The sequence below is a fragment of the Phoxinus phoxinus genome (genome assembly GCF_949152265.1).
Source record: "Phoxinus phoxinus genome assembly, chromosome: 2".
Classification (NCBI taxonomy): Eukaryota; Metazoa; Chordata; class Actinopteri; order Cypriniformes; family Leuciscidae; genus Phoxinus; species Phoxinus phoxinus.
In genome coordinates, this window is record NC_136877.1 from 38,558,849 (window position 1) to 38,619,796 (window position 60,948).

At 38.5% G+C, this 60,948-nt stretch overlaps 4 protein-coding genes and 1 long non-coding RNA gene across 10 annotated transcripts in view; 4 read left to right on the forward strand and 1 right to left on the reverse strand.

The window, feature by feature from the left end:
- Positions 1-10,436, forward strand: part of LOC306994182 (uncharacterized protein) — a 22,474-nt gene extending 12,038 nt beyond the window's left edge. The window contains exon 8 of one of the 2 annotated variants that reach the window (XM_079604608.1): positions 7,868-9,335. In XM_079604608.1, the coding sequence (XP_079460734.1) occupies positions 7,868-8,227 (360 nt within the window). In that variant the 3' untranslated portion in view covers positions 8,228-9,335. Of the gene's footprint in view, positions 1-7,867 lie in introns of both variants that reach the window. The other variant, XM_079604607.1, reaches the window with a different exon arrangement.
- A 2,428-nt stretch (positions 10,437-12,864) lies between these two features.
- On the forward strand, positions 12,865-18,717 carry LOC306994189. The gene is made up of 3 exons (XR_013796630.1): positions 12,865-12,983; positions 15,339-15,400; positions 17,798-18,717. It is a non-coding gene; the product is annotated as an uncharacterized lncRNA (long non-coding RNA).
- Positions 18,718-21,241: 2,524 nt separating this feature from the next.
- Positions 21,242-25,675, forward strand: serpine1 (serpin peptidase inhibitor, clade E (nexin, plasminogen activator inhibitor type 1), member 1). The gene is made up of 9 exons (XM_079604609.1): positions 21,242-21,506; positions 22,709-22,950; positions 23,153-23,377; positions 23,525-23,719; positions 23,814-24,012; positions 24,126-24,226; positions 24,361-24,447; positions 24,553-24,636; positions 24,763-25,675. The coding sequence occupies exons 2-9, from the start codon at positions 22,710-22,712 to the stop codon at positions 24,807-24,809; spliced, it is 1,179 nt and encodes a 392-aa protein (XP_079460735.1). The 5' UTR covers positions 21,242-21,506; position 22,709; the 3' UTR covers positions 24,810-25,675.
- Positions 25,676-26,004: 329 nt separating this feature from the next.
- ap1s1 (adaptor related protein complex 1 subunit sigma 1) lies at positions 26,005-32,978 on the forward strand. 2 transcript variants are annotated; one of them, XM_079604751.1, is made up of 5 exons: positions 26,005-26,362; positions 28,892-29,070; positions 30,153-30,261; positions 31,589-31,726; positions 31,912-32,978. In XM_079604751.1, exons 1-5 carry the CDS (start codon positions 26,360-26,362, stop codon positions 31,957-31,959), a joined length of 477 nt encoding a protein of 158 aa, XP_079460877.1. In that variant the 5' UTR covers positions 26,005-26,359; the 3' UTR covers positions 31,960-32,978. The 2 variants fall into 2 exon arrangements, with proteins under 2 accessions (XP_079460877.1, XP_079460878.1); XM_079604752.1 differs by having other exon boundaries at positions 26,204-26,362; positions 27,220-29,070; positions 31,912-32,971.
- Positions 32,979-38,218: 5,240 nt separating this feature from the next.
- On the reverse strand, positions 38,219-46,547 carry vgf (VGF nerve growth factor inducible). 4 transcript variants are annotated; one of them, XM_079605158.1, is made up of 2 exons: positions 46,504-46,547; positions 38,219-41,904 (listed from the first exon to the last, which is right to left on the reverse strand). In XM_079605158.1, the coding sequence occupies exon 2, from the start codon at positions 41,881-41,883 to the stop codon at positions 39,934-39,936; it is 1,950 nt and encodes a 649-aa protein (XP_079461284.1). In that variant the 5' UTR covers positions 41,884-41,904; positions 46,504-46,547; the 3' UTR covers positions 38,219-39,933. The 4 variants fall into 4 exon arrangements, with proteins under 4 accessions (XP_079461284.1, XP_079461285.1, XP_079461283.1 ...); XM_079605159.1 differs by lacking the exon at positions 46,504-46,547 and adding an exon at positions 46,152-46,263; XM_079605157.1 differs by lacking the exon at positions 46,504-46,547 and adding an exon at positions 46,066-46,134.
- Positions 46,548-60,948: the final 14,401 nt, after the last annotated feature.

Consider the following 60,948-nt stretch of genomic DNA (forward strand, 5'->3'; position numbering starts at 1 on the left):
GTAGCTCATGACATCACATGTGGTTGAGTCGTGCGACAGCTCCTGATATCTAGCATGCTAGATATTTTTCAGGGCTCGGCGAGGCGTCTGCGAGCGTCTTTGATGCGTTGTTGGCTCTTTCATACTAACAGATTGGCGAGCGTTCATCAGCCGCTAATCCCCCGCGGTTTGCACGCGATAACAACCCGACCTGTCGGCGAGCTCAACAATTTGCAAATCGGGCATAAATCGGGCTTAAAACCCTGTAGTGTGAACTAGGCATTAGCCAGAAACAATGAGGTTATTAAAGCAATTATGATTGTAATGATTCAAATATATAGACATTTTGGCAGTGGTGCATGTTGATTAAGAGTTGGCGCCATCTCCACAGGTGTTGGGTCATCTGAAATCTTTGTAAATGCTGTTCGTAACGTTTCAATCAATACATAGTCATATGCTTTTGGTCTGATATAACTGGAGTACAAGGTTATGAGATGCATAATGAGAATTTTTGGCTAAAGAGATGCGTCTTTAATCTAGATTTTAAACTGGGAGGGTGAGTCTGAGTCCCGAACATCATCAGGAAGGCTATTCCAGAGTTTAGGAGCCAAATGCGTTTTTTTTTACCTTAAAGGGTTTACTTAAAAATTTAGGCTACCCATAATTTACTCACCCTCAAGCCATTCTATATTACTTTTTTCTTTCAGCCAAACACAATCGGAGTTATATTAAAAAATATACCCGGGCTCTTATGAACTTATGAAGGGATGAAGTAACTGTAGATGCAAATCTTCCAGATGCAAATTAAATTTTAAGAGATTCTGTTTACAGGTTTTTGGTCCAATAAATGATACCCGTCTTATCTGAATTTAATTACTGATCATAATAGAACAAAATTACTGATCATCCAATATATTATATAATTTACACACTCTGTCAACTTGGATAGTTTAGAGATTCCATTGGGTCGTGATGAAATATAACTTGAGCATCATCAGCATAACAGTAGATGCTAATACCAAGGGACAGCATGTATACTGAAAATAACAGAGGGCCTAAAACAGATCCTTCCGGCACTCAATAATTTACTGACATTAACTTGGATCATTTCCTTTCAAAAAAAAAAAAAAAAAAAGTTAACCATCAGATACTATAAACAGGTACTATAAACCACCTTAATGGCTGCCCCTGAATACCAGTGTAATTTTGTAATTTATCTAAGAGTAGGTTGTGATCTATAGTGTCGAACGAAACACTAAGTAAAACAGTAGTCTTGAGATGCAGCCTTGGTCAGAAGCTAGAAGGAAGTCATTTGTAATTTTAACAAGTGCAGTGTCTGTGCTATGATGCATGCGGCCTGAATCCTGACTGATTTTTTTTATAGTCCATGAGCCAGGAGGGTTGATCGGTATCATCTGGGGCGACAAATGCTATCATTGTTTTTTGGCAAGGTATACACCCCTAGTATTAGAAAAATCACGCTAGCAGTGCAGGGGTGGTAGCGAAATCACTTTTTTCAGCTCATTAAGTTACTAACCCCCCTAAAATAAATTCTGTTTTTGAAATCTGGTGTATATCTGGTTTAGGCTCATGCTAGGGATATTGTCAATATTCTATAATATGGTGCTTGGTATTGTTGGAAAGGGGACCTTTTAGGCTTTCATTTAAGCCCAGGACTGAATCTGTCTGACAAACATAGAGGTCACATGACTTCTTTAAACCAGAAATAACACAAATTTTTTCACAATTTCCGCCTAAACTGTATGTTTTCTTTTATCCCTGTGGCATGAAAGAACACCACAGTGTTGCCAGATTGGGCGGTTTCCCGCCCAATTGGGCGGTTTTGCATTTGATTGTGCGGGTAAAAATTGGTTTGGGCGGGTGGACAAAATTTGGGCGGGTTTAGGATCAGCTTGGCGGTTTTCCAAAAAATTATAGGCTAATTATTTAACACAACCCAAGTGTGCATGTACTTCATCCAATCAGTCATTGTAATGTCACTAAACACACCCACTGCATACTCGGCTGTGTTGGTGAGGTTTACAGTTGACCGGCGGCTTGACGCCAACGTCACGAGTCACAACTCACAACTCACGAGCCAATCGAATGATAGCAGCAGCTGCGTCAGGACTCAGTCACTCATTCATCAGCACTCGGCGGGAAATACATAACGTTACAAATTAAAAAGATGTCGAAGTGAGCAAAATATAAAAAAACGTACCGAAAGGAGTGGGAGAGTGATTCGGACCTAAAGCCATGGATAACGCAGTCTAAATCGGATGATAGCAAAGCTCACTGCAAATTCTGCAACACCGACATAAGGGCTCACTTTAAGGATTTAAAGGACCACGCCGAGACCAAGAAGCACAAGATGCGGTGCCTGCCCACAATTAAGGCTTTCACAGTGAGTAAAGCTAGTTTAAGTAACTCGGCGTCCATTTGTGATGACCAGAAACATACGTTGCTTGCCACACATCAGTTAATGCCGTGGACGACTTATCGGACATACTGAAGGATGAGATCGGAGCATTCCAGATGCACAGAACCAAATGTACGGCTGTCATCAAGTCAGTTCTTGCGCCATACTTTAGAGAACAACTTCGACAGGACATTGGTGACTCGCCTTACTCTCTTTACTTGGACGAAACAACCGACATTACCGTAAACAAGTTACTTTGCATATGTGTAAAATATCGTTCTAAGACACTCAATCGGTTTGTGAGCACTTACCTGGGACTTATCGAACTTTTGGACGCTGATGCTAATGGGATTGTGGATGCGATCATTTGCTTTCTGCAAGCTAACGCGCTGGATGTAGCAAACATGGTTGGCATAGCAACAGATGGAGCAAGCGTAATGGTGGGGAGACATCATTCCGTGTATACGCTGCTCAAACAGAAACAGCCTAACTTACAACTAATCAAATGTGTATGCCATTCCCTGGACATTGTAGCTCACAAGGCAATGCAGCAGCTCCCTAGCAATATTGACTACATGATCAGGGAGACTTACAACTGGTTAGCACATTCATCTAAGCGTCAGAATGACTACCGAACTCTTTATGAGACGGTTAACAGTGGAGGATGTCCTTTGAAAATGCTTTCTCCAAGTTCCACCCGCTGGTTAGTGACAGCAGATTGCATTGACAGAATCCTTGATCAAGAAGATGCACTTACTTTACATTTCAGTGTAGCAGCAAGCTCTGAACACTGCTATGCAGCGCGGCTTCTGAGTGAAATGTACAAAGACAAGACCAACAGCCTTTATCTGCATTTTCTCCGTCCTTTACTGCTGGAAATCAAAGCTGTCAACAAGTGTTTTCAGTTAGAGACCGCTGATAGCCTTGTAGTTTTCCGGGACCTCAACCGGCTGTACAAGTCAACACTGAGACGTATAATCAAGCCGAGCGTTTTCCGTATGAATAACAAACAACAACTCATGGACTTAGACCTAAAATCGTCCAGTATATACCTCTCACCTAAAGATGCTGACCTGGGGACCACATTCAGTCAGAAGTTGGAGGCGAGCACTCTTTCACCTGAGAAAAGGCAGGTGGTCTTAACACGCTGTGTAGACCTCTTAAAAGAACTCCTGGTCCAGTATCAAATGCGTTTGCCTGCATCCTTGGAGTTGTTGTGGAAGCTGGAACTCCTGTGTCCCGCTTCTGTTGTGTCAAACAAATCATCCTTCCGAGATCTGCCTAAGGAATTCTTTTCAGGCTCACCAGATTTACTTGAGACTCAGTGGAGAAATGTTGCCTCAGCAGGGTTCTCACCTAATTTAACCATTGATGCGTTTTGGTTAGAGGTAGATTCTTTTCAAGATGCTGGAGGAAACCACTGCTTTCATGATTTAGCACTAGGTGCAATTAAAATCCTCACTCTCCCCATATCCAACACTCCGGTTGAAAGAGCATTTTCGCAAGTCACGCTGCTCAAAGATGACACTCGAAATAGAATGGGATTGCCGCTCCTTTCTGGTTTAATGGATGTGCGCTCAGGGCTGGCACGGAATGGATGGACATCGGCTACATTCCGTCCTCCCCAACAGTTGTTGGGGAAGTTTGACGCATCCATGTACTAGACAGCTCAGCCAGACTGTAAATAGTTCTAAAACGTTGCATTCAGATCAGCTGTGTTCTTCAGCATCCTGTCAAGTTACGACAGCCTGTTCTGCATTTAAAGGTTAGATATCTCGCTTCCTATTTCACACACACCCGTTAATCAGGAGTAAAATGTATTAGTACTACTAATAAAAATATATAATATAATTTAAATACATATATAATTTATTAAATATAACAAAATAAACATTGGGTATTTAAATTATCGCAAAACATTTTAAATATACACTGTGAAAGTGCATTGTGTGTGTGGTCGCATTTTAGTCATATTTGCTAATTCTCCTTAATTATTGCCCTGTTTTGATCCGTTTACCTGGGAAATTTATATATTTATTATTTTATTTTGTTTTAAGGAGATTTAAATGGTGCTTATCAACCTTGAATGGCATGGCAATACAATTATATCACATTATTTTGGCAGTAAAATTTTGGACGGTTTTTTTCTTGGAGTGGGCGGGTTTTGGTGAGCCTTTGGGCTGGAAATCACCGTCCCAATCTGGCAACTCTGACCACGGACACAAAACTCAACAACTTCAATATTCAAGGCACTCTGATGACTAAGGGCCCTTTCACACCTACCTTGTTTGGTCCACATTTTCGGACTTTTCAGTTTGATCCGAACCAAAATTACAGGTGTGTGAAACTTCCCCCGGACCACGGTCCGGACCAAACAGACGAAATTTGGTCCGAAGAAAAGAGATAGTCTCGGTCCGGATCGAACTGAACAAAGGTTTGGATCGTTATAGTGTGAAAGCATTTTCTGTAAGGTTCGGACTTTCAGACCATTTACGGGAAATTCCGGTGGTTCCCGCGTAGCCGAAGAAGACAAAGATGAAGCCGTGGTAGCACATGGGGAGAGGAGGAGACAATGTTTTTATTTGAAATATGGTCTGACGACATACAGTAAGAAGAAGTCAACTGGAAAAACGCTTGCTGTCTTCTCCTCCTTTCCTGCCGGCGACGATCAAATGTTTGTGCAACGAGGACGTTCTTTTGGTGAATTTGAACTAGCCTCGCGTATAGTTGGTGCTGCGGGTAGTAATACCATAATAATAACAATATAGTTTTTTCAACGATATGCGTCTGTTCCTTCATTATTGATAAAGTTACCCGCCGATTTGACAACACGCTGACGTCAGATGCACGTCCATTTACAAACCAATCAATGTCGAGATGCAGCCCACATAGATGATGACGACAGCACGCAAGCATGTCATGTAAAGTTCTTTAGTCCGCTCGCATAATTGCAGTGTGAAACCAAACCAAAACTTACCGAATGTATAAAATGTATCAAAACATGAACTTTGGTTCAGACCTTGGTGTGGACTTTCAGGTGTGAAAACGCCCTCAGAAAATGTATAATATACCCATACTATTTATTTATGAGAGCCTTAAATTAGACTTGTGCAGCCAGCCTTCAAAATAGAATAGAGCCAATAGAATGGGCAAATAGGATGGAGACCTATTAGTTGTAAAAGTCAATAAAGAAACAGGTTGTAAAGTGAATATATTTAATCAAAGACTGGTTTGTAAGTTCGATGTCCATTATTTCATTATCTAATCATCATAATTTTCCATGTCGTCCTCATCTTCATCTGAACTTTCTACACAGGTCAGATTGCTCTGCTGATATGGTAGATCTCAGACCTTCTGACAGACTCAGAGCCCCGTTTGGGTCTCTGAATGAGACAAAGTTTAGGGAAGCAGTTGTTATGCATGTTGTTTGTTTGTGTTTATTTTTTTTTATTATTATTTTTGTATGTCTGGGACTAGTACGGATGGAAATTAGCATTGTGCTAAATCCGGCGTATTTACGTCAATTTCGATTGTACGTTCATTAATATGCACTGTCCCATCTAAAAAAAAAAAAAAAAAAAAAAGTATGCTGCTCTACGTCGGAGGTGGAAACCTGAAACTACGGCAGAAATACACCGAGCTCAAACACAGCTTTGAAAAATTCATAGCAGCTTTCTTTGGCCAAGGCCCGCCCATAAGACAGTTTGACCGACATGTCAAAACCAATTACAGTTAGTTTCGTTCAGCGTCACGTTTCGGGGCGTGGAAATGTCCCCACAACAACAGACCGGCGTGCAACAAGTCTCCACTAAGTGCCTCAAACAAAACTCCTGGACATCTCTTAAAGAGTCTATGCCGTGAACCTCGCATACTTTTGAGAATCCTACGTTTAGCTGATCTTGATAAATGCTCTTTGTCACTTATGTAAACACAACAGTTTTTCTTCCGCAATCACACGTCTGCTCTTTGTTTCCCGACGGACCGGAAATAAACGCGACACTCGTCTAATTTAAGGCTCTCATAAATAAATAGTATGGGTATATTATACATTTTCTGGGTCATCAGAGTGCATTGAGTATTGAGTTTTGTGTCCGTTGTGTTCTTTCATGCCACAGGGATAAAAGAAAGCATACAGTTTAGGCAGAAATTGTGAAAAAATGTGTGTTATTTCTGGTTTAAAGAAGTCATGTGACCTCTGTGTTTGTCAGACAGTTTGCCCAGTCCTGGGCTTAAATGAAAGCCTAAAAGGTCCCTTTTCCAACGATACCAAGCACCATATTATAGAATATTGACAATATCCCTAGCATGAGCCCAAAAACAGAATTTATCTTAGGGGGTTAGTAACTTCATGAGCTGAAAAAAGTGATTACGCAACCACCCCTGCACTGCTATCGTGATTTTTCTAATACTAGGGGTGTATACCTTGCCAAAAATCACTATGAGACTTTGTCCCCCCAGATGATACCGATGGACCAAATTTGGGGCCCTGGCTCATGGACTATTAGAGTTTTTGGTTTTTTTGCAAGAAAGATTACAATCGAGCAGACAACTTTTTCTAGTATTTTCTAGTAAGATTTGAAATGGGTCTGTAATTTGTCAATTCATTTGGATCCAGTTGTGGTTTCTTAATGAGTGGTTAGGGTAATAGCTCTACCTGGTTTAAAACACGGAGCCATATGGCAAATTTCAGCAGTATGCAGTACGCACCTTATAAGATCATGATCAGTGACATTATCACTTTGCGGTAGAATATCTATATCAGTAAGTGATGTTTTGCTTGACCCCAAGGGTTATCTACATTACTTAACATGAACTAACAATGAAAAATACTTCTAAAACATATATTAGTCTCAGGTTATGTTCATTTCAACATTTACCATTGGTACTATTGGTTAGCCTGGGTTTCCCCATACTGCCTTTGCGCTGCGCGATTTTATTCACGCTGAAAGGCAGTCTGGATACCATGGACCAGATTTTCGCCTCATCTAGGGAACCAATCACAGAACGGGGAGGGAGCAGCAAGACGATGACGACACAACTAAGCAGTTTGTTTATATCCATATATACCTTCGACCCTCATGTTTATCTTGCACAAACGGCAATAGTCGCTGAACGTCATTGTTTACACAAAAATATATTACCCATCGTCTTCTTCCTTGTCTAATTTATTTCGCTCTACATACGTCATCTGGTATAATAGAAATGATTGGCTATGAGCTACGTACAGGCGCATTTGATAGACATTCTTAGCACCCAATAAACGGTGCCGGGCATTCGTAAACCACGCCTCGAATACGAGAAAATGCACATGTGGTTCCCAGACCCAAGTCTCAACGAGGATTGGGTCTGGCGTTAGCCAGGCTAACTATTGGTAACTAATGAGACCTTATTGTAAAGTGTTACCAAGTTATCATTCAATTCTTATTTCAAAATACATCCTCTTTCTTGTTTCCTCTCTTTTTCCCGCAGTCTCAGTTTGTCCTGTCAGTGTTGGACGGTTCTTTCCTCCTGCCTTCGCGTGAGGATATGGAGAATGATATTGAGTTGGACATTGCTGCCCGTCGTGCCCGTGGGATTGCCACCCGCCATATCCTTAAACTGGATTCTGAGCAGTGGGCCTATAACGACGAGCTCGCCCGCCTGGGGGGATTCCAACCCCTCCCATGCTATTGGAGCAACCTGTACGAATCCAACAAGGTGTTCCGTGCCCGAGACATGCTCAATTACAAGAACTACAACTACACTGTCCTCGAAAACATGGACTGGAAGGTGCACGATTTGCATGGCCAGCAGCTGCAGAAGCCGCTGGCTGTTAAAAAACAAATGTAAGCTGTGATCGAAAAATATACCATCATTCAGGTGCTAATAGGCATATGCCAGTGTAGCAAGTAAAATTAGGATATTAACAAATTGTTCAATATTTTGACTGTTTATCAATTATTTTATTAAAAAAATCTAACCATACTTTTATTTTTATGAGCCAAAATATCTTCAGTTTCTAATCTTGTCTGTAATAAGCTGCTTTTAAAATAATAAACCATAAATGAACTTAAACAATATGCACTTATTGCATGTTGAAATAATTAATGTTGTCATCATCTAAAGCATGTAATCAAGACCAGAGATCCCCAACACCAAGGAATGCTTATAGATGCACCCCAAAAAATTAAATAAAATCACTATTATGTCATTCCAAACATGTATGCCTTTCTTTTGTGGTAACATAAAAGGAGATATTTTGAGAAATATCTGTTTTGTTTTTTTGTCCACACAATGGAAGTCATCTTAACTCTTTGGTTACCAACATTATTCAAAATATTTTTTTTCAAAATAAAACTTCCTTTGTGTTCCACAGGAAAAATACCTATTTGTAATGACATACAAATAGGTAAATGATGACAGAATTTTAATTTTTGGGTGAACTATCCTTTTAAGCAGGTTCCAGGAGATACTTGGAAAGATTTGATGCATGTTGTTTGGACTGTGATTAGTGAAATTGGGATATATAAACAAATTGTACTTAATGCTAAGCAACAGGTGTTATGTTCCTCCAGTCATTTTGTGTCTTGAAAAAAAAATTATTGTTAAGGTTTGTATTGTGTGTGTCCTTTATGGAACATTGATGTCCTTTGTCAGTCACATTTTGTTTAAGTGATGAACTACTTGTGGTTATTTTCATAGATGTAACAGACGTTTTATACTTTTGCTACAATTGTGTGACCTGTGCTACAAAACTTTCAAACTCTGTAGCACTATGTGCAAAATAAGTTAACATACAGCCCAGCAAGGAAATCTAGTTAAAAAGAGCACATTTCAGATTTGATGTTGTTTGGGGGGCTTAATGATGTTCTAAGACATAAAAGGTAGGGAAACACTGATCAAGACTTTAGTTGTAATTATCTCCTCTTATTAGAATAAATGCTTTTCATTACAGGTTAAAGTCTGTTTTTCTATAAATTTTCTATAAAATTACCACACTGAGACACGAAAAGGCACCGCTGGGATTCGAACCCAGGATCTCCTGTTTACTAGACAGGCGCTTTAACCAACTAAGCCACGGCGCCCTGTGCCGACGCGATGAAATTTTCATTTCAAGAATGCCGCAGTTGACAGTTAGTCGTCAATAAATAACAGCACTACCCATGGCCTCATTTAACTAATTTCTACACTCAAAACATTTGGATTTTGGAATCCCGCAAATAATGCAGAACTGTCCGAGTATTTCCGTGATTACGTTGACAGATAAAGCTAACAGCATATACACTTTAAGGGATTTACGAGCTTTAAATATATTTAGCTAAATAAGTATGTCAGTTCTAATGCAATACATTATCCAGACGTTCGATCATGGAAGCCTAGTGAAAAACAACTGCACTACTCCGGTTGTTTACTCACGATGCTAATGCTAATAGTGCAATTGCAATTCGGCGAAAAATGCTCCAGCCACGCGATGGCAGTACAACCTACATGACCATTGTGGTTTTAAACAGCAACTATAACATTTTGTGAATCTATATCCATACTGTCTTGACGCACTGGAAATTTTAAACAGCTGTTGAAATCACGATTAACCAACGTGCCGCGCGCGTATACACAATTACACATCATATCTGGAACAATGCAGACACACAATCCAAGCAAAATTCTGAGTCACTGACTGTGGTTCTTTCCATGTAAGTAACTTTCACTGATGTCGCCATCCCAAAAATAGAATCTACATTGGAGATAAAGAAAGACCACGGATTATTCATTCAGTCGCTTAACGTTACAACCACTTGGGATTTTTTAAAGTCGTTGTCTCATTCTAACAGCTTGTTTATTCACCGGCGTTTGTTGTTTTTGAAATCTTGATTTATCACAAAAAAAGTGTCAGGATTCACCCCAAACAGATCAAGTCCACATCACAGGGTTCAATATTCAACCGTTTTTGGTTAGACATGCCCCATGATTAAATGTAATTTTCAGTTGGTGTCAGTACACATCAATAATCAAAATGTTCTTGTGCATGGTTAATAAGAAATAAACATACTGTTCCGTCATGCAAGCTGTCCTGTGAATCCTGTCAAGTAGCCTACTTTAAAAACAATGTCTTTAGTCTAAAGTTAGACCAGACATTTAGAGAATTATTGATGATTTAGGACCCCAAGCATCTGCTTAAATTACTTTTAATAGGTAGCCTCTTTAGCTCCTGATTACAATTCCTACAAAATTATGTTATGATAAATGCTGTTTGAACTACGTTATATTGACCATTAATGTCTGTATTAGTTAGTTAGCTTAAGCACTAGCATAGCATACAGAAAAATCAACACTTGACCCATTAATACTTACACTTAATATTTTTACAAAATAATATAAAATAAAACTTGCTACGTGTACTTTGCTAGACTAACTGGCACTAGTCACAGCACTTGTTGACCCATTGTTGGTTTGATTGCTTCTATTGCTTTCCTCATTTCCTCAAGTCGCTTTGGATACAAGTATCTGCTAAATTATTAAATGTAAATGTAAGAGCTAATACCAGCCAGCTTTTTTTTGTTGTTGTTTTTTTCCCAGCAGGTGTTTAATAATGACAAAAGCTATTTTAGGGTAACTTATAGGTTGTCTTGTTATTAATTCTTTAAAAACAGTTTAGTCAATGCTTTTTAAAAAATGTTCCCATGTAGGCCTACTGTCGTTTTAAAATGGGAATTTTAAAACAATTCTCAGATTTATTTTCTCTTTTTGAATGATAATTCCTTCAGGCTTAATCCTCATATGTGTAGACTGCTTCCAGATGTTTTTGCTCTTCTGTTCGGTACTATTCCACTCTACTGGGGTTTTTTTCTTCTCTCCCTTAAAGCCATGGTTTTCCAAGTGATGTAATATCCTATGTACCACAATCTCCCTGAGGAGCAGTGTAGAGTCATGACTTAAATATCTATGCATCATTCTGGGATATAGTTTACATTCCCACATGACTATTTTTAGCTATAATATATTTTATTCAATTATTTATTTGTTATGCACAAAAATCACTTTATTTGTAATGCACGATAAAATTAGTAGTACACACACACACACACACACACACACACACACACACACACAGTATAATAGGATGTGACTAGATAATAGGATGTGACTAGTACTTTGCTGTCCAAGAAGCAGTTATTTCACATTACAATACAGATCAAGAGTGATTGTATTATGGATAGTTTATTTAGTTTCACTAAAACGTGGGCGGTGATGATGATTGAAAGCCTAATAGACATACTGCCAAGGCCGGCTGTTATTGTTTTTTTTCTTCTGTAAGCTGGAATGTGGAGACAGTGTAAGGTAACCAGAGCCAAATGATCTTGGACAGATTAAGAACAGTGATTCAAATACAGAAGAACAAATGTGTGTGGGTGTTTCAACTGAATTGGTGGAGCCCGCTGTCTAACACAGAATTCAGTTTCACAATTTCAGAGATTAATATTATAGGCACCGCAATGTCATCTAGAATGCATAAGGCAGTAATTTAATCAGTATGATACAATAAAAATGTAAGTAACTAAGAAAAACAGAATAGAGGAAAGGGGCAATGTTTTTACAATGAGTAAAATGTATTAATTTATGAAACTCAGACGTCATTACAATTTGCGTATGAAAATAGAGAAAAAGACAAACACACCTGATACAGGGTACTGTATTTAGACTGAGGGAGATGACAAATGAAAAAATCTCAGGTTTCTAAATCATTACTGTTAAGATTTAATGGCATTTAAAGTATCATGCTTAGTTCAATCTGTTGTATATTATGTAATTCTAGGCCGTCACAAAGGTATTTCAGTAGATTAAAGGATAATTCCGGTATTTAACACCTTGAGTCTATATTGTAGTTTGTTTTGGATGAACAAGAGTGGTGGACAACATTTTTTTGACAATGGTTCCTCTCTCGAGTTTTTGACTATAATAGAATTGGCCATGGACCCATTTAACATGGGAGTCAATGGGCATGTCCGAAAATGTCATTAAAACAAAATGTTGCAAAACTGTGCAACAAAACTGTGCAACTCACCGAGTGATTAGTGATGTTAGTTGATGTTCCAGAAACAAAAAGTGTTGCGAAATACAGTGTCTGTCGTGTTTTATTCGTCATTTTGTAAAATCCCATTGAATTCTGTTGAAGGACTGAGTAACTTACTCGTTAATATAAATGCGCTACCGGAAACGGAAAGGGGGCTGTTTACATTTGGTCGATGTAGTCTTTTTGCTCGCTTCCGTTTCTCATAAGGCTAGCGAGCAGAGCAACTGTGCCCCGGGAGAGTAAGCGAAATAAACAAACAAAACCTTGAAAATATTGAAAGACGTGACCACTGACCAGTGCAATATGAAGTTGAACTCGACTGTGACCGTGAGTGTCCCGCGAGACATAAACATCGGTTATCGCCATCAAGTGGTCGGGAGTGTGCTAACGCTTCAGATTCAAATATTGAGCGGAAGTTACACGGTTGTGAAGTGTCTGAAAAAATAGTTCCACTATAGCAAAATAAACGGATTGGAATCATATATTGCGACGATATATTGTTTATAATCATCAACGAACACCACTAACCACTCGGTGAGTTTAACAGTTTTGTAAACGAACATTATTGGCTGTTTTAATGACATTTTCGGACATGGCCATTGACTCCAATGTTAAATGGGTCCATGGCCAATTCTTTTATAGTCAAAAACTCGAGACAGGAACCATTGTCAAAAAAATGTTGTCCACCACTCTTGTTCATCCAAAACAAACTACAATATAGACTCAAGGTGTTAAATACCGGAATTATCCTTTAACTGATTTTGATTAAGGAATGAACAGTGGTGAAGTCATTCCTTGTTTATACTATAGAAATGAGAAAGCGGTGTGAGTGTGAGGATATACCTTACTCCGCAGAAAGTTTAGGATTCCCAAAACAGAGCTTGCTTTGATTAACTTAGTTTAGATTTGTTTTTGGACAAATGTTTTCACATGCTTCTGATAAATAGAGAAAAAAGGGTTGATTGTTATGTACTGTTAGTAATGACCTTGTGCCAGTGTTTGTTTGTGTGGGTGTTGGCAGAGCAACTCAATGTTTTACTTCTCTCAGTTTGGCTTTTGTAGAACAGCATGTCTTCTAGGTGTTTTTGGCATCTTAAGGACCCCTCTTTTTCCACTCTGTCTTGAAAACACACCAAGACCATGTGAATCATTGTGGTTTTACAGACTCACCTCCTTGAGCACTGGGAAAATATGAGTAAGCATTTCAACTGATTGAATAGGGTCTTGTACTCCCAGCACAGAAATAAAACATGCGTTTTGCTGAATGCTATGCGTTATGGCTATATGTTCCTGTAGCCTAAACAGTAGAGTGCAATGTCAAGGTCGTGGGTTAGATTTTCAGGGAATTCATGTAAGTATTGAATATAAGTCCCTCCCTTTAGACAAAAGCATCAATAATGCATAATGTTTTCTATTTGAATATTGTCAGACATATCTGGATCCGTTTGTTATTAGTTTCACTTTTATGGACTTTTAGTTTGTATGCATCAGTCACATGTGTTCTATGTCTTCGTGTTCGAAGACACGTGTTCCCCCCACACACTCCCCCCCCCTCCCTCCCATTCATCTGTTTCTATGGACACTAATCATCATCACTCAGTTCATCACCATCATGTATTTAAAGTGATAGTTCACTTTAAAATTAAAATTCTGTCATCATTTACTCACCCTCAAGTTGTTTCAAACCTGTATTAATTTATTTATTCTGCTGAACACAAAGAAAGATATTTTGAAGAATGTCAGTAACCAAACAGTAGTCTGTACCCATTGACTTCCATAGTATTTTTTTTTCCTACTATGGAAGTCAATGGGTACAGACTACTGTTTGGTTACTGACATTCTTCAAAATATCTTTCTTTGTGTTCAGCAGAAGAAATAAATTAATACAGGTTTGAAACAACTTGAGGGCGAGTAAATGATGACAGAATTTTAATTTTAAAGTGAACTATCCCTTTAAGTTCCTCCCTGTGCACCCTCAGTGCAGTGGTCGGTCGATGTTTGCGTGTTGTGTGTGTTTTTGTGTTTCACGCACGCATTGTTACACCACCTGTCTGTTTCTGTGTTTATTGTATAATATCATCTTCGTGACAAATATATTTAAAAATGTAATTTATTCCTGTGTTGGCAAAATTCAGCATCATTACTCCAGTCTTCAGTGTCACGTGATCCTTCAGAAGTCATTCTAATATGATGATTTGGTGCAACATTTGTAAATTATTTCTTATTGTTATCAATGTTGAAAACTGTGGAATATTTTTGTGGAAATCCGGAACCTTTTTTCAGGATTCTTTGATGAACAGAAAGAACATTAGAATTTTGTAACAATGTAAAAGTCTTCACCATCAATTTCAATCAATTTAATTGCTTCATAGAAGTTTGTACTAAAATGTAAGGCAACTTTTCTGCCATCAACTTGGATTTTTAAGTCATTTCAACTTAAATTACATTAAACTGACTTAAAAATTAGCTGAATCTTGTATAACATAAACAAGTTGAAAATTGCTTCACTGATTTTGATGAGTTCAAACAATATAAAAGCATGTGTTGTCATAACTTATTGATCATATACATTTTTACATTGTATTAATAAATAAATGAACCCCAAACCTTTGAAAGATGTATACTTAATAATGTAAACGTTCATTGTTCTCTTTCACATTTTTCTGTGAGAAAAATACTTCATATAAAGGCAAGTATTCATTTTAAAAGTAAAGTGAGTAATGCTTTACCACAGGAGAAAGTTTAATGTTAAACTCACATTTTTGTACCCATAAATCCTTATACCGATGATTCAATTTGAGCCACACTCCAAGTTAAATAGCATGTCCAAATTCAGCATGAGTGTACGGTGGGATATTTTGTACTCCTTAATGTTATTTTCTTCTCCAGACTGATGAACACGTTCTGAACCATCTCAGACAGTGACTGTGGGAAAAAAACACTGTATCAAGGTAAGAAGAGATAAGAGCAATACACACAGCAGCACAAATACTGCATACACGTGTGATTCAGCAGCTCCTGTACTCACTGATGTCACTGAGTCATAGATGATCATACACATGCACACACATGCTGCATGCTTTCTGTTTTGTTAATGCCATAGATATCTATGTTCATGAAATGTCTGGGGCACAATGTCTGTCTGATATATTTGCTTTGATATCAGGGAGGTGTGTTGTAGATGTGTGTCTCTACAAGGTTGTTTTTCAGGTAAAGACAGGTTTGAGTTATGTAAGTGTCTGGATCTGTGCACATTTGTGTTTGTTTAGATCATTGTGTGCGTGAAATGAGATTTCACTACCATTTTAAAGTTTGGGGTCGGTAAGATTTTAAAAATGTTTTTGAAAGAAGTCTTATGCTCACCAAGGCTGCATTTATTTGACCAAAAACACAGTAAAAACAGTACTATTGTGAAATATTACAATATAAAAGAGTGTTATTGTGGTACAGTGGTACAGATGAATTTTCAGCATCATTACTCCAGTCTTTAGTGTCACATGATCACATGATTCTAATAGGCTGATTTGGTGCTCAAGTAACATTTCTGACTTTTATTTTATATATATATATAATGCTGTTCATCAAATAATCCTGAAAATAATGTATCAGGTTTCAACATTGATAAAAGTATACATATTTAGAACAGTGTAAAAGTCTTCACTTGCCCCTTGATCAATGTGCATCCTTGCTGAGTAAAAGTACACTGACCCCTTTTGGACAGTGTACTTCAGAAGTAACAGTCACAAAATATAAAGTTGGAATTGTTTGTTTTAGAGTCACAGATATGGGAAATACTTTCAAAATTTTAAAGATTTGAAGTAAAAAATCCAGAATGGAAAGTTGACATTTTTTTTAAAGTACCAATTAATGTGGCTGTGGATGTGCGTGCAGATGAGGAGAAGATTCTAACCACAGTTTGTACTCCGACTGCAACCACAGCTTCTCCTCCTTTGGCACCCCAGCCACAAAACATGTTAACACAAGCTGTGGCCCTCAAGACTTTCAAGCCTCTCAGCCTCTGAATCATTTCACAAATCTGTAGACTAATTATTTTCTTTTGTGTACACCCTCTTGGCAGTGGGAGTCAGATGTTTATCTTTTGATGTCTTTGAGTTTTCCAGATGTAATTGTTTTGCCATGTTATGCCTTCAGTTATGTAACCTTGAACAAAATGCCTCTTGTTAGCAACCGAGTTTTACAGTTGTTAAATGTCAAATGAATCGGCTCTTTCAAAACTATTGAGTATAAAACAGCAAGCATATCTATTGCAAAATACTCATTGTCATTGTCTGGTCTTCAAAAAAATCCACCCTTCCTATCAATTACAACACCCATCACTAGAAACACGAAATTTCATGTAAATGTTAAAAGTGTTCAAGGCATGTCCTATTTGATGGTTCAGCTTTCCTGTTTGCCCCTGAAGCTCTTTCATCACTCTTTAAGATAAAGCTGTATTGGTAGTCCTGGATGTATAAATTTGTTGTGACTCTTGGAGCTCAAGGCTGAAACAGGACATGTTTTTGTCTAATGCAACGCTCTCTCCTCATTGGTCATATCCTGTGCCTTATCTATTTAGCCAGAGCTTTGTGGTTCAAATGCAGTCATTATTCAGAAATAAATCTAGCTGCAAATCATATATCAAATAACAGGGAATTTGTGGTTGATCACTTGTCTTAAGTAGTGATGGCAGAGTAATAAGTGTCTTGTTTGTAACAACAGTGCATTGATTCTTTAATTTTTGAATGAAGAGCTAACGTAATATATACGTTTAAATTTATACGTAAAAATTGCAATACTTTTGCTCCATATTACTATAATATCAATATTTGTGTATAAAGATTCATTAAAGATTCATTTTTGTTATATTGCATGTGTAACTATACCGTTACACATGCAGTATAACAAAAAATAATCTTTATGATTTGATTGAGAAACATGAATTCAGTATATAAACTGTTAAAGGATAATTCCGGTATTTAACACCTTGAGTCTATATTGTAGTTTTGAAAACTAATGTTAAAGGTTGTTTTAATGACATTTTCGGACATGACTATTGACTCCAATGTTAAATGGGTCCATGGCCAATTCTTTTATATAGTCAAAAACTCGAGAGAGTAACCATTGTCAAAAAAATGTTGTCCACCACACTTGTTCATCCAAAACAAACTACAATATAGACTCAAGGTGTTAAATACCGGAATTATCCTTTAATGTTAATGCTAATGAAGCACAATGAACTACTATTACTGTTTATAAACTTCACACTTAAGCTTATACAGTGACCTTTAAAATGAAACATTCTTCCCCTGAATGTTTTCTTGCTGAATTAACTTTCATTGTCTTTGCAGAATATATAAACTCATCATCAGTTGAGGTTGCAAATCATCACTTTCTCTAGTTTGATGAACCACGCAAGTGCTCAGGGGTCAGGGAATACCCCATGTCCCGCTTACACACCATTCTTTGTCATCCTTTTGCCTTTTCCACTTACTCATCTCTTTGTGATCAAAATGGAGAACTCCAAAGAATCACATATCCTTCTCCTTATGAACTGTTATCTTCTGTTATGAACATCTGGAAACAACATTTCCCTTTTGTAATTTCCTGGTTATCACATCAGCACTTTTTAGTCTAGAAAAGTTTCTTTAAATCATACTTAATCAGCATGGCTGTTATTTTCCATGGACACTATATTGACTGTATTGAATTAATTTATTCATGAAGTTCATGTTTTGTGAACTTCATGATTTCCTGTTTCTTTCATGATATAGTGATTTTCATGATTACATGTGGACAGATGGCATCAGTTTTACTTTCAAGATGTCTTATTTCCTCACTTCACAGCAAGATGCTCCCACATGTTTAAAGTTTCCACTTGGTTCTCCTCAACCACATCTGGTGTCTTTCACCCACTCTTCATTGTTTATCAGTTATTAGTCAATGACCACAAACAAAATATTTCAATATTTTTTTAGACTGTTTGTTTGAAGTCCCTGACAACAGAATAAAACAATGCTGCAATTTAACAGTAGGGTCAAATGAGAAGGTCAAGTGAGAACAGCCCACACAACAAATTACTGTATACTGCTGGATTATAGTTGATTAGTGTGGGTTTGCATATTATATTTATTGTATTTATTTAATGTCACATTAAGACTATTGCTCCTATTCTTGGATGTTGAAGGAATATAGTGTGTGTGTGTGTGTGTGTGTGTGTGTGTGTGTGTGTGTGTGTGTGTGTGTGTGTGTGTGTGTGTGTGTGTGTGTGTGTGTGCGTGTGCGTGTGCGTGTGCGTGTGCGTGTGCGTGTGCGTGTGCGTGTGCGTGTATATTCATCAACATGAAGCCCACCTTTGCTTTTCATACAAACTTGTATGCTAATAAAGTAACAACAACATAAAATTAATATTATGTTCTGCGTATTAAAATAAGGTATTATTCTGTGAGTGAATATTGTTTGTATGTTTAATTAACAACATCATTTATACTCTTAGTTTTGTTTTCTCAGGGCTGGAAGATGGAGTTTTTGAATATTGCATAAAAGCACTTAATCTTCCAAAATGTGGTTTTGGTTTGTTCCTTTCCCAAACGCTCCTTGGATGGATGCCTGTGGTTACAATGAAACTTAGCAAACTCATTCCATTGGGAAATGGAGTTGGCGTTGAGCGCTGCGAGTTAAATTTTCCATTCTCAAATTTACTAGAGGAGAGGGTTAGTTGACATGACAACATGACATCATTATTATGAGGGAGTTAAAAGCAAAGTGTTACTGTAAATCATCAATATTCTTTACTAATAAAATAGGCTATTCCACGATATACTATTTAGCAGAATTTTTATATAGGCCATTATGTTTGTGGGAATGAAGTGTAAATTCATAAGACATCCTACGTGTAAGTGCATAAATGACTCTGTGTAAAATAAGTGATATTAATACATTTGACAATGTATTTTACTGTTTAGTGCTTGCATGCAAGTGATGAAAACAAGGACATGTAAAAACATCTGTGAGCTTAATTAAAGCATGACATAATGTTTTCAATCTTTATGGCCTGTGAATTTTTATTTTGACACTTCATTGTCTGGTCCTTTCAAGCTCTCACGCCTTTTACAGTTAGTTGCTAAGGAGACAGATGTTGTATTCCAGTAAAATAGTTGGTAAGTACTTTAACATTGCTCACAAGAAGTAGCTGATTGTGTGTGTTTTTCCGGTTTTATAGACATGCTTCTTTGCTTTCTTTTCACATTCAGTCTGTGCCATATTCCATGTTTGGCCTTGATGACAAAGCTCATACCAGAGAGCATTAAACGTGACATGAAACATAGCTCCAAGTTATTTCATCAGTAGTTTTTCCATGCCTCTTGTCCTTCTGTCCCTAGACACAAAACTATTCCCTCAGAGAATGTAGCTTTCTTTATGAGCATGTGTGAAGGTATGTGCTTGTGGTAGGACCAAATATGGTCATGTGATGCGTCTTTCCCAAAGGTGAGTCAATGGTTCAGCTTCATGCTCAAGATGAAGAACTTATTTTTATACACGTTCTGGTTGCTGAGTGTTAAATGGATGAATTGGTCAAATTAGATTTTTGGCACATAGCGATGAGCGGGGCACAATCTAATGCGGGGCTAGTCATAACACACATTTTAAAACTTTCCACACATGCCAGCATGAGGAAACTTGGTGTATTTACTAGTTGGCATCAATAGAGAAAAAAATGCGCCAACATTAAAAAAATCTTTGGAAGATATCACTGAACATTTATTTAACCATATAGCAAAAGTAATTTTCTTACTTTAGTTAATTTTTCACCTCTGTTTTTTTTATTTATTTAAAATGAGACAAATCTGATATTATTTTAATCTTATATCTGTTATTTAACAGTTGAGATAGTTCTTTAATGCTGATCTAACAGCAGAAGACACTAGTGTTTAAATCACATTTGTGCAGGTGCTGTAACACTGCATGCGTTACAATGTGCCCCTATAAGAACTATGCTTTTCTCCTCTATAGTTTTATGAATTCTATTGAAAAACCATGAGAAAAGGTGTTTAGAAAATGTTTTAAATTTAGCTGTATAGCTGTGCTTTGCGGTGTGGTTTGTTGTCAAACTCAATTACAAACTCACATTATTAAACAATGCCATTATTTTAAATGAAAAAGTTAATAACTATATTTTTGAAAAAATATTTTAGATAAATAAATAATTTTGATTAGATCAGATAATATTTTAAGCTGTCACCTGTGGGGCATGTTGTTCATTTCATTTCCTTTCTTTCGGGGTAAATCAAGAAAGAAATGTACACTGTATTAATGAAACAAAACCACATAATTGTACTAGACGTGTGAAATTATCTAGCCATCCATCCATCCATAGTATAATCATTTCTATAGTAATTTCTTGTTTTGAATCCATTTATTTGCTCGGTTATATACTGTGGGAAAAAATAAGTACAATAAAATCTATCACTGTAAAAAAAAAAAACTTATTAAGTTATTAAGACAACATATGTTTTTACAACTCATCAAAATAAGTTAAGCTATTTTTTTAAGGCTATACAAGATTCAATTCCTTTTTAAGTTAGTTTAATGTCAGTTTTATGTCATTTAAGTTGAAATGACATAAACATCCAACTTGATGTAGGCTACTTAAAAATTGCAACTTTTTTTTTACAGTGAGTTGTATTAAACAACGAAACACTTTTCAAAGCTTAAATGACTGATTAAGGAGCTGTTACTTCTGCCTTAGACTAAACAATACTGTATGACTTTGCTGTTTAGTGGTCCCGTAAAATGAAAAGAGACTGGGTGGAAAAAGTGTTTATGTTTGTCTGATGTCTGTGTGAAAAAAGGGATAGGGTGACTAAAAAGGCAGACAAAGATGACTTCATAACTTCCGTGTGTGTGTGTGTGTGCGAGACTGAAGGGGAGGTCTCTAGTCCTTTAAATAGCGCCAGCGCTTCTCACAGACAGTACAACTCTAGGCTTGCACTGCATTAGAGGATCACAATAACAAGCGAAATCTACAAAGTAACTCTACAAAAGTAAAGCATCTTTCAGGTAATTGTATGTTCTTGATCTGCCTTATACCGCAAATGGACTAAAAGCTATAATCGATGAGCAATGATTGAAACTTTTTTTCGTTGTTAACAATAGATTATGCCCACATGTTTTGGTCTGAACTCCGAACAGCATTGGAAAACAGAGTTGGATTGTGAAAATTGAAGCTTTATTTAATCAATAGTTGTGTTAGTTTTAGTGTTAGTCCTGTTATTATCAGTTGTTTACCTGAACAACAGGCTACACATTATCGTTATGAGCCTTAGAATTGGGTGAAGTGTTGTAGACAAAGGTTCTTATATTGATCTGTAGGTAAACACCTGAGGTATGAAAGACTGAGTCAAGATAGACAAACAGAAATAGCATGCATGGTATTGCGGTTGAACAGTGGGTGTTGAGTCTCGCACATGAGGGAGAATTTTCACAAGGGAAAGTAAAGAAGCAGCTTGTTCTCTTTTTGGACGAGGTTGAAACATTTGTTTGTCTCCATGGTTTTGTCTATAGAGCACACCCATATTGTGAACAGAAACATACTTCATCTAGCCTAGAAATCTAGACGCCCCTAGCGGCAGCAAAATGTATTTTGCAGCCAGGGCCAGTCTAGCAACTCTCAATACACATTCTAGCAGCAAAAACCCAGATTGGGTCAGGCCAATCACGTCGTGTATAGAGCATGCGGGGCGGGCTTAACATATGACGACAGAGTTGCGACGGCTGGCATAGGCACTTGTAAACAAAGAATGGCGGCAGCAGCTGTCGAACAGCAGTCTTTCGAATCGGCTTTGGCCGCGACTCTGGAGGACTTGGAGTTAAGTTTCTCTTTAAGAAAAGAGCAAAAAACGGCACTTAAATCATTTTTAAAAAAGGAAGATGTGTTCGGAGTTTTGCCGACTGGATACGGAAAAAGTTTAATATACCAATTAGCTCCGCTGGTGGGAAAACGTCACCTTCTTCGTTGCTCTGATTGGTTGTAGCGCTATCCTATTGCGTGCAGAGGGATTTTGAGAGACAGCCGTTTATCCCGCCTCTCGGAGTAAGCCTAGTCTATGGAGAGTGTCCAGACTAAACATCTTGATGTAAGTCTGGCTGGCCAGGCTATACTTCATCAGAAACGAAGACAAAAAAAAACTTCATAAAACTAAAATCTTAACAATTTGTAATTAACACAGCTGACATCTCTCTCCTGTTCCTCGCTTATTCAGAATGCAGAGCCTGAGTATTCTGCTGATCTTTACCCTTTGCGGGTCAAGCTTGTGCAACCTTATCCAAGAGAAACAGACGGATTTTGGACTGCAGGTGTTCTCCAAAGCTGTCCAGTCTGCTCCGGACAGAAATCTGGCTCTCTCTCCCTATGGCATCTCCTCAGTACTGGGCATGGCTCAGCTGGGAGCCTATGGCAGCACACTTGAAGTGCTCACATCCAAGATGGGCTACTCCCTGCAAGGTAAATAAATAAGAGCAATAGATGTAACTCAGATGAACTGAAAATATGTTCTGGAACAGCTTCGAAGAGAACACCTACTCTATACAAAATATATAATCTTTGTATAGAGTAGGTGTCATTTGGATCTCCTATTCTGATATTTAAAACACAATATTGTGCATTCCTAAGTTCCTTAACTCTATTCTTGCTTTCTCTTTGATAGCACGAGGAATGCCAAAGCTACAGAGGCTTCTTCAGAGAGATTTGGCCAGTGAAGATGGAGTGGAAGTGGCCAGTGGTGTCATGGTCGACAGGAAGATAATTTTGGAAAAGGTCTTCAGACGCAGCCTGACCAAAGGCTTCCAGAGCGTCCCACACCAAATAGACTTCACCCACCCAGAGATGGCCAGGCAGGTGATCAACTCCTGGACATCCGACCATACTGGTGGTAAGTAATTAACGCTATAACTGCTATTTTGCTCATTTGTAGATCACTTTTGATTAAAAACATCTGCTAAGTCATTAAGAGTAATTGTAAACTCACTCATCATCATACACCAAGACACCCAACTAGACTTTTGTTTTAATTTCTTAGGAATGATTTCTGACTTTCTCCCATCTGGGGTGCTGAGTGAAAAGACACGTTTAGTCCTGTTAAATGGCCTCCACTTCCATGGGATCTGGAAGACGCCCTTTGACCCTAAACTTACTAGGGAACAGCTCTTCCACAGAGTCAACGGCAGTGCTGTATCTGTTCCTATGATGACAACAACTCAAAAATTCAACTATGGTGAGTGTCAAGGATTCGTTTGAAAGGAACTCCTAGATTCATGGCAGGGAAAAATCCTAAGGTAATTTACAATATTTTTTGTTTCTCTATCCAGGTGAGTTTGTGACTAAGGATGGTGTGGACTATGATGTCATCGAGGTGCCTTATGAAGGGGAGACTATAAGTATGCTTCTGGTGACACCATTTGAAAGGGATGTGCCTCTGATGGCCTTGAATGGAGAGCTAAGCAGCAGCAGGATTCACCAATGGAGAAAAGAGATGAGAAAGATTAGCAAACAACTAGCTATTCCAAGGTAATCGAGACTGATCTATTCCTTGTGATCTTTCTTGAGCTTTTATTTATTTATTGATAAATATTTCAAACAGGAGGCCTAATTTATGTGTTTTATAATTATGACATTTTCAGGTTCTCTATGGATGCAGAAATTGATCTGAAGTCTACACTGAGCAAGATGGGTCTTGGAGACATTTTCAGCCCGAGCAAAGCTGATTTCTCTCGCATTACCAGTGAGTATTGGAAATGATCAGATTTTATTTTTTGGCAACTATGTAGCTATTTTTTGGCAACTATGTAGCTGTTTTGTCGAGGAATAAATGTTAATGGATTCTCTTTTTGATCTCTCTCTGTTCCACCCACTTAGCTGAGGAACCTTTATGTATATCCAAGGTCCTTCAGAGAGTAAAACTTGAGGTGAACGAAGAAGGAACCAAAGGCTCATCTGCTACAGGTACAGACACTGAATTACAACCTACCACAACTAAGATTAAATAGCATTACCAATCATTACAGTGATACCAAAATGCATATTTTACATTATTCTGTGGTTCCACAGCGGCTGTCATCTACTCTCGCATGGCTATAGAGGAGATCACACTGGATAGACCGTTTTACTTCTTCATTCAACACAAACCCACTGGTCAGTTGTGCTTTCACCTCATTGCATGACATTTTGATGGCTTATTAATCTAATTAAATGTCAATGTAATTAGGACTTTTGTTTGTTCGCTCTCTCAATATTAATTTCCCCTGTTTAATTTCACAGGTGCGCTGTTGTTCAGCGGTCAAGTTAACCAGCCTCAAGAATACTAACAGACTGAAGTAACCAAAGAAGGAGCAATGAAACCGCCAAAAAGTCTGCACACAACATACTACTGAAGACATGAGATCTGTTTTAAAATGGGAGGGGGGGACTGCAAAACCTTCTATATCTGCCATTTGAGCATTACCTGGAGTGCCAAACTTTAATAAGAAATGTATAAACAAGGTTATTCAGTATATTTTCCCTGCTACAGAAGAGAAAGATCTAGGCTATGAAAAGAAATCATTATTGTTCAAAGCATGTGGCTGAAACATCAAGGACATTTAAAGATCATTCATTTAAAGCCTCCGCAGACAGAAGTTCTACATGCACTAACAATTTGAAAACTGAATTTATGTCTATGCTTGTTTCATCTGATGTTTAATGTACTTATATTTTTTTTAAAGTTGTATTTTACAGTATTTATATTAATTTATTCTCGAAGGTCATATTTTCTTGAAGACTGTATTAAAATTATTTTCTTTTATAATAAAAGCGACCATAAAACACTTTTGGCTTTCTTTATTAAATTACTGTGGAGCTGGCGACACCTTGTGTTCAAAGTTTGACAACAAACAAAAAGTCCAATATAGCCTATTCCAGCACTTTTCAGACCATTTTTTTTTTTTTTTTTACCCTTATTTAACCAGACAAGTCACTTAAGAACAAGTTTCTATTTTCAACAACAGCCTGGCAAATTAAATGCGTAGGTAGGCTATTGAAATAAGACATTTTCAGATAAATGTATGATTAGCAGTGCTATTGACTTGCAGTAGGCCTACAAATTTCATTGCGATGATTGTGGCAAACTGAGTGGCAGAAATCTTGGGCTTTACTGTATAATGAACAGATTAAAGTTCTTTGACTGGTATCTTCGTTACCATGGTAACCTGAATCAGCCCTCTGTTTTGTCATGGCAACAACATCTGAACATCTTTCCCTGATATGCCAGATAGGCAACGCTGTTCATTTTCACAAATAGACAAGAGAAGTACTTTTGTACACATAAAACGTTTGATATTTTCTATTTAATATTTTAACTCATGAATTCATTTCTTGTGAAGGCAGCAAACGGACTTTCTGCGAGAGACCTTGTGGAGACTGGAATGCGCAGAGCGCACGCGCTCTGGTGGTGATGACGCTATACCTGACTCATCTCTAGTGACAGGAAGTCCGGCTCAATTCAATGGATCGGTTCTTTTAAATGAACCAATTCAACAATTCATTTACGTCATGATTAATCGTGATCCCTGACATATTACATACTCTAAAATGCTGTCGACACGTATTTCTCTTATTACGTTAAGTGTCATTAATACGGCTGTTTACAGTAATTCATCAGTCCAATTCGTGAACGAATCGGTTCAAACGAGGCATTGAAACGACCCGACTCAAAAAACAATTCGTTCACAAATCGGACAGCGCTACTCCAGGCTGCTTTAATGAGGCTCTGAAACTACGAGCTGTCAATTAGACATGTATTGATATTATCTTCGGTATTTACCAAAAAGTGGGTTGCTGTTCACTGAAATTACCTGACTGCTCTCATTAAGCCGTCAGAATGGTAAGTTATACTGTTATAGCGGCATTAATCTACACTTTTCAGACAGAGCTAGCTAGCTAAAGCTAAGGTAGTAACTTACGTTACCTGGTCACCTCAAACCCTGTTTAGAGATTCACATCTCACCTGTCGGGCCCTAAGTGGTCTGGTCAGTTTGGACGCTTTGTGTGGTTTAAGTTACATCTCTCAATTAAATCGTGAAATTATCTAACGTTAGATGTCATAGATTAAAAAGCGTTTGTTCCCTAACGTTACCCGGTCAGTTTGACAGCTAGATCTGATGTGTTAAGTTGATAGTATTAATCAATCAGCGAAATGATTTTCATTGCTTGGTGCTCAACCGGAGTGTTTCCTGAATACCCGAGGTATCGGTGATTGAACCTGATCTTTCAAATTAAATAATTTTCTAAAAGCAATTTTTTAAAAGTTGCCTTTTGACTCTTGATTCGACCCGGAAACGGCTGTCTAGTTGTGACAGTGTATTTTTAATGTGAGATTCAGATGAACTGTGAGTCCGAATGCATTTAAAGTCACAGTACATTTCATTGCGTGTTGTAGCGTCATAACAGTATGTTCTCTCAAAACTATTCCGAAGTATTTCACAACGTATTTCCTTTGTTTAATCAGTTAAGTATGAAAGGAAGTGCTGCTCTGAGAGATAACATCCAACACATCATAAAACAGTGTTTACAAACTGAAGAAAGCACTAGGCTTAATGCTCATAACAAAATGCAAAATGTGATGTCTTTACTCTGTCCAAACTTGCTTATGCTTAGATCTATAAACCGATGTTACTAAACTAAAGAGAGCATTTTTCTCCATATAAGATCTTTTGTTTTCCCCTCTTTCTGTGTTACAAGAAAAACAGCAGAAACATTCATCGCTGTAAGTAAAGATGTTTAGTTTAGCAGTAGACAGATTGTCTGTTCTGTAGATTTGAGTGTTCTTTATTAACATTAGATTTTCTTGAATGTGTGAGTTTAATGTCCCAACATCTGTGTGTTAAAACTACTAACAAGTATTATAAGACATGGCATTGATCAAGTGAAAACAGTGCATGGTTTTAACAAACTATATATGTGGAGGCTAAATTTTCACTTGATTTGGCTGCTAAGTATGGACACCTTTTTATAGCATTGAAGAATATATAGTCTCTTTCCCTTAGGAGGTTACTATTCTCGTCTTTGGCCTCAATTAAAAAAAATCCCACATCTCTCCCATCTTTTTTTATGTCTTTCTTTTTTTGGAAATCAAGCGGCTGTTGTACATCAGAGCCTTCCACTGCCAAGTGCAGTGCACCATTTTTAGACTATTTCAAGGGCTGATGTAGGCTGACAAATTCTGGCAAAGTCCTCAATTCTCCACAATTAAACTAATGTGTGCCTAGAGTTGTGTTCAATGTGACAGTCGTGTGGTTTTATAATCATAGTGTGTCATATACTAGTTCTGTGATCAGAAAATGTGATGGTTATAGATAGCCTTTTGAGTGAATTGAGCTGAATGAATGCACCGTGTTGGATATGTGGGGCATGTCTGTTGGGAGCAGATGCAGTGCTCTTCAGCTCACCCTTTAATTATTTAACACATCTGAAATGTATAGGCCAGCTTGCTTTCTAATTTTGTAATGATGGATGACGCTGAAGTTGTTTTAGAAAAAAAAGTAACTTTTTACTAAAATTTTCCATTACGCCGTCTTCTTCATCCTTTCAGATAAGCGGGTTCTATTGAATCATCATCATTTGTATGTGGGTAGTTGAGAAATAATTATTTTTTCAACATCAGGTTGAATTTTAGGTTATAGTTTATTTTGAATTAGCCTAGTATTAAGGTAGTGTACACTTTAGGTCACACTTTTTAAAATATCTGTAACCAGTTTTAGTCGCTTTTGGCCTTCTCATCCGTCCTTCGTTTACAATTGAATATTCAAAACTACAAATATTCCATGTAATCTCTATAACTGAATATAAAGTCTTAAAAACCGCATGTAAAATAAATATGCTATACTTAATTAAAAATGCTATTTGATGAGTAATACTGCAGCATGCCATCTATTCACTTCTAGTTTTTGATCATAATTCGTTTTTTTCTGTATTATCCAGTTCAGTGTTATTGAAAACAATTTTTTTTCATGAATTAAAATGAATTTGAAATAAAATTAAAATAGAAATATTAGATGGAACAACTTAAACCAGAAAAATATTTATCTGAATTAAAGTGTACGGGCTAAAATTATCAAATTAGTAAGCCTGAAATAAAAAAATAATGCCAAATAGACATAACAAGCTAATAAAAATCAAAAGCACATGAGAAAATTGCTAAGAATTTACACAAAAATGTAAAATACAAAATAATAACAAATATATGTTGATAAATACTATAATAGCACATAAATAATACTAAAATAACACTGCTCCTCTTTTTTCTCCACAGATTTATTTATTTGTTACATTATCTGCCATCTGGTTGAGGAACTAACAATTTTTCTTTATGCGATACTCTCCTGTCTTTTTCTCTCTCTCTATTGTTCTGTAGATGCGCTTTATGCTTCTGTTCAGCCGGCAGGGGAAGCTACGACTCCAGAAATGGTACACGGCTACGGCTGAACGTGACAAAAAAAAGATGGTCAGAGAGCTCATGCAGGTGGTGCTGGCCCGAAAACCCAAAATGTGCAGCTTCCTGGAATGGAGAGATCTAAAGATAGTCTACAAGAGGTAGAAAACCACAGATGCATTTGATGACTTTGTGAGACAGAAATGTCGGTTGTACATGTGTCACTGTTTTTTACATGCACACAAAAGGTTGTCTGAAATAAAAGCTACAGTTACATTTTTTTAAACATTTTAACCCCCCCCCCCCCTCTTTTTTTTCCAATCAAGCGAAGCATACTTCAAATTATTGTGAACATGAACAATGACTCATTTAATGCGTCAGTATTGAGGAGTGGATTTGTTTGAAACATCAAAATACATTTCATATCTAGTTACCTACGCACAGTGAAGTGTAGTGGGGGTCATTGGGGGTTTTTTGCCACAAGGGGGCACTAAAAGTAAAGAAGCCTTGTTCTGTTGTGTATGATGCTTGTTTTTGTTTTTCACTTCTGCACTGCATCTGATGATAATATCATTATCATCATATATATATTATGTTCTTGATTTGCCAGCTACTTAATGTCATTGAGGTTTGATTAAAGTGCCCCTATTATGCTATTTTAAAGGTTCCTAATTTTGTTTTTGAGCTCTCCTTCAGTTTACATGCATCCAAGGTGCAAAAACACTTTGATCTTCACATAATATACATTGCACACCACCTTCGTGCTAAAACTGGGTACATTCGATTAGCATGAAAAACACATCCCAGAGAACGGTCGACTCGGTACCCATGTGTTCGTAACCCCTAGGTTCATTTTGCGCCGGAATTGTCCTTTAACTTGAAAGAAAAGTTGCCACACACACAAAAAAAGAATATATATATATATATATACACACACACACACACACACAATCAATAGTCAACATTTGAAGTTGATCAAAACCTTTCATCAAAGTTATACATGAATTTTAGACAATACCCATTCTTGTCTTAGGACAACTTTTATGAACTTTTTTGATCCAATTCAAATGTTGATTACTAATATGTATATATATATATATATATATATGTGTGTTTTAGTTAACGATAATAACTCTGGTTTGTATACTTGCTTTTTTTGTGTGTTAGTTTACATGATTGACTGCATATACACTTTTTTTTAATGGACATATTATATGTAACCCATTTATCGGATTGTGTGTAGGTATGCCAGTCTATATTTCTGCTGTGCGGTTGAGGAGCAGGACAATGAGCTGATTACCCTGGAGGTCATCCATCGCTTTGTGGAGCTGCTGGATAAGTACTTTGGCAGTGTGAGTCATTCCTCACCACCACCCCTCTTTCATCTGGCCTCTCTATTTCTCTCCTCCTTTCTCGCTATTTCATACCTCACATCACAGCAACCCAAAACCTGTGAAATTCTCTTTACTTTTTCATCCTTTTTGCTTTTTTGTCCATCCACTCCTCTGCTTTTTATCCTCCGCTATTTGTACCATGTCTGTTTTTCTCTGTACATGTCACATGAGGCCGTCTGTTTTTCTCTGTACATGTCACATGACGCCCTCTGTTTTGATATTATTTGCTGTTGTGCTTCATAGCTTTTCTGTTTTGATTATCTGACGGTTTTTGTTGCCTGTCATTTATTAAGGTTAATTCCCTTGTGCGTGTGTCAGTGTTACCTTTTTGTGTGTAGCATTCACAATGTTCCTCTTTGACCATTTTAACATTCACAGAATTGTCCCATTACAGTTATTATTTTGATTTAGTTGTTCGTGCCATTTATTAGAATGCATTGATGTAAGGTTTGCCAACTAATTTGTAATGCTTAAAAAAAGCACATTTTATTATTGATTAGTTATTTAAATTTACAAAAAAGTTGTTAGTGGTGAGTCTAAATTATGTATTTGAATCAACTTTTCATTATTTTCATATACACTACTGTTCAAAAGTTTGGGGTCTGGAAGATTTTTTTTCTACTTACTGAAAGAAATTCACACTTCTAGTCAGAAGCGCACATTAAATTGATAAACGTATTGTTAAAGAAGTTTATAATGTTACAAAAAAAATCTATTTCAAATAAATGCTGTTCTTTTGAACTTTCTATTTATCCATCAGAGAATCCACATAAATACAATTTCTCATGGTTTCCACAAAAATTTTAAGCAGCACCGGTTTCAACATTGATAATAATCAGCAATGTTTCTTGAGCACCAATCAGCATATTAAAATGATTTTTTAAATAGAATGATACAGAAAACAGCTATTTTTTATTTAAATAATATTTCACAATATTTTACTGTATTTTTGATCAGCCTTGGTGAGCAAAAGAGACTTCTTTCAAAAGCAAAAACATGCTTTTTAATGTTTGTGTATTAATTAATATCTATCACAATAGATATTTCTAATATGGCATTTACATGACACAGAATACAGATTAAATTATACAGGCATATTTAAATACTTATTTCTAGAAACTGGAATTTTGCCTCATTTGGACTATTTCAATTAGGTTAACACATTTATGTGACACATTCATAACAGGAATATTCTAAGATTCTTGTGCACATAAACAAGATAGTTTCTTATGTCTCCACTGTTTTGTGTGTGTGTGTGTGTGTGTGTGTGTTGTACACAATGCAGGTGTGTGAGCTTGACATCATTTTTAACTTTGAAAAAGCTTACTTTATCCTGGACGAGTTTCTAATGGGGGGTGAAATTCAGGACACATCCAAGAAGAGCGTGCTCAAGGCCATCGAACAGGCCGACCTTCTGCAAGAGGTGTGTGTATGCTTGTTATTTATGTATTCTTGAATGTTGTTTGCATAGAAAAGTCTAATAATGTTACTTGAATTATGTTGTTTATATACTCACAACTCCTCTGAGCATTGCACAGTGTAAACTGCCAAGTTAAATAATCAGTGCATTGTGTAATGGCCTCAATGGAAACCCTTTTCTCCGGACAGGAGGATGAGTCACCCAGGAGCGTCCTAGAGGAGATGGGGCTGGCCTAGTACTAGTTTCCAATGCAGTCAAGACAGATGGTAAATTTCGGTACAACTGCGACATGTGAAGGGGAGTTTGCAAGTGGGTCCAAGGGGAGGGAGGAGAAAAGGGGAATAAAAGAGGGTAGATGAGGTTGATTTTGATACTACTGAGATCAGCATGTGATTGTATTTCAATTCCAACCTTTTTTTGTCTTTTACAATTTAAAATGGCTGTCTAGCTGGGAACTCCTCTTTCTTAAATTACACTAGAGAAAGAGAGTTGCAAATAGACTCTTGAATTTAGCAATCAGAACATAGATGAATATTTGAGCCTTGCCATTTTAAAAACAGGTCATGCAATGCAATGCCATTACTATACTGTCTACTGTAGCTGCTCAGGAAAAAATGACATTGACCATCCAGCCATGTTTATTTATGTGAGATGCAAATATTTGTACTTTAAATGAAGTGCTATGGACCATAAGGAAATCTTCTAATGGGTTTTTTATAATGGATCGATTTTAAAGATGTATTCACTAAATGGGAGGAATTTTAAATGTACCTTTTTAAATGGCTGCAATACTGAATGGACTATATTGTGTGGTCTATTCATTCTGTTCCTTGAGCCACAGTAGTAAAATGTCTGAATGTGTATCTGACGTTCGAGAACACGGCAGTGAATCTCAACCACAAAATGGCGCTGAAGCTCTTTCCTGTTTATCTTGGTCTACATCCTGCTTTCCAAAGACGTGTTTCTGACTGTAGGCATGGCGTTGGAGTTGTAATAAGTAAGGGAGTATTTGTAGCTAGTTTCAGATAACAGAAGAGGGCTTTGATATTAAGTGTGATGTATTTGCATAGCTTTTTAAACGTGGTGTGAAATAAGGGAATATTTTAAGAGGAACAGTTTCTTTTTTTTTTAAACAATTGAATAATTCAGCATGAGGGCATGTTTTTCCCTGTGTAAAGTCCGTCAGGTAACTAAAACAGAATTATGTGTGAATGTAATTTTATAAACAATAAAACACAATTTTAGCCTAAACTTCTTTCTCATCTTTTTTCATGTTTTCATCAATATAATCAACCTGGTTTTATATATATATATATATATATATATATTTTATGAATGCCAAATGACATCAGTTACAGTTTATAGAGAACTTGCAGACATGTTTTCATGTTTGTTTGCTTGATATTTCTACATCGCTCATGGCGTGACCTCTGATGGTATAATGTTTGCATCCTCAAACAAAAAAGACGGATGCTTTGTCAGGAATGTATTATTATTTGTGTGTGTGTGGAGCAAAGATAAAGAGTGCAGAAGAGAGAAAATGAGAGAGAGAGAGCGAGAGGGATTGAGTATGTAAGTGGATGAGTCACCAGTCGGTCGTTTGTGACAGTGGTGCAGTGAAGCTGACTGCAGCACCATTGTGGCAAGAAACAGACAATGAAGGAGTGATGGAAAAGTAGAAAAAGAGATTACAGGCGAAGACACAACATGTCCATATAATGACATCAGGCTGGCTTTTAGAGGGAAAAGATGTTGATGAAATCAGTGATAATTAAAACGATGGAAGTCACAACACAGATATTAAAGACAAAACACAGTTTCAGTTTCGTGAGCTAATAATTTGCATTGGTAATACAGATTAGTTCGACATCGATTTAGCTTCCTCCCTCATTCTCAAAATGTCCTATTAATATCTGTTTGTGTTTCCTTCCGTTTGTTGATGATTTATGAATGCCTGTTGTTTCTCTCACCTTCATCAGTGTGCAGGTGTCAAACGATTTGACCCGCAGCGTGATTGCAGCCCTCCCTCCTTTTTCTAAATATAAACTCAGCTGTTGGTCAGTGTCTTCCTTTATCTCCTCTCAGTGGAGATGGAAAGCAGACAGTTTCTAGGGACCTTGTCATGTGCCCTTCAGCTTTTCACCCTCCTGTCAATTGCATTTCTGCAGCACTTAGTGACTAATTGTGTATCCTGTGTTTTTTCCCCCACTAAAATGCAACGTGTCTTCCTTTTTTTAATGGATGTAGGATTATAATGCTTGTTTACAAGTCCAATAACGTGTTTCTTAATATGTGTGCAGCTTTTATGTGGTGAAAAAATTCTGCATAAAATGTATTTAGGCCTATATTATTCTCTTTTAAATATGCAGCTTAAAGGATTATTGTCTGAATTTAGGTAAATCACTTTTCATGTAAAAGAAACAGATACAAGTGTGCCTAAAACAATGTATATTCAATGCATAGTTATATGTAAAGCACTGTATTATGTGCAAGCTTCTTTAGTATAAAAATGTGAAGAAAATAAATTGCCTACTAGAGATACTGTGTAACTGCTTGTTGCTCTTAAAGGGACAGTTCGCCATTTACTCGCCCTCATGTTGTTTCAAACCTGTATGGTTTTCTTAACAGCATAAAAGCTGCTTAGGTTTCCTTCGACTTTCATTGTACAAAAAAAATGCGGAGACACTTCTCAAAACATCAGAAGTAAGAAAGTCACAAGTTTGAAACGCCAAAGTGAGTAAATGATGACAAATCTTTCATTTTGGGGTGAACAATGCCAAGTAATAATCTGGTTCCGAAACAAGTCACGCTTGTGTCCTCAATTACTTTCTTCTTCTTTTTTTAAGAAAAGGAAGGGAGAAGTCGAAATTATTTTTTTGTGGTAATCCACATTATGCCACATGTGCTATTGATTGAGCTTAACTTGTATTGAAACCTGGCTAGTTCTTTACCTTATCAACTTCTAAAGTGTACCACTTACAGGTAATACCCTTTCTGTATTAATATCTATCCTTTCAGACAGATTGGAGATTGGTACAATAGTCAGCAATCTTTTGGCTTTCATTGCACCAATGCCATTATATTTGGCTGTAGAAATTCACAGAATAATAGAAATTCTGAAAACTTACAGTCAACAAAACATATAGCCTCGGTCTCAAAATGTCCTTTGCGGCAAATGCAATTCCACTGAGTGTCATTTCATGATTAAGTCATTATAATTGCAAAGTTAATCAGACATGTCTTTGAGATTACCTGAAACAATGTTTAGCTTGTGGAGCACATTTTATGACAGTAAGTATAATATGCTGGTCTCACACTGATGGTTTGATGGATGACTGCTCTCATTTCTCCCCTGTATGAGTCTCTTTCCATTGATCTGGCACCAGCACATCTCCAGTGGAAACTGAGTTTCTGCCAAGTGCCTCTGCATGCTCTCTCCCTCTCTCTCTCTCTCCCTCTCTCTCTCTCTCTCTCCCTCTCTCTCTCTCTCCCATCATAATTGCCTGGCCTCTCTCCCTACCTCATGATGAATTTTTAATGTCATGTTGTTACTTCCTTCCCATTATCCTTACAGACAGTAACTCTTTATCTACTATAAAGAGTCAGTCTCACCCTTTCTTTATGTTTATAAAGGATACATCTGTGAGGTTTTGGTTAACCCGTGAGACCTCTCGGGAGACGGTGCCCTATAGAATCTGAGCAGTCTGTTTATTGTGTAATGATTCAGACTTCCCTTTAAGTGACGTTAGGTGAGGACATTTTCTTCTTTTCATTTTTTCTTTTCTTCCGGAGGAATAAGTGTTCGAAAAGCTGATCTTGGGACAACGTTTACAAGCAAACCCACCCTAGAGCTTCCCTCCTCCATAATGAAATGAGAAGACCGCTTCAGGCCAACACGATGATGGACTTGGCAGAGATTGTTTTTGGTGGAGGCGGAACATATGGGCTTTCCGTGGGTTTTCCCATTATGCTGATCTTTTTTTTTTCTGCATCAGGGCTGTTGGGTTTTGGACAGATTCGATATTTGATCAGGAGAACAAAGTGCATTTTCATTCCCCTGTTTTCTGGGCAAGCCTTCAGGGCAAAGAAACTGTGTTTGTCATTTTGCTTGTGTGCTGGTGTGCAGGTGTAACGCTTTTCGCTTTGATAAGTGCACATGCTTTCTTTCTGGCATTTGTCAGTGTGCAAAATTGTCTGTTCATGCACAATTGGATTTAACACACATTGGTAGATGTTTCTCTTTTTATTTAATTGAATCAGGTGGTATTATAGAGTCTGTTAGACTGAATTTGACAATTACTCTTCCCAGTTGCTGTGCCTGAGTAAGTGAATATGACAAAGGATTGTCGGTGTGTGTTGGAGGCTGAGGGTTCTGCAGTAGAGCGAGTATGACTCACCTCTCAACCATGTGACTTATGAATCATTGCTCCTCCGTGGGCTGCGCTCTCCTTATCAACCTCTCAGTCGCCCCATTCTCTCTATTTCTCTTTCTCTATGCCACCCCCTCACTTTCTTCATTAACATTATTATTGACTACCTCTCGCCACTTGTTTGGTGTCTCTTTATTCCAAGCCTTTCTGTTGTTGATTACAATTTCACTAGTCATTTCATTAGGCTGTCATTTTCTTTGTCTTCCCTCCCTGTCTGATTCTGTTTCCCTAATTTTCTTTTTTTCTTTTTTATTATTATTGATTTATTCATGGGAAATTGTAGCTGTCACTCCTTGTTTGTTTCCAGACCGGTCTCGTTTAGTTGTTGTTAATAACATTCTGAATTGAAAACTGCTGTCATTGGGTGTCAAGTGATTATGTAGCCTACTAAGAACTTTTTTACTTTACATATGAAGGTCCTTGTTCACAAACAATGTTTGACAGATGTTATTGTACCCTTGAAATTGTCTTTTTAGGGCTTTCTAGTAGAATATGGATGATTAATAGGATTATATGAATAAATTAATAGGAATGAAATGTATATTAATAGGGGTGGTAGTAGCCCAATTATTAAGTATGGTGAAGTTGTAGCCACCAATATATATGTATATATATATTCTGATACTGAGGTCACAGTTCTGCTCTGCCATTTTGTTGTTTGTTTTAATTAAAGCACAGATTTTCATTTTGTTCTGTGGAGATTGTTTCACAGTCATTTTGAATTAAAAAAGCATCTATACACTACAAAAATCATATAATTCATATGTTTGTGTAATTTAGTTAAAATATAAAGATCTTTGAAACTAGAAACATTTACTTTAGCAACACTCCATCTCCATCTGATATGACTGATTGTCAGAGATTATGTAAATCCATTTGACATACTTGCAGATTTCCCCCCCAATTGTTTTAAGTTAAAAATGCGAGTTTGTATTTATTAGCCTACCTATGCAGTGTTGCTTGTCAGGTAAATTGGTCTTATTATGTTTTCCCCCAAAAAAGACTATAGTGCAAAATGCAATCAAGTAATTTTTTGCAAAGTGGTAACAAATCAAACATGAGCAGGTACAAAAGTGATTTGTTTGGGGTTTATGTATGGGCTTTTTAAAGCAAGTGAGTTTTATTCTTCTTTCACTCCACACCGTAAACAAATAATTGTTGGTTTAACTTAAATAAGTTACCTGGTTGCCTTAATTTTGAGTTCATCGAAATATTTTTTTTTAGTTAATGAAGGAGATTGGTTTAATCAACAGAAACTCAAAATGTTATGTTTTCTGAACCACATTAATTATCTATAAACATATGTTCGAAGTAGATAGAAACTCATTCAGGTCTGGAACAACATGAGGGCGGGTGAATGATGACAGATTTTTCTCCTAAACATTTCTCATGTGGTGTGAAAGCGAGACGTCCCTCCCTATAACATCCTTCCTTGCTGAAAGTCTTTGATTGCACGCAGCAGTCTTAGTGGGACTACTAATAAGCTCAGTCTCTCATTAGTCAAGACCCCTGCCCTGCTTGATTTCTAGTTACATCGCATACACTTTTCCCTTCATAATTCTTTTCGACAGTAAATCTGTCCTCTGGCCTTATTTTAATGTCCTTTTGTCTCTTAATAATGTGTGTATGCACATACGTGTCTCTATTTGCTCATACGGCGTATCAAAGCTAAGAGAAAATTCGACCTGGCATGCAATTAAGGAGACGATATGTGATATTGATTGGCTTTGGAGCTCACACAGTTTGTTGGGCTAATTGCTGATCAAATGAGCTCATTAGAGAGATCATCTTTGAAAGACTTTCACACTAAGACCCTGAATGTTCATGTTTAACTTCCTTTTGGTAATGTTTGTGCATGCTTTTCTTAGCCATTGTTATAAGATGGGAAAAGGTAGGCCAAAACTTTAATAGTAGCAATTTATGCTAAGGTAAATGTGAGCGTGCTGTAGGAGGTAATAGTGTGTAAACAAATGAATGACATATGTGCAAATCTCACAACCGTGTTCTTTACAAGAAGGAATAATAAAAAAAACAATCTTAATAAAAAATAGTCAAGTTTATTTATTTCTCTCTCTGTAGCAAAACTAGTCATCAACATGCGGTTATTTACATCCAGCAAACGCATGTTTATTATGTTACGTACAAGATACATCTAGAAAGGACATAAACATTATTTCCTCACACAAGACTCAATGGCATACACTAGTCATTCGTCTTTTTTTGTACTTTTTTCAATGCTCTTAATGTCTTTAAAGAAGCAACACATTTTAGATGCAAGTTTACAGTAACGTGCAGAAATTTTACTCCTCCACACTGGTTCAGCTCTCCTCATCCATTTTTCCCCTAGCTTCCATCTGTCAGTCTTTCAAATCATTTAAAGAAAATTAGAACGGTGTATGCCTCCCCCTTACATTTGAATATTATTTATTTCTTTTTTTTTTTTAGATTGACAGGCACCAGTTTGGTACATTTTATTCATCTCATTTGGGACAATTTCGGCTAGATTAATCTTTCTTTCTTTTTTTTGGAAAATATGATTTACTGATTTTTATTTAAATTTTCACTTAATTACCATTAACATTGATGTTTAGTAGATCTAGATTGATTAAGTCCCATGTGAATAATTTAAATGAATAGATTGTCTATGCTATTTGGATTGAGCTCTCAAATTAGCCCAGTGATTGATTTGGGTAAGATGTAACTGGCCTATAGGGGCAAAATAATCCATGAACATTTGACACATTTAAAACCACAAACATGAAATAAATGTTAAATTGTCTTTATATATATATTCGTTTTATTTGTAAAACAAAGTCAAAAGGCTGATCACTGCTTCCCAGCTCCACTGAATAAAGTTTATGAGCTTGAGAACAAACCTTTCAGCCAGTCTGTGACCAAAAATGCTGTTCATCTGAAAAGGGGAAGAGAGTGTCTTAAGGCAATTCAAATTTGTATTCAAAACAGCTTCTATGAAATAATACATTTGTTTCTTAGAAATCGTTGGAATGTATGAATGTCTTTTGCACCAACTTTCTACCTTTTTTGCGTTAAAAAAACAATGGTATAAACACATTGAAGGAAAAAATTCAAAATGCAGACAGCGATAAGAAACTAATTATATGTACAAGACTTCGAGTGTGTCCTCTGCTTCACAAGGGAACGCACAAATGGTAAATGCTCAAGCAGAATACTTTGAGGTACAAGTAAGACTTAATACTTTTGGTGTATTGAATTAACAAAATGTATATTTCCACCATTATGGCACTGTGATTGTTTATCATTTCTGTCTATATGAATCTGTGTTTGCGTTCTTTAAAGGTGCAATTAGAATATTTTTTTTGCTATCCCGGATCAATGATATTGACCACTGGGATTTGAAATGTCCAAAATATACAAAACAAAATAAGAAGGAATTAAATGTCTTTGGAAGGGATGAAAACATGGTGATTCATCCTATCCGGTATCTGCTCCTTGAATGTTGGGTATTTAAGATGTGCCCTTTCCTCTCACCGCTCCATTAGCTTTGCTGGTCAGTCTCTCCGGGGGGTGGGGGGTGGGGGGTTGAGGGTGGAAGATGTGGTTAGATGGACATGAAGATCCCATTTGTGTTCTTTCTTGGGGGTAAACTTTGTATCTGAAGCAAATAAGTGTGAAGAAATTGATTTCAGTAAAAGAAACCAGAACATGATAGGTTGGCAATGAACAGTCTTTAAGTTGTTCCCTTTCACTTTCTTTTTTCCCCTCCGCCTCGTCATCGCTCTCTTCCCCCCCCCAGTCAGTTCACTGAAACATCCGAGGATGCTTCATGAAGACCCTCTCGATGAAGTTCTGCAGCTCCTCTTCGCTGTCCTGTGGCGGCTGCCTCGGCGGACTGTAGTAATCATCTTCCCTGGTGACTACAGGAGCTCGGGCTGGGTAATAAAAGGACGGCCAACGACGTGGAGGTGACCGGGGTTTAGGCATGGGTACGGCTTTGAAAGTCCGAGGGTGAGGGAAGTAGAGGTTCCGCTGGAAGGCTGGTTGGGCTCTTTGGTGAGACTGCGCCCAGGGACGCAACTTCCGTCTGGGGGAGTAATCAAAGTCATAGTCCAGGGAGTTTCCCAGGACATCATTGAGGGAGAAAGAGGGCTTGGAATAGTAGCGGGATTTGGGTTTTTGAGGCGGGATGTAGATGGGGTAATACCCTCTGTAGGGTTTTTGATAGAACTTGTAGGAAGGGTAGGTACGAAAGGGCCACTGCTGCCTCGTCCAAATGTCTTGCTTGCTGGGCTTGACCGAGGCTCTGTCTTTGAACCAGGCTTTTAATGGGTTCGTGTTCGGCTGAGGAGGCTTTGAGGGAGGAGGTTTACGTAATAGAGTAGAAGGTGCAACAGGGGCTGGAGGCGGCACGAGAGGACGTTGCCATGGGAGATTTTCAGGTGCATCTTTTTTCTTCTTTTTCTCCACATCGTTAATAATGTCCACCACATCATCAGCAGGAAGATGCAGTTTGCTTGAGATCTCAATCAGCTTATCAATGGTCTGTGGGTCAATGTCATCATCGTCATCACTAGTGTCCTCCTCATCAGAGCGCTTATCTTCTGCACCATTGTTGTCTTGGTACTTTTTCTTGTCCTGTTTCACAATGTATTTCAGGAGCATGTCAGATGCAATGTCTGCAAGCTTTTCCTCCTCCGCCTTGGCTCTTTGTGCTTCTGCTGCCTGTCTGCGGACCTCCTCTTGCTCTGCTTTGGCCCGAGTTTCCTCTTCTTCAGGGCTCAGCTGTTCTTCGTCCTCCTGATCTTCCTCGTCTTCTTCTTCTGGGTCAGCAAGGTTGTTGGTAAAGTCATCCATGAAGTTGCCTCCTCTTTGTAAAGGCTGAATTTTGTTCTTCTCTTGTTCGATTTGCCACTTTAGCTTCTTCTTGGACAGGGCAAGGTCATTGTCTTTAGCTTTAGACTTGATCTCGTTGTTCATGAGGCCATTACGGTCCAGGTAATCAAAATACTCCCCACGGCTTCCCCTCTGGCCTGTGGACGTGTCACGCTCTCTCTTAGTGGCTGTGCTGTAGCTCTGCAGTTCCTCTAACACAGTCTCCAGATTCTTCACTTCCTCTGGACTCAGCTGCTCTTCCTCCTCCCCCAATTCTCCTCTCTCTGGCTCCTGCCTCTCCTCCTCTTTGATCATCTCCTCTTTTGTGGCCCCCTCCTGTGGAGCCACCTGCTCTTTTAATGGTACCGTCTGACTAGTGGTGTGGCTTGTCACTTTCTCCGTTAGCCGTTCCTCTTCCTCAACCCTTTTTATCTCTTCTTCCTCCTCTCTTTCTTTCTCGTCTTTTCCTTGCGCTGCAGCAGCTGCCATGACCAGCTCCAGCTCTTTGTGACTATCTCTGTCTCTGTCTGCACCCTGAAGATCCTTCTGCTTTTCCACTTCCATTCCCTCCTCTTCTCGTTCACTCATCTTTTCCTTCTGAGGTTGGTTAAGGGCCTCGAGAAGGACCGCTGCTAGGGTTCTAGGATCCACGTCTTTGAAAAGCTCATCTTCTTCGTTTTCATCATGTAGGGCGCCCTTTTCCTCTGATGGTTGAGTATATTGTCTCTGTTGCTGAGCAGAGGAGGGTGCTGCATAGTTTTCACTTACTGTGTTGCTGGCTGCTGTCACTGGACTGAAGGTTGCAGGCTTGATTGTGAGACTAAATAACACGAACAGGAAAATGACGGGAACATTTAAAGTTTGTTGGCACCAGCTCATGACCGCACGTACGTGTTGAACCTAAAAGACAGAAAAAGTGCATAAATGGTCAAAGATCAAATCTGTTACAAAAGAGCCCTTCAAAATGGATCTCAATGTGACCAAAAACAACTATTTTCTATGCTTTAGTTATATCGTGTTTTTGATATACCTTTGTCATAAAAATTCTTGAATAAATGAGCTTGAGTAAAAACAGTCATGTGCATCGCTCAGAATGAAGATTTTTCTCAGGTAAGATGGTGGACACACATTCATTTTGCAGACTGCCTGAATGCAACACTCACTGTATATTACATCAAAAACATTTATGAATTACTTGTAATTGATATCTGAGAGCATTTCATGAAGTGTTCATTCCTGTAATGGAAGAACTAATGACAATAAAGACTTAAGTAGGCTAAATACTTTATTTTTCATTGTCAAATCCAGTGAGGATTTTTCTATTCTGAAGATATCTCACAAAGCATATTTATATTTCGCACAAACGTGGTTTAATCATAGGAGGGAGGATATTTTGTTAAGCTATAATTGATGTGTTATTGCCTGCTGCTTAGCTGATTTTGCAAAGGCGTTGTAATTGGCTCTGCGGCTTGAGCTGGTGCGGTTCGTGAGGACTCTGAAGCGCTTTGTGCATGTGATTGCTCGCACACGCGGCGCGGTGCTAATAATGTATAGGAGGAAAAAGCGCCTTAGCAGGGATCCCTTCCGATGCGTGGGAGGTTAATGAGCCAGCAATACAAGGATGATCTGAAAATATCTGTATGACCATGAAAAGCAAGTTAGAGCTCCAAAAAACAAACAAATACGAGTATTTCTCACTCAAATGGAAAAAAGACTCCATGAAATTTGGATTTGTGCCAACTGGCTCACGATGCATGGGTTTACTCTTCTAAAGTTTGACAGCTGCGTGGCATGCACAATTTTCTTAATTCTATTAAAAAACAACAGTCTGTAGCTCATCTCAAATTTGAAAAGATCAACTTTTTTGGTCTTATCAATCGTGTCTCCACGATATAACAACAGCTCTAACAGTAACACCCTCGTCCACTGCCTTAAATGACCGAGACATCTGGGGAGGTCTCATCAACAAAGAACGCAGGTAATCCAGCTCTAAGACGCCTTGTAGACACCTTCTAGTAGGCCTATAATCTTCTGCTTTGAGACTATTAGATTTAAGATTTAAACGTCTTCTATCACAAATTAAACCCAATTAACAACATTTGAAAGACATGAAAACAGATCATGAATGTTCTGCTGTTGAATTTTATGTCAATAGACTACTTAAATTGGACCCCAGCAGGCAAAAGTCAAAGCATACAGAAGCAAAACATGTTTTTATGTCAGTGTCTCTCGTGCGCTTTTGTGATTGGACTCGACGTAGGCTAGTTATTTTGGGTATCTAATGCTATGGTGATGAGAAAGATGATGAAAGCATGAGCAAGGGCGTGGTAATAATTATTATGAGAGCTGTGCCATTGATCACCCGTTACCTTCATCAATTATAAAAGTCATCATTGCAATATTCAGTATCACTAGTGGTGTTTAATAAGTTGCATGCCTTCCTTCACAAATAATTGTTACAGACTACTTTCACTTTCTACATTGCTGCATTTTTTTTTCATCAGGTCCACTTTTTATATAAAGACATAAAAAAAGGATATAGCCTACTTTAGAATACATTTTTACTACACATGCCTAACATTTCTGTGTTCTTTTATACCACCAAATACTGTATATACATGTAATATAAGCTAATACAGCAAAATATTGATGCCTCAGTTTGCGTTTGTAATTTATGCTTCTTCTGTCTACATTATTATATACTTTTCCCAAGCCTTCTTACTGTTGCCTGTTACTATAAAAAGAAAGCCGGGACTTACCGGGAATCCTCTCAGGGGCAGCGCAGTCCGACGCACTTATTGTGTCCTCTTCAAACTTTGTATTTAAGTTAAATAAGTCTCGCGATTTACGTATATGAATCCACTTCAACAATACATGCTTTGTTTGAATGTTGCTGTTTTGTTTGTACAGAAATATCGTTTGTGTAAGCCGTATGGTTGGCTATTCTTGCACGGCGCTATGGGGATATTTTCAGTACCACGGTCAGCTCTCCGTGTTTTTATTTCGGCCCCACTGCGCCCACGTGACTGTACGTCATTCTAGCTCATTGACGTCACTGACTCTCTCCATTGATAAGAATTTTGGTGCTGATCGAACCCCGAGTCTTCGCTACGCTGCAGTGCCCAGATGAATGGAAGGAAACGGGATGAATGAAATAGTACTCTTTTTTTCCGCCGAATAGAGGGCTAGACAACACGGGGAGCGCGAGACCGGTCCCTTCCAAGATGCAGCTGCAAACTGACAGCGCAACACAAAGGAACCAACAATCCTCATCATGATGTACATTGCCTCATTAACAAAACGCATAAATGCAATTACACCATAAAATTCACAAAGGAAACAGCTGGCGCTTGAATCGTCAGTGCATGCAAAATTAATGCGCATTATAGGCTACATGTTTGGTATGATCTGGATTTTTTACATTAGCGAGTATGTGCCTCTTCCGTATCCAGGTCGTGACATTATGTTACAGGATGTTTTGATGAGTGTTTGAAATGCATCATTATTACCATTGAAAGCTTTTGCAGCGTTTTTATTTTAAATCTACCAGGCAAATTGGACAATAAACATTTACAGTGCAATGTTCATTGGCATGTATTATGTTGGTATCCATTTTGGACCATCTAAAAATAAAAACGTAGGATGCATCCAACATGCAAATTACAGTGAGACGACAGGTTATGTATTTTATCTTAAAATATTCTATCGAATAGGCCTAAACACAATTTCAGCATGAGTAACATGCAGAGGACAATTATTACGTTAATATGCCACATCTAATGTAAAGTTATGTAGTTCCATATTTTAAGATTTCTTCAATAAATGTCAGAGTGATCTTATTACAGCCTTTGAATAAAAAAGGCAATAAGTTTAATGTATAATTTGTACAAGGAATTCTCGCAGTCATGGTTTGCTTGAAACCGGGTTGGTTAGAGAGATCATACTCCGTAAACCAGTGAATTTTGAAATCATTCGCTTTTGTCAGCATTCATTTTCAATGACCAATCATCTTTCGTCCACATTGTATGCTATTTCTTATCTATTTGAACGAACTGGCAACTTACATTTTGAAAGGAAAATACACCCAAATAAGAACATTATTAAACCCCCTAAGTAACTATTTTTGGAGATGTTAGGGACTGACATCCTCGTTTTTTTCAACATACAAATAAAGTTATGGTGACCGAGGCTGTCAGTCCCTCACATCCCCAACATCTCCTTTTGGAATAAACTAAAGTCATGTTTGGCACAAGGGTGCCAATGATAAAGCAATTGTTGAATATTTTAAGCAACTCTGTACATTATATCTACATGAGCTAACAAAGATAGCTGGTGCCATCATTATTAATTTTTTAAGCTGATTGTTTCCTGGCAGACCATAAATATTTCTTTTAAAATTTTAATTGTTTATTAAGTGTCATGTTAACACCAGTGAAACTGACTTACAGGGCCAGTGATCCTAACCAACTCTCTGGGAATGTATACCACGTGTCAGGATCAAGCAGGACGAGTTGCACAGGTAATTAGTGCATGCCTAAAGAATTTAGAAATCCAACGGTTCCAAAAGTTTGTCCAAAACTCTTTTCATGCAATCTCTAAGCGTTCTCAAACGTTCCCATCTTCAGACAAAAACACTGATGATTCTGGCACTGGCCTTAGTTACCATTGCCTTAATTTTTCTTCATTAAGTCAGGTTATTTTGGCTCACTGTAATAATAGTGCTATTGCTAAGGGCCATTAGTTAAATTATTTTAAACGTGCTTAAACCTCCTTCCTTGTTTAATTAAAGAACCGTTTATATCGATCTAAATCTTAATGCCATGTAGCCTACCTCTAGTTTGTTCATTAATAGGCTACAGTAGACTAATGCGGAATAGCAGTCTCGAAAGTCGTTTGCAAGTGCATGTTTTGGTTACGTGCACGGTGCACGTATACCTGGTAGGCTACTGACGAAACGATAGCCTAATGGATGTTTTCTATTATTAAAGTTAAGATAATCCAGCCACGTGAATTCTATCAAAAATCTATAGTGTTAAACATGAAGGAATTGGATTAGCTCACGGTGAGAATGAGTTGACAGAGGCTTTACATGGCTGTCAGAGAAGATAGTGTTTCTGCGACCAACTGTCTGTTTACGTTAACTTCACCCATGCAGAGGACGACAGAAGAGGTACGTTCTGCCTTGGAGAATTAACAACACTCGGTTGACAAATGACCTATCCCACGAATCTCTTGACGCCGAAAGAGAAATTCTTCCACCTCCATAATTTCCGCCTTGTGCTGCGTGCGTCGCGGGAAACGCCGCGTTGGCGTTCTTTGCAAACGGATCGTTTGTCCCCCCGGCTCTGACTGGGAGTTAATGAGGCGGCATCCACCGCATCTTGGTCTTCCCCCAGATGAATCTCTCTCTCTCTACAGCAAGCATAATTTCAACACTCGAAGCCTTCCATAGGAGCTTTAAAAAAAAAAATCCATTTATAATCGATTCAGACAACTAACCGTGGGAGGGTTGCCCTTAGATTGGAAATGTGACAGAGGCTTCCTGCCCACGCTTACGTACAAACAAAGTCTTGCTGACACAATAACTATCCAAACAGAATTCCCCTTTCAGACAACATGCCAGCACCACCTTCCAATTTAAACATTCCTACAACTTGTTTTAACCTTATTTGCGTAAATGTTCTAGCATGACATTTAGGGCTGTTCTAATTAAGTGAAAAACGGAATGAATCAAAATCCAGTCACATTATGCTAATTGTTACAATAAGCTATCCCTTAATTGGCCTGGATAGACTATAGGTTACATCCATTGCTTTGTGAGTTGTTTTAAGATGTGGCTGTTCCTGGATGCAGGAAGGATGCAGTCCTGAGAGCTGGAAAACACATTTATATTGTTAAAATTTAATTGGATTGCATTGTTGCAATAAAACATTCAAATTGCAGATCATTAAAAAAATAATAATAAATATAGCTGCAAGCAGCAATCACCGGGGCCAAGCGCAAGCAAGACGACAAGACGTGCCAAAGTGGCTGGGAGTGAGAGATCAACTGCAGCAAGGAGCAATTGAAGACATTTAAAGATGAATTTTGGCAAAATGGTTGAAAAATCACATGCATTAACTTAAAAATATGATTTAATAGATTTTCACTTTCGACCAATAGGTGGCGCAGTTACAAAACTGATGTGATGTGGTCAGAGTGAAGTGACGACGACACATACAAAGTTTGGTGTCAATATGTCAAGGCATTGCAGATATAAAGCCTGAATAGTCATTTTGGCATCATGCCTCAACTTTGCATCTGCGGTATACGACCATGGTTTTGTCTATCGACACGAAATCCATAACTTTTACTTGGCACGGTCTGGAGATGACACGATCCGATTTTGGTGAAAATCGGACAGTCGGTCTAGGAGGAGTTCGAAAAAGTACATTTTAAAAGGAAATAAAGATGGCGGACAGGAAGTTTGGCTGACTATGAAGAAATTGGTATCTATGTTTTCAGCATAACCCAAGGAATCTATTGAGACCAGTGTCATTACTATAGGCAAATGTATGCAAAAGTTATTAGCATTTTGGGAAATTTTGTTACAACTTTTGACCAAAAGGTGGCACTGTATCATAATCTTTTGAGTACCTTTAGGGCCTTGTACTGATGACCAATACTGAGTTTGGTAACGATACGTTCATGCGTTCATAAAATACAGCATTTTAGCACATAATTCAAAATGGCCGACAGCCAAAATGGCCGATATGGGAAAATTGGATATCAGTCGACTCAGCACGATGCCCTGAATCTAACGAGACCACTTTTGTGATTTTTGGACAAACCGTTCAGAAGTTATAAGCAAAAATATAAATTCTTCATATCTCCGGACCAGTAGGTGGCGCTGCGCCGAAACGCAGCATGTAGCCTCAGGTCATGCTTGTGATGACATGTACCAAATTTGGTCTGAATCCGATAAAGCGTTGTGGAGATACGGCCTTACGTCTGTTTTTGCAAGCGCTACGTAAAATTTATTTGCGAGGGTATTCGAGAACGGTAATTCGAATCAACTTGAATTCCATAACTTTTTGTCGTCATGGTCTGGAGTTGATCTGGTTCAATTTTCGTGAAATTCGGAGCAACGGCCTAGGAGGAGTTCGAAAAAGTAGGTTTTTTGGAAAATTCAAAATGGCGGGAAAACTATTATGACGGAAAATGACGTCATAGGGTGCAATCGAATCGTCGTGAGCTCAGGAATCAGAGGAAAAAAGAATTTTGATTCTAGCCCTTACGGTTCAAAAGTTATCAGCATAGACATGAGTGAAACTTTGGACTGTTGGTGGCGCTAGAGGGAATGAGTTGGAGACACCAAAATTGGTGTATTTAATGTTGGGACTGTCCTCTATCAGAATGTCAAATAAAATCAACTTTCCCGCAAGCGGTTCATAGGGCTGCCATAGACTTCAATGGCGGAAGAAGAAGAAGAAGAAACGGAAGAATAAATATAGCTGCAAGCAGCAATCACCGGGGCCAAGCGCAAGCAAGACGACAAGACATGCCAAAGTGGCTGGGAGTGTGAGACCCACTGCAGCAAGGAGCAATTGAAGACATTTAAAGATGAATTTTGGCACAATGGTTGATACATTAACTAAAAATATGATTATCACTTTCGACCAATAGGTGGCGCAGTTACGAAACTGATGTGATAATGTCAGAGTGAAGTGACAATGACACATACAAAGTTTGGTGTCAATCTGTCAAGGCATTGCAGATATAAAGCCTGAATAGTCATTTTGGCATCATGCCTCAACTTTGCCACTGCGGTATACAAAAACGGTTTTGTCTATCGACACGAAATCCATAACTTTTACTCGGCACGGTCTGGAGATGACACGATCCGATTTTGGTGAAAATCGGACGTTCGGTCTAGGAGGAGTTCGAAAAAGTAGGTTTTAAAAGAAAATAAAGATGGCGGACAGGAAGTTTGGCTGACTATGGCAAAATTGGTATCTATGATTTCAGCATAACCCAAGGAATCTATTGAGATCAGTGTCATTACTATAGGCAAATTTATTCAAAAGTTATTAGCATTTTTGGAAATTTCATTATAACTTTTGACCAAAAGGTGGCGCTGTCTCATAATCTTTTGAGTACCTTTAGGGCTTTGTACTGATGACCCATACTGAGTTTCGTAACGATACGTTCATGCGTTCATAAAATACAGCATTTTAGCACATAATTCAAAATGGCCGACAGCCAAAATGGCCGATATGGAAAAATTGGATATCAGTCAACTCAACATGACGCCCTGAATCTAACGAGACCACTTTTGTGATTTTTGGACAAACCGTTCAGAAGTTATAAGCAAAAATAGCCTTTTTTCATATCTCCAGACCAGTAGGTGGCGCTGCGCCGAAACGCAGCATGTAGCCTCAAGTCATGCTTGTGATGACATGTAGGAAGTTTGGTTTGAATACGATTAAGCGATGCGGAGATACAGCCTTATGTCTGTTTTCGCAAGCGCTACGTAAAATTTGTTTGCGCGTTTATCGAAAACGGTTTGACGAATCAACTTGAATTCCATAACTTTTTGTCCCCACAGCCTGAAGATGATCTGGTGCAATTTTGGTGCAAATCGGACAAACCGTCTAGGACGAGTTCGCAAAAGAAGGTTTTTTGGACAATTCAAAATGGCGGCCATATTTTTATGACGGAAAATGACGTCATAGGGTCCAGTCGAATCGTCGTGAGCTCAGGAATCAGAGGAAAAAAGAATTTTGTTGATAGGCCTTACGGTTTAAAAGTTATTAGCATAATATAAGTGAAACTTTGGACAGGTGGTGGCGCTAGAGGGAATGAGTTAGAGACACCAAAATTGGTGCAATTACTGTTGGGAATGTCCTCTATCAGAATGTCAAACCGGAACAACTTTCCCGCATACGCTTCTATGGGCTGCCATAGACGCCCAGTCGGAAGAAGCAGAATAATAATAATAAATATAGCTGCAAGCAGCAATCACCGGGGCCAAGCGCAAGCAAGACGACAAGACATGCCAAAGTGGCTGGGAGTGTGAGACCCACTGCAGCAAGGAGCAATTAAAGACATTTGAAGATGAATTTGGGCAAAATGGTTGAAAAATCACATACAATAACTAAAAATATGATTATCACTTTCGACCAATAGGTGGCGCAGTTACGAAACTGATGTGATGTGGTCAGAGTGAAGTGACAATGACACATACAAAGTTTGGTGTCAATATGTCAAGGCATTGCAGATATAAAGCCTGAATAGTCATTTTGGCATCATGCCTCAACTTTGCCACTGCGGTATACGAAAACGGTTTCGTCTATCGACACGAAATCCATAACTTTTACTCGGCACGGTCTGGAGATGACACGATCCGATTTTGGTGAAAATCGGACGTTCGGTCTAGGAGGAGTTCGAAAAAGTAGGTTTTAAAAGAAAATAAAGATGGCGGACAGGAAGTTTGGCTGACTATGGCAAAATTGGTATCTATGTTTTCAGCATAACCCAAGGAATCTATTGAGATCAGTGTCATTACTATAGGCAAATTTATTCAAAAGTTATTAGCATTTTTGGAAATTTCATTATAACTTTTGACCAAAAGGTGGCGCTGTCTCATAATCTTTTGAGTACCTTTAGGGCTTTGTACTGATGACCCATACTGAGTTTCGTAACGATACGTTCATGCGTTCATAAAATACAGCATTTTAGCACATAATTCAAAATGGCCGACAGCCAAAATGGCCGATATGGAAAAATTGGATATCAGTCAACTCAACATGACGCCCTGAATCTATCGAGACCACTTTTGTGATTTTTGGACAAACCGTTCAGAAGTTATAAGCAAAAATAGCCTTTTTTCATATCTCCAGACCAGTAGGTGGCGCTGCGCCGAAACGCAGCATGTAGCCTCAGGTCATGCTTGTGATGACATGTAGGAAGTTTGGTTTGAATACGATTAAGCGATGCGGAGATACAGCCTTATGTCTGTTTTCGCAAGCGCTACGTAAAATTTGTTTGCGCGTTTATCGAAAACGGTTTGACGAATCAACTTGAATTCCATAACTTTTTGTCCCCACAGCCTGAAGATGATCTGGTGCAATTTTGGTGCAAATCGGACAAACCGTCTAGGACGAGTTCGCAAAAGAAGGTTTTTTGGACAATTCAAAATGGCGGCCATATTTTTATGACGGAAAATGACGTCATAGGGTCCAGTCGAATCGTCGTGAGCTCAGGAATCAGAGGAAAAAAGAATTTTGTTGATAGGCCTTACGGTTTAAAAGTTATTAGCATAATATAAGTGAAACTTTGGACAGGTGGTGGCGCTAGAGGGAATGAGTTAGAGACACCAAAATTGGTGCAATTACTGATGGGAATGTCCTCTATCAGAATGTCAAACCGGAACAACTTTCCCGCATACGCTTCTATGGGCTGCCATAGACGCCCAGTCGGAAGAAGCAGAATAATAATAATAATAATAATAAGAACCGGAACGAAAACAATAGGTGCCTCCGCACTTTCAGTGCTTGGCCCCTAAATATAGCTGCAAGCAGCAATCACCGGGGCCAAGCGCAAGCAAGACGACAAGACATGCCAAAGTGGCTGGGAGTGTGAGACCCACTGCAGCAAGGAGCAATTAAAGACATTTGAAGATGAATTTTGGCAAAATGGTTGAAAAATCACATACATTAACTAAAAATATGATTATCACTTTCGACCAATAGGTGGCGCAGTTACGAAACTGATGTGATGTGGTCAGAGTGAAGTGACAATGACACATACAAAGTTTGGTGTCAATATGTCAAGGCATTGCAGATATAAAGCCTGAATAGTCATTTTGGCATCATGCCTCAACTTTGCCACTGCGGTATACGAAAACGGTTTTGTCTATCGACACGAAATCCATAACTTTTACTCGGCACAGTCTGGAGATGACACGATCCGATTTTGGTGAAAATCGGACGTTCGGTCTAGGAGGAGTTCGAAAAAGTAGGTTTTAAAAGAAAATAAAGATGGCGGACAGGAACTTTGATTGACTATGGCAAAATTGGTATCTATGTTTTCAGCATAACCCAAGGAATCTATTGAGATCAGTGTCATTACTATAGGCAAATTTATTCAAAAGTTATTAGCATTTTTGGAAATTTCATTATAACTTTTGACCAAAAGGTGGCGCTGTCTCATAAATTTTTGAGTACTTTTAGGGCGTTGTACTGATGACCCATACTGAGTTTCGTAACGATACGTTCATGCGTTCATAAAATACAGCATTTTAGCACATAATTCAAAATGGCCGACAGCCAAAATGGCCGATATGGGAAAATTGGATATCAGTCGACTCAGCACGATGCCCTGAATCTAACGAGACCACTTTTGTGATTTTTGGACAAACCGTTCAGAAGTTATAAGCAAAAATATAAATTCTTCATATCTCCGGACCAGTAGGTGGCGCTGCGCCGAAACGCAGCATGTAGCCTCAAGTCATGCTTGTGATGACATGTACCAAATTTGGTCTGAATCCGATAAAGCGTTGTGGAGATACGGCCTTACGTCTGTTTTTGCAAGCGCTACGTAAAATTTATTTGCGCGGTATTCGAGAACGGTAATTCGAATCAACTTGAATTCCATAACTTTTTGTCGTCATGGTCTGGAGTTGATCTGGTTCAATTTTCGTGAAATTCGGAGCAACGGCCTAGGAGGAGTTCGAAAAAGTAGGTTTTTTGGAAAATTCAAAATGGCGGGAAAACTATTATGACGGAAAATGACGTCATAGGGTGCAATCGAATCGTCGTGAGCTCAGGAATCAGAGGAAAAAAGAATTTTGATTCTAGCCCTTACGGTTCAAAAGTTATCAGCATAGACATGAGTGAAACTTTGGACTGTTGGTGGCGCTAGAGGGAATGAGTTGGAGACACCAAAATTGGTGTATTTAATGTTGGGACTGTCCTCTATCAGAATGTCAAATAAAATCAACTTTCCCGCAAGCGGTTCATAGGGCTGCCATAGACTTCAATGGCGGAAGAAGAAACGGAAGAATAATAATAATAAGAACGCCAACAAAAACAATAGGTGCCTCCGCACTTTCAGTGCTTGGCCCCTAAATATAGCTGCAAGCAGCAATCACCGGGGCCAAGCGCAAGCAAGACGACAAGACATGCCAAAGTGGCTGGGAGTGTGAGACCCACTGCAGCAAGGAGCAATTAAAGACATTTGAAGATGAATTTTGGCAAAATGGTTGAAAAATCACATACAATAACTAAAAATATGATTATCACTTTCGACCAATAGGTGGCGCAGTTACGAAACTGATGTGATGTGGTCAGAGTGAAGTGACAATGACACATACAAAGTTTGGTGTCAATATGTCAAGGCATTGCAGATATAAAGCCTGAATAGTCATTTTGGCATCATGCCTCAACTTTGCCACTGCGGTATACGAAAACGGTTTTGTCTATCGACACGAAATCCATAACTTTTACTCGGCACAGTCTGGAGATGACACGATCCGATTTTGGTGAAAATCGGACGTTCGGTCTAGGAGGAGTTCGAAAAAGTAGGTTTTAAAAGAAAATAAAGATGGCGGACAGGAACTTTGATTGACTATGGCAAAATTGGTATCTATGTTTTCAGCATAACCCAAGGAATCTATTGAGATCAGTGTCATTACTATAGGCAAATTTATTCAAAAGTTATTAGCATTTTTGGAAATTTCATTATAACTTTTGACCAAAAGGTGGCGCTGTCTCATAAATTTTTGAGTACTTTTAGGGCGTTGTACTGATGACCCATACTGAGTTTCGTAACGATACGTTCATGCGTTCATAAAATACAGCATTTTAGCACATAATTCAAAATGGCCGACAGCCAAAATGGCCGATATGGGAAAATTGGATATCAGTCGACTCAGCACGATGCCCTGAATCTAACGAGACCACTTTTGTGATTTTTGGACAAACCGTTCAGAAGTTATAAGCAAAAATATAAATTCTTCATATCTCCGGACCAGTAGGTGGCGCTGCGCCGAAACGCAGCATGTAGCCTCAGGTCATGCTTGTGATGACATGTACCAAATTTGGTCTGAATCCGATAAAGCGTTGTGGAGATACGGCCTTACGTCTGTTTTTGCAAGCGCTACGTAAAATTTATTTGCGCGGTATTCGAGAACGGTAATTCGAATCAACTTGAATTCCATAACTTTTTGTTGTCATGGTCTGGAGTTGATCTGGTTCAATTTTCGTGAAATTCGGAGCAACGGCCTAGGAGGAGTTCGAAAAAGTAGGTTTTTCGGAAAATTCAAAATGGCGGGAAAACTATTATGACGGAAAATGACGTCATAGGGTGCAATCGAATCGTCGTGAGCTCAGGAATCAGAGGAAAAAAGAATTTTGTTGATAGGCCTTACGGTTCAAAAGTTATTAGCATACAATTTCTGAAACTTTGGACAGGTGGTGGCGCTAGAGGGAATGAGTTAGAAACACCAAAATTGGTGTATTTGATGTTGGGAATGTCCTCTGTCAGAATGTCAAACCAAAACAACTTTCCCGCATACGCTTCTATGGGCTGCCATAGACGCCCAGTCGGAAGAAAAAGAAGAAGAAGAAGAACCGGAACAGATACAATAGGTGCCCGCACCTTCAGTGCTTGGCCCCTAATAAATATAGCTGCAAGCAGCCATTACGGGGCCAAGCGCAAGCAAGACGACAAGACATGCCAAAGTGGCTGGGAGTGTGTGACCAACTGCAGCAAGGAGCAATTGAAGACATTTAAAGATGAATTTTGGCAAAATGGTTGAAAAATCACATACAATAACTAAAAATATGATTATCACTTTCGACCAATAGGTGGCGCAATTACGAAACTGATGTGATGTGGTCAGAGTGAAGTGACAATGACACATATAAAGTTTGGTGTCAATATGTCAAGGCATTGCAGATATAAAGCCTGAATAGTCATTTTGGCATCATGCCTCAACTTTGCATCTTCGGTATACAAAAACGGTTTTGTCTATCGACACGAAATCCATAACTTTTACTCGGCACGGTCTGGAGATGACACGAACCGATTTTGGTGAAAATCGGACCTTCGGTCTAGGAGGAGTTCGAAAAAGTAGGTTTTAAAAGAAAATAAAGATGGCGGACAGGAAGTTTGACTGACTATGGCAAAATTGGTATCTATGTTTTCAGCATAACCCAAGGAATCTATTGAGATCAGTGTCATTACTATAGGCAAATTTATTCAAAAGTTATTAGCATTTTTGGAAATTTCATTATAACTTTTGACCAAAAGGTGGCGCTGTCTCATAAATTTTTGAGTACCTTTAGGGCGTTGTACTGATGACCCATACTGAGTTTCGTAACGATACGTTCATGCGTTCATAAAATACAGCATTTTAGCACATAATTCAAAATGGCCGACAGCCAAAATGGCCGATATGGGAAAATTGGATATCAGTCAACTCAGCCCGACGCCCTGAATCTAACGAGACCACTTTTGTGATTTTTGGACAAACCGTTCAGAAGTTATAAGCAAAAACATAAATTCTTCATATCTCCGGACCAGTAGGTGGCGCTGCGCCGAAACGCAGCATGTAGCCTCAGGTTATGCTTGTGATGACATGTACCAAATTTGGCCTGAATCCGATAAAGCGTTGTGGAGATACGGCCTTACGTCTGTTTTCGCAAGCGCTACGTAAAATTTATTTGCGCGGTATTCGAGAACGGTAATTCGAATCAACTTGAATTCCATAACTTTTGGTCGTCAAGGTCTGGAGATGATCTGGTTCAATTTTCGTGAAATTCGAAGCAACGGCCTAGGAGGAGTTCGAAAAAGTAGGTTTTTCAGAAAATTCAAAATGGCGGAAAAACTATTATGACGGAAAATGACGTCATAGGGTGCAGTCGAATCGTCATGAGCTCAGGAATCAGAGGAAAAAAGAATTTTGTTTCTAGCCCTTGTGGTTCAAAAGTTATTAGCATAAACATGAGTGAAACTTTGGACAGCTGGTGGCGCTAGAGGGAATAAGTTGGAGACTCCAAATTTGCTATGGTGATAGTTCAGGCTGTCCTCTATCACTCTGCCAATTTTCATAAGTTTCCCGCAAACGGTTCTATAGGCTGCCATAGACGCCCAGTCGGAAGAAAAAAAAGAAAAAGAAAAAGAAAAAGAAAAAGAAATATAGCTGCAAGCAGCAATCACCGGGGCCAAGCGCAAGCAAGACGACAAGACATGCCAAAGTGGCTGGGAGTGTGAGACCCACTGCAGCAAAGAGCAATTAAAGACATTTGAAGATGAATTTTGGCAAAATGGTTGAAAAATCACATACAATAACTAAAAATATGATTATCACTTTCGACCAATAGGTGGCGCAGTTACGAAACTGATGTGATGTGGTCAGAGTGAAGTGACAATGACACATACAAAGTTTGGTGTCAATATGTCAAGGCATTGCAGATATAAAGCCTGAATAGTCATTTTGGCATCATGCCTCAACTTTGCCACTGCGGTATACGAAAACGGTTTTGTCTATCGACACGAAATCCATAACTTTTACTCGGCACGGTCTGGAGATGACACGATCCAATTTTGGTGAAAATCGGACGTTCGGTCTAGGAGGAGTTTGAAAAAGTAGGTTTTAAAAGAAAATAAAGATGGCGGACAGGAAGTTTGGCTGACTATGGCAAAATTGGTATCTATGTTTTCAGCATAACCCAAGGAATCTATTGAGATCAGTGTCATTACTATAGGCAAATTTATTCAAAAGTTATTAGCATTTTTGGAAATTTCATTATAACTTTTGACCAAAAGGTGGCGCTGTCTCATAAATTTTTGAGTACTTTTAGGGCGTTGTACTGATGACCCATACTGAGTTTCGTAACGATACGTTCATGCGTTCATAAAATACAGCATTTTAGCACATAATTCAAAATGGCCGACAGCCAAAATGGCCGATATGGGAAAATTGGATATCAGTCGACTCAGCACGATGCCCTGAATCTAACGAGACCACTTTTGTGATTTTTGGACAAACCGTTCAGAAGTTATAAGCAAAAATATAAATTCTTCATATCTCCGGACCAGTAGGTGGCGCTGCGCCGAAACGCAGCATGTAGCCTCAGGTCATGCTTGTGATGACATGTACCAAATTTGGTCTGAATCCGATAAAGCGTTGTGGAGATACGGCCTTACGTCTGTTTTTGCAAGCGCTACGTAAAATTTATTTGCGTGGTATTCGAGAACGGTAATTCGAATCAACTTGAATTCCATAACTTTTTGTCGGCATGGTCTGTAGATGATCTGATTCAATTTTCATGGAAATTGGAGCAACGGCCTAGGAGGAGTTCGAAAAAGTAGCTTTTTCGGAAAATTAAAAATGGCGGAAAACTTTTCATGGCGCAAAATGACGTCATTGGGTGCAATCGAATCGTCACGAGGTCAGGAATCAGAGGAAAAAAGAATTTTGTTTCTAGCCCTTGTGGTTCAAAAGTTATTAGAATAAACATGAGTGAAACTTTGGACAGTTGGTGGCGCTAGAGGGAATGACTTAGACACACCAAAATTGGTGTATTTAATGTTGGGACTGTCCTCTATCCGAATGTCAAACCATTACAACTTTCCCGCGATCGGTTCTATGGGCTGCCATAGACTCCCAGAGCGGAAGAAGAAGAAGAATTATTTTTGGTACGGGAACAGATACAATAGGTGCCCGCACCTTCAGTGCTTGGCCCCTAATAATAAGGGAACCTTTTTGCCATTTATAGTGCCACCTATGGTCCGATCTGCATGAAACTCGGCACGCTTGTTCACCATGTCATGACACATATGCTCAGCGATTTTCGTGATGTTCTGAGTTTTTGTTTAGGATTTATAGGCTTTTGACTGTATTTTGCCCCGCCCATTTTCCAAATGACCCTGTTATAGCCAACCAAATGCAAAAATTCTACTTTTTTTCAAAAACTATTGATCGAGAGAGTCCAGAGAAATGTCCTAGACTGGTTTGGCTCCGGTCGGGCGAAAAACCAGGGACTAGTTCGCAAAAGTAGGTTTTGGACAAAATTCGACATAGCAGAAATTTTTTCTGGCCTAAATCGAAATCGGAGATGGCCATTTTGTCCGCCTTGAGCCAAGGATTCCAACGATTTGGGGCACTTGATCCTGGGACAAACGGTCTAAGAGCTATGATCAATTTTGAACTTTTGGTTGCTGTAGCGCCACCTATGGGCCATTCGGGGTCATACTCTGATAGGTTGTCCCCAAATTGAGGCCTACCATCTGGCCAGGTTTCACGTCTCTAGGCCTTACGGTTTGGCCTGCACGATGCGTTTTACGAATCCTTAATTACAATAGGGTTTCAGCATTTCATGCTTGAACCCCTAATAAGATTGAAGGCTTTTTGCCAGTTACAGCGCCACCTATGGTCCGATCTCCATGAAACTCTGCATGCTTCCTCACCATGTTCTGACACATATGCTCATCAATTTTGGTGAAGTTCTGAATTTTCATATGGGATTTATAGGCTTTTTAGTGTATTTTGCCACGCCCCTTTTCTAAATGACCCTGTTACAGCCACCCAAATGCAAAAGTTCAACTTTTTTTTCGATATTTATTGATCTAGAGAGTCCAGAGAAATGTCCTAGACTGGTTTGGTTCCGATCTGGTGAAAAACCTAGGACTAGTTTGCAAAAGTAGGTTTCGGACAAAATTCGACATAGCAGAACATTTTTCTGGCCTAAATCGAAATTGGAGATAGCCATTTTGTCCGCCTTGAGCCAGGGATCACAGTGGTGTGAGACACTTGAGTCTAGGACAAACGGACTCTAGGAGTTATGGGCGATGTAGTACTTTTGCACTAAATCTGTAGCTGTAGCACAACGTAAAATTTGTTTGCGCGGTATTTGAGAACGGTGTGACGAATCAACACGAATTCCATAACTTTTTGTCGGTACAGTGTGGAGATGATACGATTCGATTTTGGTGAAAATCGGACAAACGGTCTAGGAGGAGTTCGACAAAGTAGGTTTTGACTGAAAATCAAGATGGCGGACAGGAAGTTCGGCCAAATATGGCAAACTTGGTATCTATGTTCTCAGCGTGACCCAGCGAATCTATTGAGACCAGTGGCATTTCAATAGGCAGATGTATTCAAAGGTTATTAGCCTTTTTGGAAATGTTGTTATAACTTTTGACCACAAGGTGGCGCTGTTTCGAAACTTCTCACGCTCCTTCAGGGCATCGTGCTGATGACCCATACCATGTTTCGTAACAATCCATTCATGCGTTCTTAAAATACAGCATTTTAGCACAAAATTCAAAATGGCCGACAGCCAAAATGGCCGACATGGTAAAATTGGATATCAGTCGACTCAGCATGTTGGCCTGAATCTAACGAGACCAATTTGATGATTTTTGGGCAAACTGTTCAGAAGTTATAAGCAAAAATAGCCATTTTTCATATCTCCGGACCAGTAGGTGGCGCTGCGCCGAAACGCAGCATGTAGCCTCAAGTCATGCTTGTGATGACATGTGGCAAATTTGGTCTGAATCCAACAAAGCGTTGCGGAGATACAGCCTTACGTCTGTTTTCGCAAGCGCTACGTAAAATTTGTTTGTGGGTTTTTTCGAAAATTGCTAAGCGAATCAACTTGAATTCCATAACTTTTTGTCGGCATGGTCTGTAGATGATCTGATTCAATTTTCATGGAAATTGGAGCAACGGCCTAGGAGGAGTTCGAAAAAGTAGCTTTTTCGGAAAATTAAAAATGGCGGAAAACTTTTCATGGCGCAAAATGACGTCATTGGGTGCAATCGAATCGTCACGAGGTCAGGAATCAGAGGAAAAAAGAATTTTGTTTCTAGCCCTTGTGGTTCAAAAGTTATTAGAATAAACATGAGTGAAACTTTGGACAGTTGGTGGCGCTAGAGGGAATGACTTAGACACACCAAAATTGGTGTATTTAATGTTGGGACTGTCCTCTATCCGAATGTCAAACCATTACAACTTTCCCGCGATCGGTTCTATGGGCTGCCATAGACTCCCAGAGCGGAAGAAGAAGAAGAATTATTTTTGGTACGGGAACAGATACAATAGGTGCCCGCACCTTCAGTGCTTGGCCCCTAAATATAGCTGCAAGCAGCAATCACCGGGGCCAAGCGCAAGCAAGACGACAAGACATGCCAAAGTGGCTGGGAGTGTGAGACCAACTGCAGCAAGGAGCAATTGAAGACATTTAAAGATGAATTTTGGCAAAATAGTTGAAAAATCACATTCAATAACTAAAAATATGAGTATCACTTTCGACCAATAGGTGGCGCAATTACGAAACTGATGTGATGTGGTCAGAGTGAAGTGACAATGACACTTACAAAGTTTGGTGTCAATATGTCAAGGCATTGCAGATATAAAGCCTGAATAGTCATTTTGGCATCATGCCTCAACTTTGCCACTGCGGTATACGAAAACGGTTTCGTCTATCGACACGAAATCCATAACTTTTACTCGGCACGGTCTGGAGATGACACGATCCGATTTTGGTGAAAATCGGACGTTCGGTCTAGGAGGAGTTCGAAAAAGTAGGTTTTAAAAGAAAATAAAGATGGCGGACAGGAAGTTTGGCTGACTATGGCAAAATTGGTATCTATGTTTTCAGCATAACCCAAGGAATCTATTGAGATCAGTGTCATTACTATAGGCAAATTTATTCAAAAGTTATTAGCATTTTTGGAAATTTCATTATAACTTTTGACCAAAAGGTGGCGCTGTCTCATAATTTTTTGAGTACCTTTAGGGCGTTGTACTGATGACCCATACTGAGTTTCGTAACGATACGTTCATGCGTTCATAAAATACAGCATTTTAGCACATAATTCAAAATGGCCGACAGCCAAAATGGCCGATATGGGAAAATTGGATATCAGTCGACTCAGTATGACGCCCTGAAC

Coding starts and splice junctions, on each gene's coding strand:
- ap1s1 (XM_079604751.1), top strand. Junction 29,071..30,152: donor CTAAAGATAGTCTACAAGAG/GTAGAAAACCAC, acceptor GATTGTGTGTAG/GTATGCCAGTCTATATTTCT. Junction 31,727..31,911: donor AGGCCGACCTTCTGCAAGAG/GTGTGTGTATGC, acceptor TTCTCCGGACAG/GAGGATGAGTCACCCAGGAG.
- serpine1 (XM_079604609.1), top strand. CDS start 22,710: ATGCAGAGCCTGAGTATTCTGCTGATCTTTACCCTTTGCGGGTCAAGC. Junction 22,951..23,152: donor GATGGGCTACTCCCTGCAAG/GTAAATAAATAA, acceptor TCTCTTTGATAG/CACGAGGAATGCCAAAGCTA. Junction 23,378..23,524: donor GACATCCGACCATACTGGTG/GTAAGTAATTAA, acceptor TTAATTTCTTAG/GAATGATTTCTGACTTTCTC.
- vgf (XM_079605158.1), bottom strand. CDS start 41,883: ATGAGCTGGTGCCAACAAACTTTAAATGTTCCCGTCATTTTCCTGTTC.